At 34.5% G+C, this 71583-nt stretch overlaps 6 protein-coding genes and 2 long non-coding RNA genes across 11 annotated transcripts; 2 read left to right on the plus strand and 6 right to left on the minus strand.

Moving 5' to 3' along the window:
- Positions 1 to 3325: 3325 nt before the first annotated feature.
- LOC120158303 (putative expansin-A17) lies at positions 3326 to 4365 on the plus strand. Its single transcript, XM_039169181.1, has 3 exons — positions 3326 to 3556; positions 3634 to 3955; positions 4056 to 4365. Exons 1-3 carry the CDS (start codon positions 3412 to 3414, stop codon positions 4363 to 4365), a joined length of 777 nt encoding a protein of 258 aa, XP_039025112.1. The 5' UTR covers positions 3326 to 3411.
- Positions 4366 to 5436: 1071 nt separating this feature from the next.
- Positions 5437 to 7635, minus strand: LOC120158294 (protein COP1 SUPPRESSOR 2-like). Of its 2 annotated transcripts, XM_039169168.1 has the most exons (7): positions 7431 to 7635; positions 7240 to 7351; positions 6928 to 7013; positions 6704 to 6827; positions 6437 to 6510; positions 6030 to 6187; positions 5439 to 5812 (listed from the first exon to the last, which is right to left on the minus strand). In XM_039169168.1, exons 1-7 carry the CDS (start codon positions 7526 to 7528, stop codon positions 5649 to 5651), a joined length of 816 nt encoding a protein of 271 aa, XP_039025099.1. In that variant the 5' UTR covers positions 7529 to 7635; the 3' UTR covers positions 5439 to 5648. The 2 variants fall into 2 exon arrangements, with proteins under 2 accessions (XP_039025100.1, XP_039025099.1); XM_039169169.1 differs by lacking the exon at positions 6928 to 7013 and having other exon boundaries at positions 5437 to 5812; positions 7154 to 7351.
- Positions 7636 to 11871: 4236 nt separating this feature from the next.
- On the minus strand, positions 11872 to 12596 carry LOC120158356 (abscisic acid receptor PYL2-like). The gene has a single exon (XM_039169221.1). The coding sequence runs from the start codon at positions 12519 to 12521 to the stop codon at positions 11952 to 11954; it is 570 nt and encodes a 189-aa protein (XP_039025152.1). The 5' UTR covers positions 12522 to 12596; the 3' UTR covers positions 11872 to 11951.
- A 2775-nt stretch (positions 12597 to 15371) lies between these two features.
- LOC120158366 (uncharacterized protein C24B11.05-like) lies at positions 15372 to 17158 on the minus strand. 3 transcript variants are annotated; one of them, XM_039169228.1, is made up of 8 exons: positions 17061 to 17158; positions 16755 to 16833; positions 16608 to 16673; positions 16424 to 16521; positions 16216 to 16341; positions 15884 to 16111; positions 15721 to 15786; positions 15372 to 15618 (listed from the first exon to the last, which is right to left on the minus strand). In XM_039169228.1, the coding sequence occupies exons 2-8, from the start codon at positions 16822 to 16824 to the stop codon at positions 15466 to 15468; spliced, it is 807 nt and encodes a 268-aa protein (XP_039025159.1). In that variant the 5' UTR covers positions 16825 to 16833; positions 17061 to 17158; the 3' UTR covers positions 15372 to 15465. The 3 variants fall into 3 exon arrangements, with proteins under 3 accessions (XP_039025159.1, XP_039025160.1, XP_039025158.1); XM_039169229.1 differs by having other exon boundaries at positions 16755 to 16817; positions 17058 to 17141; XM_039169227.1 differs by lacking the exon at positions 17061 to 17158 and having other exon boundaries at positions 16755 to 16931.
- Positions 17159 to 19436: 2278 nt separating this feature from the next.
- On the plus strand, positions 19437 to 39620 carry LOC120158368. Its single transcript, XR_005519228.1, has 4 exons — positions 19437 to 19757; positions 19847 to 19907; positions 19996 to 20047; positions 39266 to 39620. It is a non-coding gene; the product is annotated as an uncharacterized LOC120158368 (long non-coding RNA).
- Positions 39621 to 42857: 3237 nt separating this feature from the next.
- On the minus strand, positions 42858 to 43585 carry LOC120158349. The gene is made up of 2 exons (XR_005519225.1): positions 43412 to 43585; positions 42858 to 43269 (listed from the first exon to the last, which is right to left on the minus strand). It is a non-coding gene; the product is annotated as an uncharacterized LOC120158349 (long non-coding RNA).
- A 225-nt stretch (positions 43586 to 43810) lies between these two features.
- On the minus strand, positions 43811 to 45087 carry LOC120158318. The gene is made up of 2 exons (XM_039169192.1): positions 44212 to 45087; positions 43811 to 44103 (listed from the first exon to the last, which is right to left on the minus strand). Exons 1-2 carry the CDS (start codon positions 44966 to 44968, stop codon positions 44012 to 44014), a joined length of 849 nt encoding a protein of 282 aa, XP_039025123.1. The 5' UTR covers positions 44969 to 45087; the 3' UTR covers positions 43811 to 44011.
- A 13359-nt stretch (positions 45088 to 58446) lies between these two features.
- LOC120158316 (transcription factor MYB61-like) lies at positions 58447 to 60329 on the minus strand. Its single transcript, XM_039169191.1, has 3 exons — positions 60003 to 60329; positions 59770 to 59899; positions 58447 to 59677 (listed from the first exon to the last, which is right to left on the minus strand). Exons 1-3 carry the CDS (start codon positions 60133 to 60135, stop codon positions 58747 to 58749), a joined length of 1194 nt encoding a protein of 397 aa, XP_039025122.1. The 5' UTR covers positions 60136 to 60329; the 3' UTR covers positions 58447 to 58746.
- Between the last annotated feature and the right edge of the window lie 11254 nt (positions 60330 to 71583).

A 71583-nucleotide genomic window follows, 5' to 3' on the forward strand; every position in this document is an offset into this window, starting at 1 on the left:
AAGAAATAACAACAATTCTTTTATTACTGAAATCGTTTGATTCGTTCGCATACCATTTTTAATCTTAGATGGAAGACAATGACATTTAGATTACTTTTAAAAAATTTAAAGTTTAAAGATGATTTAAATTAAATAACAAAATATTTAAAAGGTAATGTTAAGAGACCCGTCCAGGATCTCTTTGCCAATGAACCCAAATTAAAACCAAATTCATCTTAGACTTAGCCCACGGAATTGATTTTGACGATAGAAAGGGCGAGTAAAATAAAATTCCCGCGCATTCTTCGAATTTCCAGTTTTCAAAATCCCCCTTTCATTTCGCTCTCCATTGCTCTCCGCTCCGGTAAGCGTCTTCTTTTTTCCAAACGAGTTATTCGATTAATTTCATCAACCACAAAACGATTTTGCTAGCGGAATTAGGGAAGGAAATGTTTAAGAAATCGAGTAATGAATTTAAAGAGCGGCTGCTTATGTAAGATGTTACTATTAATTATGAATTCAGATATCTACAGACGGAGGAGAATTACGTTTTGTATTGAATGTTTTCATGGATTTTTGTTTATTCTAGGATCCATAGAGAACAAATGTAGAAATGGCTGGAAAATGTCAAGGAACTAAGGTTGATAGATGCAACATATGACGAGGCTAGTGGTGCTCTGTTGAGTTATGCTCGTTTTCTACTTCAGAGTTCTCTTTGATTCCTGAAAGGTGAACTTTCATATGATCTCCGATTTCAGTTTCAATTCCAATTAGTTCAATGAAACGAGATTCGTTAATGTTAGCAGTTGGTTTCAAGCATTTTGAATTGTTTTGACAGGAAAAATATGGCGCATATGCATTTTGGATCCCGACCTTAATTTCCTGTTTCGTACAAAAATTCTTTAGAAGGTAGGCTTCTTGATTAGTTTTTACCATTGAATTAACTCTTTCTGTTGAGTATTTTCCTCTTTAACTCATTATATTTGGTACTGTCATACACGACTGAAAAAATAATACACTATGCAACTTGATTATACAAATATGTCAAAATGTATATGACATGAATAATTGCATAAATGTAAAAAAATATCTTAAACAAAATTTTGACACGATAAAATAAAGAAATGCATGTATAAGACTCGGTTCTTAAAAATTCGTATGATGATAATTTGCACGCATAGCGTAGTCTTTTAATCTGTTATTTTGGGTCACTTTGTGGATGAATTTTGCATCGACCCTAAAGTTCTATCTACATTATTGTTGCAACGTTAGACTGGCGACACAAATTTTGAATTTGAATAGTCCGTCGTTTATAGACAATTGTGAGTTTGAGAAGGAAGAAATTTGGGTTTGCTTCTTTACATACATTCATACACTTTCTTTGCTTTGGTTAATTATCAAAGAATCTGTCAACAGCTCCGCAGTCTTTTTAACCTTCTTTAGAATGGAAAGGTTAGGCATTAATTAACAACGTTTATCACATTTGACATCATTTTGAATTCCATCTACTGCTTGTCATAGAATGTGAAAACTAAAACACCGCCATCTTATTCGATTAATGCCATTGGGGAAGGTGACTAGGTTCTCATAAAGTTTAGAGAAACCCGAACACTCTTACCAAACAAAATTGTATTTGATAAGTTAGTATTGTACATTTTTTCATGGGTCTTTTCTAGGGGTGCTTATCCAACGAGTCAATCACGAGTTGGATAGTGCTTGACTTGTGCTCGTTAAAAATTTTTGTTGCTCGACTCGACTCTTCACTCGTTAAGCTTGTTAAAATTTTACCCGACTTGTGCTCGTTAAGAAAGCTTGTTGCTCGACTCGTTGCTCGTTAAAGATCGATGCTCCTTGCTCTCCTCGTTATTCGTTAAGCTCACCAAAATTTTTACTTTGGTTTCTTAACTATAGGTAAAATCTACTAATACTATATGGAACTTAATATAAACATAAATCAATAAATTTAACAAAAAAATTTATCAAAATAGTGTATGAAGTAATTTAAAGTCTAAACTCCAAAGTAACAATCCACAAATACATTAAAATAATAAATAAGGTTTGATTGTTGAGTGTATTAAATAATTTTTTAAGATAACTACTAAAAAATTATATAAGAAAATTAACGACCTGCTTGCGAACTTATCTAGTAAAGTTGGATTTTGCTTGACTCAACTCGTTAAGGCTTGAGTCGACCTTGAGTTAAGTTTTTACTAAGTTTTGACCGAGTTGAATTTAAGTTGTTCACAAGCTTCTCAACTCATTAATCACCCCTAGTCTTTTCCATCTTAGGAAGTAGACATTTTCTTGCCCTTGAAGCTACGTTCCCATAAATATATAAATATATATAAAGGCACAAATAAAATATAATTTCCATTATGCCAATGGAATACAAGAACATGAAATCATGTGTGACCAATTGGTTGGTTTACTTGGGTAAGGAAGTTTAATTGAAAGATGGTATCACCCATGTGTTTTTAGGTGCACGCCCCTTAAGATATGCCATGATATATGGTTCTACTTATCAACCATCTTCTTTTTCTCATTCTTTTTCTTCTTAATTAAGGCATCCGTACCTGCAGATTCATGGTGGTTGCATGTAATGCAACTGCTGCTAGCGAAACTTGTCTAACCCTGAATTAAAATATAGGTTTTTAAGGGAGTTGACTTTGATTTTATAGTTGCAGTTGCAGGGTTTCCTATCCATGTGTTGTTTGAAAAGTCATAATTGCGGAAATTAAGAATTTGACTCCAAGTTAAGGTTTCTACAATACAAATTATTAAATGTTCTCCTGTAATTTTATATTGCCTGCCTGACAATTTGCAGCTCAACTGTACAATAACGTACCACGGATACTATAATGCGTTGAATTTACATACAATCCCAGAAATTTAATGGAATTAGTATTTAGAGTAGGATTTGCTTTTCTTTGTTTTTCTTATTGCTACTAAGCATAAGAGAATTTGGGGTTATGATCTCTCTTCAATAAATACTTCTGTTGTTTGAAAAAATAAATAAAATCAATGATATATTAATTAGCTTGTCAATCTTATATTCACCCTGAGATTGAATAAATTGCAGGAACTTTTGCTTCACCATTTATGCTTATAGATTGAAGAAAGGCATAAAATATAACTCATCAACTGCAGCACCAAGATTTATAACTACTGTCACATGGGTTTGAAAATAAAAATAGGATCCCCATATGACATCATGAATTGCGGTTGTTTATGCTGTCATTTAAGGAATAAGAATCATGGCATGCCTTAATTTAGTCGTTCAATTTGCAATGGTAGCCTAATATTTAAATATTCCATCAATAATTTTTCATCAGCTAGCAGGGGGTCTATCACTGATTATAAATATCTAGATGAAATGCATCTGCGGCATCAAACTCCTTAGTTCACATTCTCCAACACAAAAACAAAAACAAAATGCAGAGTGCCTCTCTATTTACTACTGCCATACTCATTTTGGGTTTATATTTCCCCCCTAAATTTCACGTAGCAGATGCAGCTCACACTTGGCTCTCAGCACATGCAACATTCTATGGTGGAAGTGATGCTTCTGGTACAATGGGTAAGTTTTAGTTTTTTGGTTCTTTTCCTTTCTATTTTTTGTTTGAATAACTTTGATAAACATGTTGGTTTTTGCAGGTGGAGCTTGTGGTTATGGCAATCTCTACACAGATGGTTATGGAACAAACACGGCCGCACTCAGCACTGCTTTGTTTAACGACGGCAAGTCATGTGGAGGCTGCTATCAGATAACTTGCGATGCAAAACAGGTGCCCCAATGGTGTCTCAAGGGTAAATACATTACCATCACCGCCACCAACTTCTGTCCTCCAAACTATGCCCTCCCGAACGACAATGGCGGTTGGTGTAATCCACCAAGACCGCATTTCGACATGGCTCAACCCGCATTTGAGACCATAGCTTTATACCGGGCTGGAATTGTACCAGTCCTCTACAGGAGGTATATGTCCACTGTTTTCATCCTGCCATAAAAAAAAACATGAATTTTAAGCACTGTTTGAACATTGCTAATCTGAATAATTTGGTTTGTGTTTTGACAGGGTTACATGCAGGAGAAAGGGAGGCATGAGATTCACCATCAATGGAAGGAACTATTTCGAGCTGGTGCTGATATCAAATGTTGGGGGTGCTGGTGAGATTTCCAAGGTATGGATAAAGGGGTCCAAAACCAATAAATGGGAAAGCATGTCGAGGAACTGGGGTGCCAATTGGCAGAGCTTAAGCTATCTAAACGACCAGAGCTTGTCTTTCAGGGTTCAAGCCAGTAATGGTAGGACTCGAACTGCACTTAATGTGGTGCCTTCAAATTGGCAATTCGGGCAGTCTTTCAAAAGCAATGTTCAGATTTAGAACATCCCCCATACCGTCTCTCACATGCGTATTTGTTTATGTACTTTGTTTTTTGACATTCTCTCTCTCTCCCTCTCTTTTTCTCTTACTTCCAAGCTGTATTATATAGTGTCATCACTTAGGTTGTGGCTTAGCGTTTTACAGTGAAGCCCAGCTAGTGACTAGTTTACTCTATTGTAATGGTACTGATGGTTGAAGTATGCTACCAATATTAAAAATACTTCATTTATGTTTTTGTATTTTGTTCTTTTTTTTTTGGATAATTGTATTTTGTTCTTTGGTACTGGTATTTTTACCTTTTACTTATAGTTCTATGACCTTTGATAGCATTTCTTCATTTAAGAGTGAAAATAACATGGTATGTGCTCTATTGATGATAGAACTATTATTGTAGACTTGGAAACCTTGGGACTTTTAAAGTAGCTTTTGTATTTGTATTAATAAAACCAATTGTCAATGGAATTAATCATTGAATAGTTTGCTTATTAATCGCATCTGTGTTTCAACATTGAATAACCAAAGTAGGACAAAATGAGTTGTATAAACAATGTGATGATGTGTTGGGTGAATCATATCTCAGACAGGTCAAGAGTATGAATGTTAAAAGGCTTAAACGTTACTTAATTTAGGATTTATGGAGACCGAATCCACTTTGATTTGCCTGGATTTTAGGCTGAAATTTTACTCTTTATTTCGTTTGGTAGAGTGAAGAAAGGAAGGAGAAGAAGAGGAAGGCGTATAAAAGAAGTACATATTTAAAATAACCTTTATAAGAAAGAACTCCATACCTCTAAGTGGATTTTCATGCACGCAATCCTCAAACTTTTTTCCCCAGAGATAATATCCCTCTAATCTAATCATACTATCCTTGAAATATTTGAGTCATAATTGAAAATTTAAAGTTAAACAATAAGAAATAAAACAAACCGAATTAAAGTAAAAAAATTAAATCTACAACTTATGAATACAGCAGGGACTATTTATAGAATTGAACAAAACTATTCTATTATTGAAAGGAGAACCCATAATTTTCATTGTTCTTTAAGGATGCGCTAGACCGAACAGGCTACTCAAAAACTTATTCATTGTTATCCGTAACCAAAAAAAAAATTCAAAAGCATTTCAAATATGTTTACAGTATTTAAGAATACCCAGTTACAAAAAGAGCAGTATCTCAATCATCATGAAAAGTTACGATGGTACAAACATTCACAAGTAGCATTGCAGCCAATCATATGAAATGGAACCTGAAAGTTCTCTGATACGCTGCTAGAGTTGCTATGTTATCGCCGCTTTACTCGTTGACGTTCTCGTTTCCGGAAGCGCTCTAGCATGAACTGATCGGTTGCAGCTTGCCTACTTCCCGCTGCATCATTGCTCGCATCAGTCTGTTTGGGGCCAGCATTGTCATCCTTTGAGCCTCTGTCCTTGTACAGCTCGGGATTTTCTGCAAGTTAAGAGGCAGGAGATGGGGTAACGGTTGAACATGACGTACCTCAAGAAGAAGCAAAATCGGAACAAAAGGACACAAAGATTGCAATACATAATAATATAGGGATGAATACAGACTAATCCCAACTAGCAAGTAATTTGCAGAGAAAATCAAAATGAACTAAAATCAATAACCTCTAATTACAAAAGCGTGAAAAGAAAATGTAAGCAACCTCTTCTAAGTTTTTCGGCGTAATCTCTGCCCCTCTGGAAGTAATCGGCACTGTAACTTGATGGGATGTTAACTTCTGATTTTGCCCGTCCCATGAGCCGCTTTTCCTGTAGAAGCTTTTTGGCAGCCTCGGTTTCCTCTATATTTCTTAACTTGAATCTGCGATCAAAGAAGCCCTTAGAATACAACATAGATTCATCTATTACAGAAAAAGGGTGGCACACTTTTGTCATCATTTAGTTGGTCTAAAGACATTATATCAAGCTTGCTTAGCAGCACAAAGCTAACAAGCTCTGCTCTAAAAGCCAGAATTTCCCTATACCGAACAAAACTACAAAAAAGGATCCCATGACTGGAGATCCAGAAGAAGTTTAGGTTCTTAAAATGAAAGATTAGTAAAAGTCATACTCAATAGGCAGCTGAACTTCGGCAATCCCAGTAGTCCACTGCGTAGAACTTTCTTTAGAATTCCGTTTCTTCACCTGCAAGGAATAGCCAAGAAGTTGCATAAAATAACGAAACAATCAAGAAGCAGTGTTCAAATGAGAGAAACAAAGTCAAAGGCAATAAATTGAAACTCAAAAAGCGATGTTCTTGTAATCTACGAAACATCAAACATAAAAAGTTCATAAAAACAACAATGGAAATTGTTTTGCAAATGATAAGAGGACTTACTTTAAGATGCTCGGGAATTTTGTACAATTCATCTTCAGCCCGAGCTAAATCATTCTCAACTTCATTTTTCTCATTCATGTTCCTTCCTCTTTTCTTAGCCAACTCTTGTTCTACATATTTTATCCTAAGTTCACAAAACAATTGCAGAAAATATATATAAACAATAAACAATTAGACAATCCAGAAACACACACGAATGCAAAGTGTAAAAGAAAAAAACTTACATGTTTGGATCCTCAACAAGGACGGCGGTTTCTTGAGCGAAGGTGTCCTGAAGCACGAGCTCTTCCTTTTCTCCATCTGCATCGGCCTTTCGGTAACTTTAACGACGGCGCCTCGGTTTGCACATCCTAAGTTCACAAAACAATTGCAGAAAATATATATAAACAATAAACAATTAGACAATCCAGAAACACACACGAATGCAAAGTGTAAAAGAAAAAAACTTACATGTTTGGATCCTCAACAAGGAAGGCGGTTTCTTGAGCGAAGGTGTCCTGAAGCACGAGCTCTTCCTTTTCTCCATCTGCATCGGCCTTTTCGGTAACTTTAACGACGGCGCCTCCGGTTTGCACAGCAGGTATTGCAGGGATTCCTGATTTCCTCTCCCTCTGTTTCTGCAGGAATTTCACTTCCTCTAACGCCAACCTTTACATTGAAATTCAAAAATTATTCTTTTAAAAAAACCCTAATTTATTTAAACAAAAAAGGGAGGGGGAGAGACTACCGTCTGTCTACTTCATCGTCTGATTTGGCGGCTGGATCATCTTCGTCGTCTTCTTGAAAGCTTCTTTTCCTGAAATTCTTGTTATTCTTCTTCAGCATTTCAAATTTTAATAGTTTGTCTTACGATTTCCTTCTCCAATTTCAGATTTAAGTTACAAAATTCTCTCTTTCGCCACTTTTACCACCGTATACAACCAAATAACGCCAGCCCCAGCCCCAGCCCCAGCCCCAGCCCAGGCAGGCACCAACCATGGGTGGCAGATTTAAAAGGTTTTTTGGCCCGGGGCAACGCCGGAATTATTTGGCCCAACAGGGCATCTAAAAAATTAATTTTAGATCTATGATATTTTTTTACAGTACAGGGAACTCGTCACCCATGAGATATAATTTTTTATAGTCCGCACCTAATATTGTAATATTTCATGTGAAACTCGTCATATCGAGGTGATAAATTTTATTAAAAAAATATTTTTTACAGATTATTATGTGAATTTTAATTCTAGAAAAAAATACAACGAAACTCGTCATCTTGAGGTGACGAGTTTCTTAGGTTTAAAATTTATATCCGTTTAGATTTAAAAAGAGCCGTTGAAACCTGTCACCTTGATTTCAAACCTTCAGATACCCGTGCACTTACACGGTTGCTGCATGGAAATTAAGTTAGTTTATAGAGTTATAGGAGAACCAAAAGATGCACTTGTGAAAAGAATATTCAAGAAATTTTCGGAAGATTATCTTTGGTTTGACTACTCTGATATTAATGATTCGAATTTAAACTTGTCTTCAGATGATGAGTGTGTGAAAGAATCAATAAAGTCTATTCTTGATTAACATAAGGAGTTGAAAATGGAGGATGAGGAGAAGAATAAGAAGAAGAAGGAGAATGAGAAGAAGAAGAAGGAGAAGAAGAAGATTAAAGAGTTAGCAAGCCGACACAACAAACGACTTATCTAAAAGAATGAGAATAAGAAAAATAATGTAAAAATTGAGAGGAAAAGATGTTTATTTTTTTGAAAAACTGTTTTAAATAAATTTATGAATTTGACTTTAGTTTAACGTTATAGTTTGCAATTATATATGAAACGTAAAAAAATGAAAAATTATCATTGATATTTATAAAATCGGTACAACATGATAATACGATTTCAAAGGATTTATCGTCCTGCTCGATATCTTGGGAGATGTGAATAGTGCTTCCTATTATGGCTTTTTCATCTACAGTGGCCACATAGTTTCGGGAGACCTTGCCCTCTTTGAGGTTCATCATATCAGTATGAATTCGACTAGATTCAGGATGACCCGTCAACTTCCTTCGTAATTGCGGTTTGGGTAACCATTCTTTAAAGACAGTAGATGACCAATATGCATCGTTCGGGAGAAACTTAAACTTGCAATTGTGTATGTTGCGCATAGTATGCAAGCTATAACAATCATCAGCGTAAATGTATGGGTTTACATTCACATGTATACATGCAGCAAACGCATGAGTGCATGGGTATCTGAAGGCTTGAAATCGACCACAATCACACCATCTTCTATTCAGGTTACCAATATGTGGCAAAAGTCCCACTCTCATATGGTCGAACAAGTGCTTGGACAATATAATCATATTACAGTCTGGTGAAGTTACGAACCTACATTGATGTTACATGAGTTTGATTTTTGGTCATTGCTTTCTCCAGATCTAGAGCTCAATTTCTACCTTCATTGAACATTGCCTCTATCTAGGCACCTTTGTCTGCCCAAACTTTACTCAATTTGAAGTATGTCTCCTGAACAATACTTGTCATTGGAAGATGTCTAGTCCCTTTTAGCACTGAATTGATACACTCGACAAGATTAGTTGTCATATGATCGTAACATCAACCTTGATTGTCATATACATGTGCCCATCTTTCCCTATGTATCTCAGCTGCAAAGTTCTACACCTCTTTTCCATGTTTTCTTAAATTTTTCAGTCTTACATGAAAGCTTGGTTGTAGTAACGCGTAGCCTGAAAAAATAGTTAGGTGTAAGTATAATAATTTTAACCGAAGACCAAGACCAAAAAATGAAAGGTAAAATTGAATAAGTAACACATGCTGATAATCTATTTCTTTATCTTTTTATTCTTTAACCTCGTCATAGAATTTGAAGCAGTATGACGTATGCAATACCGGAGGTGACCACTTACTTCCCGGTCTATCAATCGTGGCCAACAACCCAGGTGAACGGTCTGAGATTATATCAATCCCATCTTGGTGAATACAATAGGAAAGATGTTTCTATCACCATCTTGTGCAACAACTATCAAAAGGACATGTTTGTATAAGTTGTACAGAAAAGTGTCATCCACCTAAACCATCTATTTGCAGTAATAAAAGCTTTCAATTTATAACTTGAAAGCCCATAACAAGCCTCCGAAAACTCTCTTCCTAGGGATAACTTGTCCATCAAATGTGGTTGCAGGATAATTGTAGGAGCGAACAATGGTTTTTGAGATGAAATATTCCATTACATGCAACAAATGTGGCAATTCATTGTACGACTGATCCCAATCACTGTACAGTAGTGTCATAACTTTGCTTTTGGCCATCCAAGACTTGTAATAAGACAGAATATAACCAAATGTATTTTGTATTGATGCCACAATCATTTTTATCGAGATCCTTGGATTTTTCTCCACCAGTAGCTTCACGAATACATATATGACATCGGAGTCTAAGTGCTCGTGGCCTTGTGTCAAGGAGCTGAAATTGAAACTGTGTTGGTTGTGGAACTTTGTGACTTTCCACAACATCTTTCGTTGTAGGTATAAGAAATGTATCCTCTAATTACAACCAACGTTGTTGTTAATACATCTTTCTGCTTGCATGGTTGTTGGTGGATGTACCCAAACTGGCGGAGCATTCTGTATTGCTTGGCCACGAGAAACGACTGCCTCCCAGACATCACCTTCTATATCAAAGACTTGTCCCTCTGGAGCAACCTCAATGATATCAGATTCATCGATTATTAATGTGTTATCTTCCATCGTAAGTAGAACATAAGTTTCATCGTCCTCGTTAAAATCAACAAGGATTTCATTGAATCGCTCGACGAGGTTATCTACATCTTTTAATGGTCATGCTTCTGCGGTCACCGGTGCAACAGTTGAGGAAGTAGGAACATCTACAATTTTGACAATAATCTCAATAATTTTATTATTGAAATATTAATGAAGGCCAACCCTAATAGCTACATAATCATTATCATCAATAGGATATCTCCATATTTGAGCATAGTCTGTTGATATCTCAAACTTGAAACAAAAGCTCTATTTTTTTTAATTTTCATCTTCAATTGTCCATGAGATACATCTGTCGGGATCATCATGTTCACGAGACTCTATGACATGAAATGAACATCATCTTCAATTTCAACAACTTGGCCATTTTAGTAGACGACTGTGAAAATCTTGTTTGCCATAACTTCAGAGAGAGATTGGTTTTTGATTGTTCAATGTAATTGTAAAAACAACAAATTTTGTGAAGATTCATTTGAAGTGAGCTAATTTAAAACAAATACGACCATTTGATTTCTTTCTATAACAAACGAATTCATGACAACCTCATTTATGTAAAATGGTGTAAAATATATTTTTAATATTTTTAAATACATTAAAAATAATTGGTTTTAAACATTACTTCTATTTTTTATTGATTTGCATTAGATAATAATTGTATATAGATATAGATATATTATATATTAAGAATATCAAGTGGCTATAGGATAAAGATGAGTTTTTGACTTTGAGCTGCAAATAAGAAGTCTTAATGGGTCTCTTTCTCTGTCACTCACATGCTGCCCTTGAAGTTGCTAACATCCTTGCGGGAACAAAAAGTTTTCTTCGGGTCAAATTTAGTTTCGGTCCCTCTACTACATTTAAATTCAAGACCTAGTCTCTTTAATTTAACATCATCATAAAGATTGAGGGCATGACCCCTCCCATGGTTGATGTATCTCCGACCCTGAAGAGGCGATTTTAACTTTTAAGTGAAAGAAACATGTTAGCATCTTAACCAAAATTATTAATGGTACCGTAGTCGTACGTCGATGACTAAATTATGTCTGAGAACTAAATTATAAATTTAAGCACAATAAAGGGATCAACACAAAAATTCGGCCGCTTCTTTTTGCTTGCTCATTGAAGGATTGACATTTGCTTGCCGCCTTATGAAAAAGTGGTGCAACAAATCTTTCACCTACTTTCTGCTCTCTCGACCATATCATACACCGACTATTTAGCAATGATTGTTGAAATTTCATTTACTTGTCAAATTTAATTCAGTGAACCCGCACAAGCTTAAAAATATGCCCTTTACTGCATTTGATATTGATTAATTACATCACGTCTGCTGATTTTTGATGGAATTTAAAATTTTAATTCGATTGTCTTCGAATGAACATTTGAGAGATTAAAATAATATCCCACAATCCAAAGATAAGATATACATATCAACCTTTAATCCCCACAGTTTGAAAGTCAAACCCCATTAATATGTTAATCATGTCCATGAAGGGAAGCCATTGCTGCATCTCCAAGCTTCTGCAGATTCAACTTCACAACTGTATCCGCAAACATTTTGGTATCTTCCTCGGTGTTCCCTTCCGGTATATCCACAACGTAAGACTCCAAAACAATGGTGTAAGCTTTCCCTTCCTTCCGATACTCATTCACCGACGTCACTGACCTGTAGTTCCTCAACCTATGCTCTCCACCAACAATCCTAAAGCTCAATATCTGCTTCTCGTCGTCCAAAATCTCAAGCCTCTCCGTGCTCGTCGACGCCGGAAGACCCGAGACGACGGTGATTTCCCTTATGCTCCCCACGCCGCCGGCGCCGGCGGTCATGTTGCAGCTCTTGACGAAGTGTTTGTATTTTTTAGGGTTCTCGAAGCTTCGAACCAATGACCATACAGCATGTGCCGGGGCGTCGATGCGTTGCGTTATGAGGGAAGTGCATGTGTTGGGGATCGGTGCGAAGTTGTGGTATGTTTCGATGAGAGGCTTTAGGTCCGTGAATTCTTCTTTGGTTAGGCCTTGATGGGGCGTATGGCTCGAGTCGGCCATGGTTAGCTAGCTCTGTTGAGGCTCCAAGGTCCGAGCTTACTAGCTTGGCATCAATTTCAGCTTGATGGGGTGTGGTTTTGGATGCAGTTATATATAGGCGAGCCTGTAAGAAAAGAGAAGGGGTGAGATGAATGAACAAAAGTTTTGAGTTGTGTGTGTATCAAATTATGTAGTAGTCCATGTACTATATGGAACATAAATCCTCTTCCCCCTTTGTATGCCCCTATTTGTGCCCACCAATAATAGTTTTACACGTGTACATTTATTTTTTGGGGCAATAATCTCCTAAAAAAACAGTTTCTTCTTTTACTTCATCTTCCCCAACCCACACATCTCTGTTATGCTTGAGAACAGTGCCAGAGAAATGAAAAAATAAACAGGGAAACTAGAGAAAGCGACAATATGTTAATAAAATGAAGTCACTAAAGGATTTAATCGTGGAAATATATAAATCATCTTTCACAAATCTGCAACCTTTTCTTATAAACCCTCCAAAAGAGTTGTTGCGTTATATCCTAAGAGATGAACTTAAACTATTACTAGCGGACATATAATAAATTTTAACAAATCAAACTAAAGATTATAAGAGAAAACGCAACACCTAGTAAACGCTCTTGTTCTTCACGATGATCTGTTGATGATAGTTTACGTACCCAGTTGCTGGGTAATCTCCGGCTGAACCCACCCATATTTTGCTGGTAATTAAAGCTCGAACGTTCAGCGAAATCCTTGATTCTTCGCATGGCCACTTGAAGAGTCGATTGGTTCATATTCGCAAAGCAAACTCGGAACCACCCTGGTTCACTGCAATGGCATGAAGAACCAGACGAGATGTTCAGCCGGACTTCGCATAAGAATTTTTTTTCCAGAGATGTGTTTTGGCTTCGAACGTGTCATAACTATTTTTTTAAAAACAATTACGATTTTATTTGAAAAATTGATGATTTTGAATTAATTTAAAAATTTTAAATTGAAGTCGCCATCGACGTTTAGGTTAGGTAGCCTAAATACCTAAAACATCTTTTAAACAATTCATAAAAATAATTTAAAAGAAAAAAGTTGGTATGCATTTACCAAAAATCCGATTTAACGAGCCCGAGATTCGATTACGCGTGGGAAATGATTAGCACCCCACAGCGCCCAAAATTGATACTTAATCGCTTATATATTGTCGCAAATGATGGAAATTATAAATCGAATATAAAGTTAAAATATGATTCATTTATTAAAGTTTAATCAATTTGTTTCGAATTATTTATTAGAAAAAAATCATTTAATTCGAAAAGAAATATCGAGATTTGCTCATCTTCCGATAAGAAGACTATATCTTCTATTTCTTTTCTAAAAAGAATATTCCCTCATTGATTTACAAAAAAATGCAAATCGTATATAAATTGAATATCAACATTTGCATAAAATAAATTACTATTTAAAGAAACGTGCATTGCATCATTTGAAAAAATGAATTAATTAGCGCTTTAAAAAAACTCGATTTGTTTCAATTTCACATTTCGTTCGAATGTCGTATTGGATCGCACTACTTCGACCAAGCGGTGCTTTCCACGCTCATTCTACACTGAGTGTTCTCGAAAATCTTCGAGTGAGCTACTAAAATTTTAATCAAGTATGGGAGGTATATAAAATGATGACATTAGATTAATTCATAAATTAAATTAATGTGAATACAATGAAATAATATCATATATCAAAATCTGTACACATATAGGGGTTGCGAAAAATTAATCAAACATACATATACATATATGATATCGAATGATAGTAGAACATTTAATGACATACACATAGAAATAAATAACAAAAACGCATCAATTTTAAAATATAAAAATATATGAAAACATTTATTTTGTATGCAAAACATTCATGAGCAAAAACATATAAGTAAATGAAACTATAATACAGAATACATATAAGTATACTTTTATATATATATATATATATATATATATATATATATATATATATATATATATAATAATGGAACAACAAACCATGTTAGATAATTTATAAGAATCAAAACCTAACACAGGCAGTACATCAAGGATTAATCAGGTAATAAAACCAAAGTTCTAAACACTATATCAAAGTTAATGACCAAAATGAATACAGAACTAAGCATAAGACTTCAAAGCATAAATTACACCATTTTTTAATACTGGTAAATACAAATGACCAAATCAAATAATGTACAAAATCAACAATCCAAATTCTAAATACTCAATAAATATAATAACAAACATATGAGACTAAAATGAAACATAAAACAAATAAGGAGTTCGAAATAAAAGAAACTAAAAAGTTTCATTAATGACCGGATAGTCGACATGTCGTTTTTGGACATGTTATTGATGGAATGGATGTTGTGCGCAAACTAGAATCCCACGAGACAAGCAGGTCGGATAGCCCAAAGTTGCCATGCAGAATTGTTAATTGTGGGGAGCTGCGGATAGAAGGCTAACAACCTGTGCAGGTAACCACAAAAACATGGAATGCACATTTTAGTATTGCCCTTTTCTTTTTTTTTTTTGCAGCAGGATGACTTTATCTGATAATATGTGATTTCTGAGAGAATTTTGGATTTATACTCTCTAAGATCTTGCCATGACAGTGTTGTTCTCATCAGTTTTAAGGCGATACAAGCCTGCAGGGTTTTTCGAAGCCCTGCTCTTAATGGAACATCTGGTTTTTTTTATATAGTAATTTTGATATTCTCTCCTTCCCATTGATTATTTCTATCCCATAGATCTGTGTTTAATACATGAATCTTAAAGATGCATAACAATAGCATTTCTTAAATTGTAAGTACATGTGGATATAGATATTTGTCGTCCATATTATAAGCTTAATAGAAACAATTCCCCGTGTACATTATATGACAAGCACAGCTTCCCTTGAAAATCAGTAATATTCCACTTTGAAGCGAAATCTATGCCAGGACCACGGTTTCCATTGCAGAAGATTGGATAACTTGCTCCATCTGCTCCTCTTCACCGTCCCATATCTCCGGTATTGCTTCTTTGATATTATGGATGCTACTCAAGGCATAATCTGCCCCGGGCACAAGGACCGACCTCCCGACCTGCCATTGTTATACTAGCATGTTAGCAAAGAATGTCAATGATTCATGCGTATGTTATCCAGGATTCTACGTGATGCCACTGGAAATGATATCATAGCTTACAATAACCGTGTGAAGCCCTGCCTCTTTTGCACTTGCAATGTTTCGAGCACTATCATCGAAGAAAATCTGAGATAGGAAAACGAAAAGGGAATAGATAGATAATATATTGATGGGGTAGAAGGGGGAAAATGTGTTGAAATTCAGGAAGGATCCGAGTTTCTACCGTTTTCTTCGGGTCCACATTTGTAATCCGAATAGCGGCTTTAAAAGCTTCCGGTGAGGGTTTACAGAGAATTGGTGGCTTGGAACAGACGCTACCGACATCAGTTATATCAGCTGGTTCAAGGGGAGGGTTAAGAGTTTCAAAGCATATGATGCCTTCAAAACAATCTTCTAAACCCAACCTTTTCAGAACTTGTTGTGCATGCGCCTTATCAGCATTCGTGAAAATCTAAAAAAATAAATAAAACATCAACAAACATGTTAGAACAGCCAAAATATGGCGTCTGTGTTTTCTTCCCTTGATTTGGCTAAAGGGATCAACTTTTCACTTACTATTTTCCGATGTGGCAGGGATGATAGCAGGTTTCTTAACACAGGATCAGGCCTAAGTTTTTCATATGGCAATCTTCCATGAACGTACGCATGAAATTCGTCGTCGTAGAATTCATAGCCAAGAGCCTGAAAATTTGACATTTGTTAAACAAATTTTCAGATAAATTAAGGGGAGTTAGGACAAGATGAACTCTGAAATCTCAATCACCTTTAAACCAGCCATTGTTGTTCCATATTCCCTGTATAATTCCAAGCACATCCTTGATACTTCACTTTCTTCAATATTAAGATATTGTAGCATGAATTCTACAAGCAAAACAAGTCAACCTGCCTACACCTTTAATATTTACAAGCAAAACAAAGAAAACTTCAACATTTTTTGAGGATCAAACCTTCAATATTGTTGCGGCATGCTAAGTTAACACCTAGACTCAAGGGGTATAGAGTATCATCCATGTCTGTAAATCATAATCGAAAACACCATAAATCAGAGTTGTTGAGATAAATCAGATATAAATCGGTATACAATGATAACATACCGAAAAGTAAGCATTCATATTTAGCTTCAGTGTCCCTCCCAACAGTGTTCATCTTCGTGAATGAACCCATCCAAGAGAGCTGTGGAAGAGCAAAGACTAAGAGCTTAGTAATATATAGAAAAGGATGGTGTTCTCTCTTTGTTCTGAAAATGATAGCATATTCCACTTGGATTACGATGAAAGCAAGACAACCCCGTCAATATTAACGACAGAATCAATGAGAACAGGCTGAAACACAGAGACCAGAAAAGAAAATACACGAGAAAACATTAAAAAGAATCATAGTGCCATCATAAAAACCAATACCTAGACCAGTAGTATGAATATAAAAACAGACTCGTTATGCACTATCCCAGTAGTGGGTGATGGGGCCGATTTATATGATGTCAAGGATGACCAAATTCATTTGAGGTTGATGCTGAAATGGCTGAGGTGGTGAGCATATTTCCTCTTTCTTTTTTTTTAACTCTGACTATGAATTTGCTCGACAAATAAAATGTTTGATTCTGAATTGTAAAAGCCATCCTACTTTCTGTTGCCTGTCGTTTTCAGTGATTGGTTTGCTCAGCAAAATGCACCAAATTTGGCACCTAAAATAAAACAAGTGTGTTGTCATGCATGTTGGCCACCTCTTTTCCCTCTAGATGCCAAATAATAAAATAAAGACAATAGGTAATAGATTGGTGCATGATTTGCATTGCATTTCATAAACAGAACATGGAATAGGGGCCAAGTGGTTATTATTCTTTCGAGGGTATATGGAACAAAATCACATTCCGGGGATACACACTTATAAATTTCAGTATGAAACAGTATTATCTAAGCCACTGTTTTGTCTCTCTTAACTCTACCAGAAGTAACTTAAATGGCATCATATGTTCATAGATAAATGAAATTTTATTCATTGAGTTTTGCATTTAATTATATTTTATTAGATTAAACTATAGTCTTCGATACTCAAATTCAAAAAACTTCAATTAAAAATTATTGATCTTATTATGGAAAATATTATAGATAAATGAAACTGTATTTATCGAGTTTTGTATTTTAAGATTGATCATGTGAGGAATATAAATATGGTTGTCCCTTGTTCCCATATGTAATGGGATAAGGGGAGGTAAGATAGTAGGCTAACCCCAATACTAGGTTGAGAGCAGATTCCGTAGGAGACCTCCAAATTATGAAATACCCTCCATGGGACTCAATCCCACAATCTCAAGATTAAGAACCTTGTGTTCTATCAACTGAGCTGGAATATATTATAGATAAACCAACGAAGTCCGACATAACGGCTTCTCCATTCGGGATTTGGGCTAAAGCAGGCCCAAGAAGACGGGAAATAAATATTAGGGCTCCACGTTGCTTGCTTTGCAATTTTCATGGGCAAGACAAAAACCACGTTGCCTTGAATTCGGTTGAAAGTTGAAACATTGGTTTTTAGGATACAAGTTGCTGCTTCTAGTTCTCGTTTTAAACCTCTCGCTTTCTTCAAACTTTCCTTCTATTTCTATATGGCTGTTTAACTTCGAGTTCAATTACCTTTTTTTTTGGGGGGTGGGGGGGGGGGGGAGGAATAGATGATGCTTTGAATTAAACGCGCCATGAGTTCATTGAATCAGCTAGGGAGAATCGTGAATGAACTCGCCTTAATCGCTACAGAGGTCGTTAAGCGCTCCCAAACCATCCAGCACGCCAAAAATGGCAATCTCGAACCCCTAATTGCTTCTTCTCTGAAAAATGCTGTAGTTTAGGCTACGGACCTGACAGGCTTAACAAAAGGGAACATACGCGAGTTTTCCAAGCCTAGGCCCGAAGAATCCATCGTCGACTTCAAAATCATAACTGAAATTTCTGGCCAACAATACCAATCATTTCCATTAAAAAAAGTTTCCTCTCTCATCCTCACTTTTAGGTTTTATCTCTCTTGTAAAGCTTTTCAAGCTCTCTGAGACAGAAAAAAGAGAGCTTCTTTTTTATCCTTGGTTGGTAAAGTTGACTGTAATTTACAGGGGAGTGAAAAAACAAGGGAGAAAAAGGAAACGATGAAGGGAGTTTTGATGTGGGTTTTGAGTTTTTGGAGTGTAGCTGGGATTGGTTTGAGAGTTGAGACGGTCTGAAGCTGGGTTTGAAGAACTTAAAGCTAAAGAGAGAGACTTTCGTTGTTGGAAAACGATGTAGTTTCCCTTGTTGCCAGCTCACTTATGGATCCCTTCTCATTCAATTAGCTAGTAATTTCAGAAACTTCATATATCATTTACTTCTTGTGTCTCGGGTCTGGTTTAAACAGCTGGCACATCCATTTTGAGGTTTGATTAACAGACTTTAACACTGCATAGCCCTAATTAAGATTGATTTTTGATCCTTTTTGGCTTAGATTCTTAAGTCATTTGACATTTCCTATGTCAAGGTAGAGTCTTTAGCTGTTTGATATCCTTGTAGCCAATTTTAGGAATTTATATTTTTCTTAGGGAGGTGGATGGTGTTATACCATTCGAAGTTGATGTGGTCATGGTAAGACACGTATAAATAGACAAGTGGGGATTTTCATTTTTTTTAAAAAAAAAATTGGGGAGGGTGTAAAGAATAATATGTCGAGTTCTTTAATAACTACTCAGTTTAAGAACAGATTGTTTTTTTTCCTGTAGCTTGAGTTCTATAGAACTTTTTAATATTGTAATTTGGTGAGGCATTCATGGTATTCTATGATTTCGCTTCCATGCTAACCAACTTTATTTTAAAAGAAAGGATCTGGTCTGTTGCTATGGATGAATTAATGGCCAACGGAATGCAGAATGCCGAGCAGGCTTTGCATTTAGCGTGCTCTTTTTTCCTTCTAGTTCTTCATATCTTTTAAATGTTAGATTTGATTGTGCTTCAGGCTCTTCATTCTGTATTCTCTGCTGGGGGTCTAGCCTCCATTCTTCATTCTGATGAACATAAGGATTTGTTTCCCCAACCTGCAAAAGTAAAACGTCTAAGTGGTGTCCCTTGATACGGAATGAAGTATACTCCATTCTTCTCCTTTTTGGTTACAGTAGGTTACGATCAATTGTAAAAATAGTCTTAATTCACGGTTTCCACCATCTATGCAGAACCAATGTAGCTGGTGGACATACCTTAAGGGATATGTTTGGGGGTGTGGTTACCTAACAGGTACACCTCTCTTGGCTTTCTGGATTGATGAAAATAAGTAGAACATAAGTTTTCTTCTGGCTAATATTAAATTTCTGTGAAATTTCAGGGTGTGCAAGAGAGTGTCAAATACTTGTAATAGCCAAACGGATCCAACTTCGGTAAACTTCCCGATTTCTTGATCGGCAAGAATTCATACACTAAACTTCAAGACCTCTTGAACTCGATTGTCAAACACAGAAGTTTCGGATTGTCTGTGTCGTAACCGGTTTTCGTCCGGGCACGAAATATTAAATTTGGCGGGGAAATTGATGTGAATAAATAATTTTGAAAATAATTTGTGAGTCGCCATCGACCTTTTGGATCAGGTAGGTCGAATACCTAAAAAATTTTCTTTTAAAAGAGTTTTTAAAAAAAAACATCAATTAAAAAAAATGAACTGATCTGCGTTTTATAACCAAAAATTCGTTCTTAATAATAAAAAAGGATTCGTGGTCGGTTACGTTTAGGGAAGGATTAGCACCCCTACAACGCCCAAAATTGGTATTTTTTAATTATAAATTGTCTCTATTATTAAAATTATAAAAATTCAAAAATATATTTAATTTATAATCCTATTATTTCAAAATTATATAAAAAAAATATTTATTTATTTAAAAATATCAGAAAAGAACTTCTAGGTGCCTTAAGACAGCTCTTTTCTTTGATATTGATAAATATTAATTTAAATAATATTGTTTAAAAAATATCAGAATAGGACATCCAGTTGTATTAAGACTGTCCTTTTCTTCGATATTAAAATAAACATTAAAAATTTATTCCAGATTTATTATATATATTTATGAATACATAAAAATATTAAAAATATAAACAAATAAAATTAAAACAATAAAAATACCACTAAAACAATATATTTTAAAAGCAATAAAATAAATGAAAACTTATAAATTAAATGACTAAATTATAGTAAAATTAAAAACTTAATTCAATATTAATCAAAGTATTAGGGATTAAACATGCTATTTCTTTTATTTTATTTATTTAGTGACTAAAATAAAATTATCTAAAATTCGGATATTAATAAAATAAATTAAAAATATAAACTAAGGATTAAAATATTATTTATTAAAATTAAGGGATTAAATCTGCTATTTATCCTAAATATATTATTTTAATATAAAGGACTAAAATGAATAAAATTAAAATTAAAGAACCAAATTAAAAGGATTATAAATTTGATTTAGTGACTAAAATGTAAAGTTTACAAATTGGGATGACTGCGAACGTGGTTTAACTATTCTATAATTACGCGCATAGTCCTTCCCGAAACGACGTCGTTCGGGAAGGCCTATATATGGTCCAAAACCGGCTGGCCCGAAGGGCCAGCCTTCATTTTTTCATTTCTGTTCTCTCTCTAACTGAGAGAGAACAAATTTCTCTGCCTTCTCTCTAGCTTCCCTCATCGGAGGGAAGCCGGTCACCGGTCGGCCACTGTGTGCCACCGTGAATGCAACCGCCGGCCACCGCATTTGGTGGCCGGGAAAATTTATTTTCACCCTAATAGATAGATCGGACCGTCCTAAGGACGGTCCCGGTGTTCTTTTCCCTTAAAAAGCTCCTAATCGGAGCGAATATACAAAAATACCTTCGATATTTCGAAGGTTCTGACGAGATCCGGTGGTCGAGGCTTCTTCGGTAAGTTTCTTTCCTTCCTTTTCCTTCTGTTTTTGGTTGCTGGATGTTTGACTGAGATCGTTGGTTTAATAGTTTTTTTTTCTTTCTGTGTTTTTTTTGTCTTCCTTCTCGTTTTCTTTTTTCAGGTTGGGGTGGTGGCTTTTATAGCCACCACCGGTGTGGCCATCGGACCAGTCCGAAGATGGGGTCTCGGTGAGTCACCGGACTACCAGTGGTGACTCACCCCGTAGCCATGGCATGGACGGCTGGCGTTGATCTTCTGGAGTCTTCATTTGGGACGTGGCAGCGGCGGAGGCGGCGAGAAAGTGTCGGCAGCCGCGTGGAAACTGGGGCGGCGCCGCGTGGCCCTAGGGTATCAAACCCTAGGGTTTCCCTCTGGAGCCATCTGGACCGTTGGATCTTGCCAGATCCAACGGCAGCAAGCTGAGGCGGCTGGTTTAGATTAGGGTTAGGAAACCCTAACTGGAAACCCAATGTTTAGGGTTTCTGGTTTGATTTGGACCGGTTCTGGTTTGTTTGTAACTGGGCCGGTCCAGTTGTAATTGGTCTGTAATTATTATTTATATATATGTTTAATATATTTAATAATAATAATAATAATAATAATAATAATAATAATAATAAATATAATAATAATATTAATAATAATAATATGGATAAAAAATTAATATCTTCAGCTGCCCCTCTTTGCTCATTCTTGTGTTAACAAGAATAGGGCAAAGATGAAAAGATATTAAAATTTTTTATCCATTTTGACTTTACTTTGATCATAATGGAGATATTGAATAAATTCTTCTCTCTCTCCAGATAAGTTCTTCTTATTATGAACTTTCTGCTGGGGATGATGATGACCTCCTTTCTGTGATAGAGTCATTCAAAAGGTTGAATAAGCTCTTGATGAGTTCTTCTCATTATGAACTTTTTCTAGAAAGGCTGATGCTAATCTATCTCCTTCTGCGATAGAATTATACAAAAAGTTGAACAAGTTCTTCTTATTATGAACTTCTTCTTTCTTCTTCAGATGAGTTCTTCTCATTATGAACTTCTCCGGAAAAGATAATCCATCAATTGATGAATTCAGGTAAAAGGTTGAACAAATTCTTCTAATTATGAACTTCTTCTTCCTTCTTCAGATGAGTTCTTCTCATTATGAACTTTCTCTGGAAAAGATGATCCCTCAAATGATGGATTCAGGTAAAAGGTTGAACAAATTCTTCTCATTATGAACTTCTTCTTCCTTCTTCAGATGAGTTCTTCTCATTATGAACTTTCTCTGGAAAAGCTAATCTCTCAAATGATGGATTCAGGTAAAAGGTTGAACAAATTCTTCTTATTATGAACTTCTTCTTCCTTCTTCAGATGAGTTCTTCTCATTATGAACTTTCTCTGGAAAAGCTGATCCCTCAAATGATGGATTCAGGTAAAAGGTTGAACAAATTCTTCTCATTATGAACTTCTTCTTCCTTCTTTAGATGAGTTCTTCTCATTATGAACTTTCTCTGGAAAAGCTGATCCATCAAATGATGGATTCAGGTAAAAGGTTGAACAATTCTTCTCATTATGAACTTCTTCTTCCTTCTTCAGATGAGTTCTTCTCATTATGAACTTTCTCTGGAAAAGCTGATCCATCAAATGATGGATTCAGGTAAAAGGTTGAACAAATTCTTCTCATTATGAACTTCTTCTTCCTTCTTCAGATGAGTTCTTCTCATTATGAACTTTCTCTGGAAAAGCTGATCCCTCAAATGATGGATTCAGGTAAAAGGTTGAACAAATTCTTCTCATTATGAACTTCTTCTTCCTTCTTCAGATGAGTTCTTCTCATTATGAACTTTCTCTGGAAAAGCTGATCCATCAAATGATGGATTCAGGTAAAAGGTTGAACAAATTCTTCTCATTATGAACTTCTTCTTCCTTCTTCAGATGAGTTCTTCTCATTATGAACTTTCTCTGGAAAAGTTGATCCATCAAATGATGGATTCAGGTAAAAGGTTGAACAAATTCTTCTCATTATGAACTTCTTCTTCCTTCTTCAGATGAGTTCTTCTCATTATGAACTTTCTCTGGAAAAGCTAATCTTTCAAATGATAGATTTGAATCTTTGCTAAAATCTTTGAAATTCCTGTTAAAAATTCAACAAGAATAAAAATGAATGAAAATGCACCTATTTTTGTAAACACCTAAAATATGATGCATGAATGTTAAGTTATTTGATTTCAGATTGGTGAATTGAATATTTCTTCAATTGTAAAAACCCAATAGATCTTTCTTTTTCAAATCAAAGAATATATCATCTTTGACAAATGTAGATGTAGATATAATGTCACAAAACCTCTTGAGAATAAAACTCAATAGTATAGGCTCTTGAAAAGCTTGCATTCAGGCAACATGTTGATTCTGATAACAATTCATCTGATTATGAAGTGACCTTTCAAGATGATTTCACAGATATCGATAGTTCTTCTAATACCGAGAAATCTTGAATTCTGATTCTGATGAGGAGAATAAACTGTTATACTTGACAAAAATGGGATTCTCATGGGCTGAAACTTCAATAGCCCTGGAGAAATGTGGTCCAGATTCATCAATTGCAGAATTGGCAAATTTTATATGTGCTGCTTAAATGACTAAGGCTGCTGATGTACTTCTTCTAGTAAAAGATAGGAAGTCATTATGCAATGATCCCAATTACAAGCAAAGGCAAAACTTGGGCTATGATTTTTGAAAAGGAAGAAGCAGAAGAAGCTTGAAAATAAGCTTCTTAATGAAGATAATCATGCAATTCATCTTTTAATTCCAATGATTGGTTCTGTAGTTCTTACCAGATCAAATAACTCAAAGAACACTTCCAGAAGATGCTATTGAGTATCCTTATTTTTACTATGAGCAAATTCATCTTCCAAATTCAATGATTGGTTTTTTGGGTTCATACCAAACCATATAACTCAAAGAACACTTCCAGAAGATGCTATTGGCAAATTCATCTTTTAAACTCAATGATTGTTCTGTCCAACCAGATCAGATAACTCAAAGAACACTTCCAGAAGATGCTATTGGCAAATTCATCTTCCAAATTCAATGCTTGATTCTGTCCAATCAGATCAGATAACTCAAAGAACACTTCCAGAAGATGCTATTGGCAAATTCATCTTCTAAACTCAATGCTTGATTCTGTCCAATCAGATCAGATAACTCAAAGAACACTTCCAGAAGATGCTATTGGCAAATTCATCTTCTAAACTCAATGCTTGATTCTGTCCAATCAGATCAGATAACTCAAAGAACACTTCCAGAAGATGCTATTGGCAAATTCATCTTCTAAACTCAATGATTGTTCTGTCCAACCAGATCAGATAACTCAAAGAACACTTCCAGAAGATGCTATTAACAAATTCATCTTCTAAACTCAATGATTGTTCTGTCCAACCAGATCAGATAACTCAAAGAACACTTCCAGAAGATGCTATTGGCAAATTCATCTTCTAAACTCAATGATTGTTCTGTCCAACCAGATCAGATAACTCAAAGAACACTTCCAGAAGATGCTATGAGCACATTCATCTTCCCAATTCAATGATTGGTTCTGCTAAACCAGGTCAGATAACTCAAAGAACACTTCCAGAAGATGCTATTAACAAATTCATTTGTTCTATTTAATGTTTGGACTGGGATATCACAGTACTTATTCGATGTAAAGCCAGAATTTGTAGATTCGAAGCATTTCCATGCTGCTACACTAAAAAGGGCTATATTCTTAATTCTGCCAATTAAGAACAGATTTTCTCTTATTCTACTTCCTCCATGTGTTGATGCTTTTCCATTGACAAAGAAATGATGGCCTTCTTTTGAGTGTCCAGAAGTATTTTCTTGATGAGTGCTGAAAATGGAATCTAGTATGGGTTGGAAGGAATAAAGTTGCTCCACTTGAACCTGATGAGGTGGAAATACTTCTAGTTTTCTTTAAAAACCATACACAAGGATCTGTATAGAGACATATTTCCCAGTGATATCAATGTCTTTTCCTTTTGTTGGAATCAGTGCTGCAAAGATCACCTTCTATTGTCTTAGTATATTTTTGAAAACAGATGTGCAAGAACTGAATGGTGATCGGTTGGAGCAATTGATGAGTAGATTTGGCGGATTCGACTTTGTTGTCGGTAGGATCCCGTGTAATAATCTTGATGTTCATGGCTTTAAGCTAGTGATGATTTGCTTACTTTGTATTCCATGTATTCAAAAGTATTAACATAAAGTGATATTCAGAAATCTTTAAATTATTTCAAAATTATGTTAATTCAATAGAAAAGAATAAATTGAATTTCCAAAAATAAATTGAATCTCAAATAAATTGAAATTGAAATAGATATAATTGTATTCAAAGTTATGGCAAGCATAAGAATAAAAATTCAAATGTCTCTACAAATTATAAGCATAAGTATTTCTAAATTAATCAAGTTGACACAATTTAGAGTAATGATGTAAGCTTTTGTCTGGAAGATCTCAAACGTTGTCAAAATGCTTGTAGATGTGAAATTTCTCCCAAACTGTCAAAATCTTAAGAGAGTTCAATTACCATATGCCTAATATCAACCTGCATTTGAGCCGCCTTTTCAGGTTTTCAACTCAAATCCTTCCTTTGGTTACAAGATGCCCTTTGCGGGTTTTCACCTTGACCCCCTTTCTTTTTCTTCTCTTTTTTTTTCATTTTCTATTTTCTTTCTTTTCTTTCTTTTTTCTTTTTTCTTCAAGCATAATACTTCTTGACAGAATCTGAGTTTATTGGATTTCTCAGAATTTTTCCATCCATTTCTGCCAAGATCAATGCTCCTCCGGAAAAAGCCTTTTTCACAACGTATGGCCCTTCCCAATTAGGCATCCATTTCCCACGGAAATCTTTATGTATAGGCAAGATCTTTTTTAGTACTAGATCACCCTTTTGGAATTCTCTTGGATGTACTTTTTTGTCATGAGACTTCATCATCCGTTTTTGATACATCTGTCCATGGCAAACAGCTTTCAATCTTTTCTCCTCAATAAGGTTCAATTGATCAAATCTAGCTTGGATCCATTCAGATTCATCCAATTTTATTTCTCTCAATATTCGAAGCGATGGAATCTCAACTTTAATTGGTAATACTGCTTCCATCCCATAGACTAAAGAAAAAGGCGTTGCCCCAGTAGATGTTCGAACAGTAGTTCGGTATGCATATAGAGCAAAAGGTAACTTTTCGTGCCAATCTTTGTAAGTTTCAGTGGTCTTTGTAATGATTCTCTTGATGTTCTTGTTTGCTGCTTCAACTGCCCCATTCATCTTTGGACGATATGCCACTGAATTTGCATGTTTGATCTTAAACTGTGCACAAAGTTCGGTCATCATTTTGTTGTTCAGGTTCAGAGCATTGTCTGTAATGATCCTCTCTGGTAGGCCATATCGGCAAACTATCTCTTTCTTTATGAATTTGCATACTGTGGACCTCTTAATATTAGTATATGAAGCAGCTTCAACCCATTTTGTAAAATAATCAATTGCCACAAGGATGAAGCAATGTCCATTCGATGCTTTTGGTGTAATTGCTCCAATGACATCTATTCCCCACATAGAAAATGGCCAGGGTGCTGTCATTACATGTAAAGGAGATGGGGGTACATGAATCTTGTCTGCATATATCTGGCATTTATGATATTTCCTTGCATAATCAATGCAATCTGTGTACATAGTAGCCCAATAGTATCCATATCTCATTATTTTTCTGGCCATGGAAAGACCATTTGCATGTGTTCCACATATTCCACTGTGTACTTCTTCAATGACATTTCGAGCTTCGCTGGTATTTAAACATCTCAATAGCATTTGATCACTGCTTCTTCTATACATAATCTCTCCATCAAGAAAATATCCAGCAGCCATTCTTCTCAAAGTTCTTTTATCAATTTCTGATGCATTTTGTGGATAACTTTGATTTTTGATATATTGTAGGATATCATGATACCATGGTTTACCATCTACCTCTTCTTCCACACTATAACAATGTGCAGGAATTTCATATACTTGCATTTTGATTGGCATCATATCAACTTTCTTAGTTGCCTGAAACATAGCAGCTAATGTAGCCAAAGCATCTGCCATTTGATTTTCTTCTCGAGGGAGATAATTGAAGGTAACTCTCTCAAATTCTTTCACTAATTCGAGGGTAAAATTTCGGTATTCCAACAATTTGGGATCTTTTGTTTCCCATTCTCCTCGCAATTGATACACCACTAACGATGAATCTCCATATATCTTGAGAAATTTGATTTTTCTTTCTATAGCTGCTTTCAACCCCATGATACAAGCTTCATATTCCACCATGTTATTGGTGCAAAAGAACTCCAGTCTACTTGTAAAGGGATAATAAACATTTTCTGGAGAAATTAACACTGCCCCAATTCCTCGTCCCAAAGCATTAGATGCTCCGTCAAAATAAAGCTTCCAAGTTGCAAATTCATCATTTGTTCTGACTTCTTCATTCATGGATATGCACAACAGATCTTCATCGGGAAAATTAAAGTTCAAAGGCTGATAATCATTTGATACACGACTGGCCAGAAAATCAGCTATGGCACTTCCTTTTATCGCTTTTTGGTTGACATATACAATATCAAACTCAGATAATAACATCTTCCATCTAGCCATTCTGCCTGTCAAAGCTGGTGATTCCATTAAGAATTTCAAAGGATCAAGTTTTGATATCAACCAAGTAGTATGGTATAACATATATTGTCTGAGTCTTCGAGTAGTCCACACCAAAGCACAACATAATTTTTGTATTGGTGGATATCGAACTTCACAATCAGTAAATTTCTTGCTCAGATAATAAATAGCTTTTTCTTTCCTTCCTGATTCATCATGCTGTCCTAGTACACATCCCATCGAATTTTCGAAGACCGTTAAGTAGAGAATTAATGGTCTATCAGGCATTGGTGATACTAAAATTGGGGCATTGGATAAATATTTCTTAATAATATCCAAAGTTTCTTGACATTCTTCATTCCAGACTTCAGGATTGTTCTTTCGAAGTAATTTGAACACTGGATCACATTTGTCAGTTAATTGAGAAATGAACCGAGATATATAATTTAATCTTCCCAAAAATCCTCGAACTTCTTTTTTTGTATTGGGTGGTGGAAGATCTTGAATTGCTTTTACTTTATCTGGATCAATCTCGATTCCTTTTTTGCTGACCACAAATCCCAAAAGTTTTCCAGAAGTTACCCCAAAAGTGCATTTAGCGGGGTTGAGCTTTAATTGATACTTCCTCAATCTCTGGAAAAGCTTTCTCAGATTTTGAATATGTTCTTCTTCAGTTCTGGACTTAGCAATCATGTCATCTACATATACTTCAATCTCTTTGTGCATCATGTCATGAAACAAAGTTACCATGGCTCTTTGATATGTTGCCCCTGCATTTTTCAATCCAAATGGCATCACTTTATAACAGAATGTGCCCCACATGGTTATAAATGTTGTTTTTTCCATGTCTTCAGGATTCATTTTTATCTGATTATATCCTGAAAATCCATCCATAAATGAAAACCATGCATGTCCTGCAGTATTGTCTACCAATGTATCTATGTGGGGTAAGGGAAAACTATCTTTCGGACTAGCTTTGTTGAGATCTCTGTAATCCACACACATTCGAACTTTCCCATTTTTCTTTGGTACGGGAACAATGTTGGCTACCCATTCTGGGTATTTAGATGCCTGTAGGAAACCTGCGTTGATCTGTTTCATCACTTCTTCTTTGATTTGCAACAACATTTCTGGCCTCATTCTTCTGAGCTTTTGTTGGACCGGTTTATATTCTGGATTGATTGGAAGCTTGTGTATCACTATATCTGTGCTTAAACCGGGCATATCTTGATAAGACCATGCAAAGATATCTTTGAACTCTTGAAGGAGATTTATCAATTCTTGTTTTATCTGGACTGTCAGAGTGGTACCAATTTTCACCTCTTTTATTTCTTCATCTGTTCCCAAATTCACAGTCTCAACCTCTTCTTTGTGGGGTAGAATTTGTTTGTCTTCTTTTTCTACCAATCTTAATAGTTCAGTAGGAATATCACATTCCAGTTCATCCTCACAACCATTGATTTCTTCCAGACATATAGGATGCTCTAAATTTATCACTGGATTAAATTTAGGAATGCACATGCTATTAACATGGTGACACCTGCAAATTTAAGTCGGACATATTTCCGAAAGAATATAGTAAATTTATGAAATGTAAAAATGTAATAAAATGTAAAGAATGATTGCCATCTGAAAATTTTAAAGAAAATTTCTTATATTTAACATAATTTCTTTTACAAGATAACAAAAAGTTTTCATATTTTTGAGCTAAACATAAAGATTAGTTTTGAATATTACTCTGTATTAATATTAAAAACTATAGGAAGATCTTCAGCGGTCCAATTGGTGAGTGTTTCTCCAGGAAAACATGGGCGAATCCTATCCAAGTACTTGCCAGTCTTGTTGTCATTCATGATCATGTTGATAAATAATCCATTCATAGCTTTTTCAACTATGTCTTGATCTTTCGTCAACTTTTCTTCTTTAAAGGCTTCAACAAGCTGCTGCTCTACATTAATTGTTCCCCCTGATCTGAATATGGTCTTCAACTGTGGGAATGACATGTGTTCCCAAAGGATTTCTCCCCCTTTCAATTTTGCCTTTCTGTCTTCACATCTTCTTTTCATCTCTTTGTTCTTTTGCTGAAGATTGGGCTTAAACCCTAGCCCAAAACGGTCTTTTTTCATCTTTATTCTGATAGGAACTGAAATCCCTTGAAGATTCTTTCCTAGACCTTTCCCAGCTTTAGCTCCGATGCCTAAAGTTTGTCGTAGCGTCATCTTGGTGCAATCAGACAATCTGGGATATGGGATTTTGCTTCCTTCTGCAATAAAGGTTGCATTTACAAATTCAAGAGCTCGAAAAGAGCATTCAAGAGCCTCATCATTGGTGTCGATATATGGAATATCGCTTGTTACAGACGCAATGATTTCTTCTTCAGCACTGACGCATATTAGTTGTCCATCAACAACAAATTTCAATTTTTGATGTAATGAAGAAGGAACGGCTCCTGCTGAATGAATCCATGGCCTCCCTAATAAACAATTATATGTGGGGTGGATGTCCATCACCACAAAGTCAATATTGTACACGACTGGGCCAATTAACAACGGTATTTCCATTTTCCCAAGCACTTCTTTTTGAGTACCATCAAATGCTCGCACTACATTCTGATAACTCTTCATGTGTGATTGATCCAGAGGCATTCTTTGAAGTGTGACTAGAGGCATCAAGTTGAGAGCAGACCCATTGTCAATCAATACTCCTAGCAACACATGACCATGACAATGTGTCGTGATGTTCAAAGCTTTTACTGACCCCATTCCGCCTTCCGGTATTTCATCATCTGTGAAAGTTATGTAATTGTCAGCGGCTATATGTCCCACAATTCTGTCAAGTTTATTGAGGGATATATCTTCGGGGATAAATGTTTGATTGAGGATTTTCATCAAAGCATTTCTATGTGCTTCTGAATTCATCAATAGATCAAGAATAGAAATTCTCGCTTGTTGTTTTTGTAGTTGTTCAACCACACTATACTCACTATGTTTCAAAAATTTCAAAAATTCTTGAGCTTGTTTTTCTGTCACAGGTTCATTAAATGCTGGAAGGGATTCATCCTCAAATACCTTCTGAGGTATTGCCATGGCTTTTCCTTTGGCTTTCACTTGTTCTGAAGCATTGGATGTTTCGGGAGAATAACATCTCCCACTTCTTGTAAAGAAACCGACCTCGCTCACTGCTTCAGACGTCAATGTTGTACTCAGGCTTTGTATTTTCTCTTCTGTTTTTTCTAAAGAAACAGGTCCTCCTACCATTGAAACATTGGTAGTATAATTCCAAGGTACCCTGCGGGTATCTTTGTATGGAAATGGTAGAGGAGTGGTAATAACTACTTTCGGCTTTATTGGTGCAGGAATCGCCGTAGATGATTTCACATTAATGATCACAGGATCATTTATTCTTTGACTTGGTTTAGAATCCTCTGATGAGAAAACATCATCTTCTTTTTTCTTTGGTTATTCTTCAAAGAATTCTATTTCTCTGTTGTTCATCAATTTTTGCACCAAATCCCTAAACTCAGGACATAGTTGAATTTTATGCCCTTTCTCCTGATGATATTCACAATAATTCTTGCCTTCATTCTGCTTTGGCTTGAATTGTTGTGGAATTATACCGGCTAAAGAGAGTTGCTGGAATACCCAAACAAACGGAGATTTAATTTCAGAAATGTCAGTCTTTGCTTTCTTTCTGTTCTCTTCCTGAATTGCATTTACGTTTTTATCTCCATGATTTGGCAATGGATGATTTGATGCAGATGATGTATTGAATTCCAACTTCCCAGTGTTGATCAAATTTTGAACCACCCTTTTGAATGCTAAACAGTTTTCAATGGAATGACCCGTAATTCCTTCATGGTAAACACAGTGTGCCTTTGTATCATACCAAGGAGGGAATGGTGGTTGCATGGGAACCAAGGGATAAGGCCGTATAACATCTGCTTTTAACAGCGAATCATAGATCTCTGCATACGGTACTGGTAAAGGTGTAAAAGACAACCTTTAATTTTCCTTTCGAGATCCTCTGGACTCTGTTCGATTAGTGTTTGTTTCCTCTTTCTTAACCCTTGGCTGGGTTATTGTAACACTTTTCGATGAATCTTTGCTGTAAGAATTTGCATTATTGACTTCATTCTCCTTTTTCCGGTACGTAGGTCTTTTGGAACTAGACCCATCATTTGATTCAATCTTGCCACTTTTCAAGACATTTTCAATGAGTTCTCCAGAAATGACCAAATCTGCAAAATTTCTGGTTGCATTCCCCATTAGATGATTTAAATAAGGAGCCTTCAAGGTATGAACAAATATTACTGTGGCCTCTTTTTCTGACAAAGGTGGTTGAACTTGGGCCGCAGTGTCACGCCATCTCTGGGCATACTGTCTGAATGTTTCATTATTCTTTTTCTCCAAATTTTGGAGAGTCCATCTATCGGGGACCATGTCTGTTTCATGGCGATACTGCTCTAAAAATGCTTTAGCCAAATCTTTCCAGGATCTAATATTGGCTTTGGTCAATTGAGTATACCATTTTAAAGCCGGTCCTGTCAAACTATCCTGGAAGCAGTGAATTAACAATTTCTCATCCTTCACATATCCTGCCATTCTTCGACAAAACATAGTAATGTGGGATGAAGGGCATGTAGTACCGTCATATTTATCAAATTCGGGAGCTTTGAACTTGATGGGGAGGATTAGGTCTGGAACCAAACTCAACTCACTAGCATCAAACCCATAGAATGATTCAGTTATTTCCACGGATTTCATTCGTTCTTCTAAGTTCTTGATCTGTCTGGTCAGTTCTTCATTTACTTTTTGTTTCTCATTCAGCTCATTCAAATCCGGGATCAAATGATCAGTATTAAGATCCCCTATTTTCACATCTGATATAAGCGGATTTTTGCTTGAAGATGCAGGATCCACTTGTTGATCTTCATGTGGTTTGACTTCTTGTAATGCAGATATACGAGCATTGATTTGTATAGGTGTAGTACCAGAATGATAAATTGGTTCTGGTGGAAAACCTAGAGGATACATAGATTCTTGATCAAAAGATACAGGATTTTCAGGCATTTTTCCAATAATAGCCTGCCTTTTAAACATATCCTCTATTTTCTTCATCATACTGTCTTGTGAATTTGCAATATTGGCTTCAATTTTTTCCAACTTCATTCTCATTTCTTCTTGTTCTTTATGATGCTGTTCTTCAATACGCTGTATTTTATCCTCCATAATTCTCTTAGTAGCTTGTCTAGTACCGTAGTGATGTAGTATTTCTCTTTTGGCCAGAGTAACTGCGATTGAAAAATCTTTTAATATTATTTTTTTCAACTTTTAATTAATGAATTTTAACTTAATAAATAAAATAATTCATAGCGAAAATTATGAAATGAATGATGAATGTATGCAAAATGTATGTATGCAAAAAAGATATTGATCCCAAAAAGTTAACTGTCATAGAACAACTTTCATCGGCATACAAAAGTTTCTTTATAATAGTTCAGAACTACAGATAAGGCGTAGCTTTCCTATTAAGCTCTATAATTTCTTTCATTAACCATGACACCTTCTTTCCGCACTTAGAAACTGGATCAACGTGATGCTCAATTATTTTGGCTTCAACAGCTAGTTCCCCAACATATCTAGCAACTTCGCTCATTTGTACCATGGCCTCGAACACCATATTACTTCTTTCTTCACTTCTTTCAACATAGAACTCAGTTGACTTTTGCCATTGTTCATTTGTTCCTTCAAGAGTTTGCTCTAACTCAGTGATTCTGACTTGACAATTGTGCAGAATTTTTTCAAGATCTCTAATGCGTCTTCGCAGTGAAGCATTTTCCTCATTACTTTCTTTGAGATCATTAGGTCCTAGACGAACCTTTTCTTGAAACAACGATTCCTCAAGTTGCAAAATGTAAGCATTAAACTCTGAGTTTTTGTTTCTAGACTGATCCAGATCCTCTTCAAGTTTTGTTCGTGCTTCGTGCGTTCTTTGATTAAGCTTCTGGATTTGAACATCTTTGTTTCTGCATCTTTGCATCCAATTGCTAGCCACTTTCTGCTCTACCTCAAGTCTGGTGTTGAAATTTTTTCTTTCTAGCTCCCATTTTTCTTTTTCAATATTGGATTCTTCCATCTTTTGGCCTCTGACTTCAAGTTCAGCAATCAACTGGTTCATTTCAAATTCAAATCCCTTGAACATGATATTTTTCTCACCTTCAAACTTATTAAAGATGTCATTCTTCATCTCTTCTAAATCTTTGGCTCGATCCCTTTCTCTATGCATTTCATTCATGATCTCGCGGTGTTCAGCCTTGTGTTTTATAATTCGCTCTCTTCTGTCGACCTCAAAATCTTCCATTTTTTGCTTTCCTTTCTCAAGGCTTTTGAGTAGACGGCTATTCTTTCCTTTCAGATCTTCAACTCGTCTTTTCTCGATATTCAATTCTCTGGTCATCTGTACCGTCGATTGGCTGGGTCCTGATGCTTTTCGGGATTTATATAACTCCTGGTAATTTTTCTGTAAGGCTCTGTACTCATCCTCACCTTTTTCTTTATCTTTTCTCAACATTGCACATTGTGATGAATGAAAGTCAATGTCAACCCCCAACATAGCTTTATCTTGTCTCATTTGCTCTAACTCTTTCGACCAGCCTTCTCTTTCTGCTTCAAACTCAGCTCTCAAGATTTCAATCTATGATGGAACCACCTTAATGCGATCTTCCATAGAAATATCCTCATTTTGATCTGGTAGAGGAATATTTTCGTTTTTTCTGACAGATCTCCAATCTTCATAATCAGGAGTTAGCATTTCTTTTGCTGCTTTAGCTCGGATACAAAAAGTTGTTTTCCAAGCTGTAACGGCTTCCATGATATTTCTTTTATAATTTTTGCTGTGGAATGCGAATTCAGATGACTGTAATCCAGCAGTGATAGGTACAAATTGACGACCTTCATACTGTCTTATAACCAGAAGTGGTGCATATCCAATTCCTCCCCATAATCCGAGCAGCATTATCCAGTTGTAATCACCACACCTGTAAAAGAATTCCCTTTGTATTTGCCACGGGGCTCGCCAAACAACGTCATTGCTTTGCAGGTTTCGAAAGGCATTAATCCACATATCTTTCTTAATTTCTTTAGGCCATTCCTGCTCCAGAAATTCTTTTAATGGTGAATAATCCGTATTAAAGCGTCGGTATGAAACCTTTTCTGTCCTCCAGAAATGACTACGGATCCAAACATATAACAACTGGGTACACCCTGAGAATCGTCCACCTCCTAGCCTTCTACAAGTATTGAACGATCTGAAGGTCTCTGCTAGGATTGCAGAAACAGGATTAATCTTTTTCGGTAGCTGTTCAAACAAATCTACCACTGCAGCTTCAACATATCCCAATACTTTTGGGAAGATGACCATACCATATATACCCAGAGCAAATAAATCGAATCGTACTTTATAATCTGGATGGCTCTGAATAATTTCTCTAATGTTGGTCCAAGCAATGCCTTCGCTTTCGCCTTTTTGTTTTGTACGGGATGCCACCCATTCTTCTCGTACCCCAGCAATCTTTGCTAATTTAACTCGAAAGGGTTGAGTTTTAATTGACTTTGAATAGATTCGATTCTCCAAAACCCCATCTATATGTAGCAAAGTTGTGTATTCTTCAATAGTAGGGACCAAATCCTCTTTATTGAGAGTGAAGCAATTATACCATGGATTCCAGAATTGAATTAGGGCTCGGAGTAATTCATCATCAACTTCTACATAGAGCAAATATGAGATGTCTCCGTACGTCTGATAAAACTGCAATTTTTTGTTTGAATCCCAACTTTCCCAAATGCTTCGCAAATCTTGTGTATCATTTCTTTTTAGTGAAACTGGAGCATAACTGGCCAAGTCAGATACATAATCATCCTGCAGACTATCTCCTTCTTGTCTTTGTAAGTCCTCAGCCCACTGTCGTACTTCTGAGTTTAGAATTACTTGATTTGAACACTTTTTATCCATAGATGAAGGCTTTCCAATGAGACAATTAACACAAGGATCAATGCCTTTTATCATGTATGATGCTATGCAAACAGAAAAATAAAGAACACACAAAAAGAAAATAAATTAGTTTACATAATAAAAAATTCAATAATAACATTTACATAAATATTCTTTATTTAAACATGCTTTTCTGAATTTAAATAATTTAAATAAACATGTAATTTAAACAATAGGAAAGTCAGAATTCATTTCTCCTGTGTGTACACCTATTTTGGACAAAATTTCGGCATGACTTCTGATCGGAAGAGTTTCTAAGGTTTTTTTATATGCAAGGTTTCAGATCTAAGAATCAAGGTACCCGAATTGTCCTTGTTAGTGCCCCCTTGGGTTGCTAACCCTCAATCCTAGTCCATCACAGACTAAAGTGGATCGAGTTCAATTCGAGGGGATACATTTCTCTATGCCTGACACGGAGAATAAATTCTCACGAAGACATAGAGCATATGAACCCCGAAAGTTACTTGCTAGGTATGACACGGAGAATAAATTCTCACGAAGACGTCGCTTTCACTCCCACTTAAAAGGGACAACTCAATTATAGAGCTTTATGTTATGCAATGCAAGTATTGTGTGTGAGGAGAAATGTTCAAACCTTTGACAGAAAATAAATAATGAAATAGAATACTTGTAAATAAAAAATGAAATAATATATATATAAATACTATAAAAATAATATGTATATATATAAAAAAAAATTATAAATTAAATATATGATTTATAATTAATAGAGACAATTTATAATTGATTTTTAAAAGTTTGACCATCCCCAGCAGAGTCGCCAAGCTGTCGTAACCGATTTTCGTCCGGGCACGAAATATTAAATTTGGCGGGGAAATTGATGTGAATAAATAATTTTGAAAATAATTTGTGAGTCGCCATCGACCTTTTGGATCAGGTAGGTCGAATACCTAAAAATTTTTCTTTTAAAAGAGTTTTTAAAAAAAACATCAATTAAAAAAAATGAACTGATCTGCGTTTTATAACCAAAAATTCGTTCTTAATAATAAAAAGGGATTCGTGGTCGGTTACGTTTAGGGAAGGATTAGCACCCCTACAACGCCCAAAATTTGTACTTTTTAATTATAAATTGTCTCTATTATTAAAATTATAAAAATTCAAAAATATATTTAATTTATAATCCTATTATTTCAAAATTATATAAAAAAAATATTTATTTATTTAAAAATATCAGAAAAGAACTTCTAGGTGCCTTAAGACAGCTCTTTTCTTTGATATTGATAAATATTAATTTAAATAATATTGTTTAAAAAATATCAGAATAGGACATCCAGTTGTATTAAGACTGTCCTTTTCTTCGATATTAAAAATAAACATTAAAAAATTTATTCCAGATTTATTATATATATATTTATGAATACATAAAAATATTTAAAAATATAAACAAATAAAATTAAAACAATAAAAATACCACTAAAACAATATATTTTAAAAGCAATAAAATAAATGAAAACTTATAAATTAAATGACTAAATTATAGTAAAATTAAAAACTTAATTCAATATTAATCAAAGTATTAGGGATTAAACATGCTATTTCTTTATTTTATTTATTTAGTGACTAAAATAAAATTATCTAAAATTCGGATATTATAATAAAATAAATTAAAAATATAAACTAAGGATTAAAATATTATTTATTAAAATTAAGGGATTAAATCTGCTATTTATCCTAAATATATTATTTTAATATAAAGGACTAAAATGAATAAAATTAAAATTAAAGAACCAAATTAAAAGGATTATAAATTTGATTTAGTGACTAAAATGTAAAGTTTACAAATTGGGATGACTGCGGACGTGGTTTAACTATTCTATAATTACGCGCATAGTCCTTCTCGAAACGACGTCGTTCGGGAAGGCCTATATATGGTCCAAAACCGGCTGGCCCGAAGGGCCAGCCTTCATTTTTTCATTTCTGTTCTCTCTCTAACTGAGAGAGAACAAATTTCTCTGCCTTCTCTCTAGCTTCCCTCATCGGAGGGAAGCCGGTCACCGGTCGGCCACCGTGTGCCGCCGTGAATGCAACCGCCGGCCACCGCATTTGGTGGCCGAAAAAATTTATTTTCACCGCATTTGGTGGCCGGATCTCACCGATGTTCTTTTCCCTTAAAAAGCTCCTAATCGGAGCGAATCTACAAAAATACCTTCGATATTTCGAAGGTTCTGACGAGATCCGGTGGTCGAGGCTTCTTCGGTAAGTTTCTTTCCTTCCTTTTCCTTCTGTTTTTGGTTGCTGGATGTTTGACTGAGATCGTTGGTTTAGTAGTTTTTTTTTTCTTTCTGTGTTTTTTTTTTCTGTCTTCCTTCTTCGTTTTCTTTTTTCAGGTTGGGGTGGTGGCTTTTATAGCCACCACCGGTGTGGCCATCGGACCAGTCCGAAGATGGGGTCTCGGTGAGTCACCGGACTACCAGTGGTGACAAACCCTGTAGCCATGGCATGGACGGCTGGCGTTGATCTTCTGGAGTCTTCATTTGGGACGTGGCAGCGGCGGAGGCGGCGAGAAAGTGTCGGCAGCCGCGTGGAAACTGGGGCGGCGCCGCGTGGCCCTAGGGTATCAAACCCTAGGGTTTCCCTCTGGAGCCATCTGGACCGTTGGATCTTGCCAGATCCAACGGCAGCAAGCTGAGGCGGCTGGTTTAGATTAGGGTTAGGAAACCCTAATTGGAAACCCAAATGTTTAGGGTTTCTGATTTGATTTGGACCGGTTCTGGTTTGTTTGTAACTGGGCCGGTCCAGTTGTAATTGGTCTGTAATTATTATTTATATATATATATGTTTAATATATATTTAATAATAATAATAATAATAATAATAATAATAATAGTAATAATAATAATAATAATATTTAATAATAATAATATGGATAAAAAATTAATATCTTCAGTCTGGAAAGGTCGTTAGCTAATGTATGATAACAATTTTCTCTAACTTCTGCCTTCAGGCCCAAGAGAGTTTAATTCCATCGTCTACTGATTCTGGCGTCATCTGGCATGACTGCAAAAGGGATCATGCTCATTGTAACTCATCACAAATGCAGTTCTGCAAGATGCTTTTCAAGTTTGTTTCTATCATGTTTTGACTCCATTTTTTAATGGCAAGTCAAATGTAGATGAATTGCCCATAACTGCTCTTTTCTTCTTTCTCCTGTTGAAGCAAACTTCAGGAACCAAATGCTCAACGCTATAAATGGTTCCTCAAAGTCCAATCAAAATGGTTTCTTCATAGACTTGCTCATTGCCAGTCAGATACAGGATACATAGTATGAGAAAGATTCTCCTCGTATTCGAAACGCTGTATGTCCCATCAATTAATAAAACTTAGTTCTGAACTTTTTGTTCAAATGCTTGAATGTAACGTTGCAAATAGATTCTCCATGAGCACGTATTGGTCAAAATTTACGAGTGTCTTTTGCAAATTTGATTTTGTTATAAATATGCAGACAATCGCAGTGTCTGTTGGAGACTGGTTCTTTGATCGAACGGCTGGTAATTTATCCTGGATAAAATTACCGGTGAGGCATTGTTCTAAAGGTAAAAGAATGCAATTGTTTCCCTAGAGCCCCACTAGTTCAAACTCTTCCACACATTTGCGGTCGAGTACATTGAAAAATATGTTCTCTCTTTCTAGTTTCTTGACCTTAGGTATACTTAATGCACCCTTTCTGAACTTCCCCTCGACGTCAACTGTGACACTGAAAATTAATATCTTCCCCTGCAGTGATGATGCTACATCAACCATAACGATCTCAGAGTCGACAGGTTGACATTTACTCTCCTAAATCAGCTTATTGCCTTCTTGATCACCTACATGTGCTCCACGTGCATCGGGGGGGATCTCATTTTGGCCAGTGACTAACAATTACAACTTTAAAGTCCACATCCTAGCTAGATATGGTGGATCCTTTTGTCTGCATTTCAAATCGTTCATTTAAAGCGCCTCTTTGGTAGCCACTGCCTTTCTTTTCTACTATTTTGTGGTTACCACACTTGATGCTCTGGAATGATTTGCAAGAAAGTGAAGAAGAAATTAAGCACCGACGAGGGATGTTTGTCAGTGACAGTCTCTGTATGGGACTGATTCCTTTATTTCTCTATCTTCCTGTATCATTAAAATTCCGGGTTCAAATATATTCCACATAGTTTTCCAAAGTCCTTTCTAGATTTATTAATCTGTCATAACCATTCTTTTTTTTTAAACAATTTAAATTTAAAAAAACAATTATGATTTTATTTGAGAAAATTGGGATTTTGAATTAATTTGAATAGGAGTCGCCATCGACATTTGAGTTAGGTAGATCCAATACCTAAAACGTCTTAAAAACAAATTTAAGAATAATTGTTTTTAAGACAAAAATTGATTTGCGTTATCAAATATTATTTTTTAGGATTCGGGAGTCGATTAGTGTGGGAAATGATAAACACCTCCACAGCGCCCAAAATTGATACTTAGTCGCTTATATATTGTCGCGGTGGTGAAAATTATAAATTGAATATAAAGTTAGAATATGATCCATTAGTTAAAGTTTAATTAATTTGATTCAAATTATTTATAAGGGAAAATCCTTTAATTCGAAAAGAAATATTGAGATTTGTTCATCCTCTAACGGGAATGTTGCCTCTTCTATTTCTTGTCTAAAAAGAATATTCTCTCTTCGATTTATCAAAAAACGCAAATCGAATATGAATTGATTATCATCATTTGCATAAAATAAATTATTACTTAAAGAAGCATGCATTGCATCTTTTGAATTAAAATAAAAAAGAATTAATTAGCACTTTTTAGAAGAAAAAAACTCGATTTATTTCGAGTTTACATTTCGTTCGAATGCTATTTTGAATCACACCACTTCTAGAATGTAATGTTTATCATGCTCATTCTACGACCAATGTTCTCGAAAATGTTCGAATAAACCACTAAAAAATATCAAATATAAGAGATACACATAATATTGTCAAAAGAATATTTCACCAATCAAACTAAAATAAATAAGATAGAATGAAATCATAAAGGTGAACATTATGCAAATATACAAGGTTAAGACGTATTGAATGAATATATATATATTTATATATATAAACATACAACATGATAACATAACATACATGGATAAACACAAAACATTTGATATTACAAGAATCGTAAAGATCTAAAGGAATAAAATAATATTATATTTTAATTAGATAGTTTTGAATAAGTAAAAATTAAAATAAAATCAAATGACTAAACCAGCATAATAAATTTTAATTACACAATGAATCCACGAAATCTCATATCAATAAGCAAGAAAAATGACTAAAATAAATTCCTAGAAAACTAACATGCCTAAAACTAGAATAAAAAATGAACTATGGTAACAAATATCAACTAAAATCAAAGATTAAACCAATGTACTAATCAAGAATCAAATATGGACTAATATGCATTAAATAAAAAATGATTAAACATAAAAGTTATTTACCCCAAGATAAATAATAAACAAGTAGTGAACAACGTATAAGTATAACAAAATTCGGAGCTTAAAGCATACAAAAGTTCCATTTAATGACTAAAATGAAATGTAATCTAATTCGGCAGGTATATAAGGATATTTAACCTAGAAGCAATAATAAACAGAACAATGACTAAAATATAAAAATAGTAAGTATCATACTCAAAGTCAAATATTAATAAAAATAGGAAGATAACAGAAATAGGATTAAAATGGAAAATACAACAAAACGAGTGCTCAAATAAAAAGATTTGGAGTCTTTTTCAGTCACCGAAATGCATGAATAACAAGATTTGAAACTCGAAATATAAACTGGAAATTTTACAAAACATTGAGGACCCATGAATGGTTTATTCAGGCAATCAACACTCGCCTATTCCCCTCCCAGACGACGCCGTTTCATGTCACATATATAATAGAGACCAAGGCCTAAATACGACCATTTCCCTATTTTGCTCTCATTTTTTTTCTGGCCTAAAAGGGATAGAGCCAAAACCTCTCAACCTTTCTCTTCTTTCTCACATCCTCCGCCAAGGAAAAACCCAAAAAACGTTCGACCATCATGAATTAGTGGTCCCAACAGAGTCTAAAAACCAAACCACACCTCTTTTACTCTCATATCCCTTTGGAAACCAAACCGACTAACCTCTCGCCCTAAACTACCAAAGATCTCGAACCTAAAACCGGACCCCCAAACCTAAAAGGTAAGGGTTTACCTTCGGTGGTAAGGGTAAAAACTCTGCTTCGATGAAGTTACAATGACCAGATCTTGCTAAAAGGTGAGTTTTTTTCACTTTTTTCTCTCGTTTTTTTTTTGTTTTTTCGTTCTTTTTCTCTTGTATTTTTTCTTTTCAGTTTGGGTTTCGAATCCTATTTTTGGTTTCTCCCTTTGCTCCACCGAATCCGCCCCCGAAATAACCCTTGCATGTTGATTTATGGGTGTTTTTCGAGTAGAAATGATGTGATCTATCGATAGGGCATCATTTCCCTGGATTTTCCTCGGTATTTCCTTTGTACCAATAGATTTTTAGTTGTTTTTCTTCTCTGATTGATTTTCTTTTGTTTGATTGATTTGTGATGGATAGCTGAAATCGGCGGCAACGTCAGAGGCTCGGACGACAGCGACGGGAGCTGGGCATGGCTCAGCTTGAGAGCAACTAGGGTCTGCTTGAGAGTTGACAATGGAGATGTATTAGGGTAAACCCTAATTTGAGATTGATCTGGATCGTTTGATGGGTTCATATCCTAGGGTTGTAGATTGGCGGCGTTGAGGACTTGAGATGGAACCCTAATTGGGTTTTGGATATGCCATTGGACTCCAGTCGGGTCTGTTATTGGGCTTCAATCATAGGCCGAAACCGGGCGGGCCTGGTTGTATTTGTTGTGGGCTTCACTCTTATGGGGTGTGGCATTGGGCCACTGTTTGGTTATTTGTAATGGGTCTTCATTGGATCTGCCTATAAACAAAACAAAATAATATTAATATTTTATTTATGATAATACTAATAATAATAATAATAATAATACTTAATGATAATAATTAATTTCGGACAAAAATAAGTGTGTACATGTAGTGGGCAGGATGTTTAAACATCTTACCTGAATATGAATAACTAATTATTGTTTGGGATTTGCCTAATCCATATTGTAAGTCCTTTGTTCTGCAGGAGAAGATGCAGAAAGCATTGATTTTAAACAAGCTGACGCAAGACTTTAAAGTTCTGCATTTGCTTTCTTAATTATAAAAGAGCCTGATTATTTGAACCCATAGGCTTTGCTTTATTGCTTTGGGTATATATATATAAAAAGTTGTGCGAATCATCATTTTGAGTGGGGACAATGTTGACTTGTTAGGTTAAAACAGAGTGAAATTCAATCTGCAGAACCAAACTCTTAAGTGCAACTTTTTTGGAACAAAATATATTCATCCAGAAATTCTCCACTTTTTAACACAAATCAGACTGAATACGGACAATAGAGAATCAAATCACCAAAGAAAAGAGAAAGTCCAGTTTAAGCCAATCATATTCATATTTACAAGCGCAAAAGCTATACATGATTGAAAAAAGTGCCTGAATTTCTCTAACAGAAGTGGTAAAAGTAGAATAAACCTCGGAAAAACTTCATTTTTTTTCGAAAGAAAGGCTAAAACAGGGAAACAAAAATAGTAGCTTATGATAGTTAAGAGTAGCTCGGACGTCAAGTGCAATGCCTGGATGATGATGAGGATGCAAGCGCCACTGCTTGTGCCCACACCTTCAGCCGAGCCTTAACATCCCTTGGATCATCACCTAAAATTGCAGAGTAAAAAATTCCCATCAGACGTACTGAAAATGTTGATGCTTAATGTTAATAAAAAAATCACCAAAAGCAGATGAAAGATTAGATTTTGAACTAACCAGGGCTAGAGATACGCCAGTTGGCAATGGGAGAATCTCCGCCACTACTGGCGGTGTCGAAAGTGGAACCTGAGAATGAAACACGGCCTGCAGTGGCACTGGGCATCTCCAACATGAGTTCATGTTCTAATTCGAAACCCAGGTCCCTACACGCTTTCACTTCCTCCAAATCCATACACAGTGACCTCTTGCCACCTTTTGGCCTTATGATCACCACCACGCCGGCGCCGTTACCGCCTTCACTCTCGCCGCTGAAACTTCCACTGTAATTGCTGTAACCCACCATGAAATCCTCACCTTTCTCTTGGTAACCATTCTTACCCTCCATATCCGCGCCTCTCTCCCTGATAACCCTCCTCTTCCTCAAATTCTTGCTCCCTTTTGGCCTCCCGAAACCCCCCTTCAGAGCTTCATTTTCACTGGCGTAATCCTTGACCACTCCCATCAACTGATGAGCCAACGCTTCCCTGGTCCGATTCCTCCTCCGACGAGGCGGCGTCGCCGGTAGAGAATAACAACCAGGTTCTTTATCAGAATCAGAAGACAGCTGAACCGATTCTTCTTTGTCGAAGAACTCTTCGTCGACATCAGCATCGAAGCTCTCGATTGACAATCTCGACATGGAACTAGTGCACATGGAAAGCCTGGACAAGTTATGTGGATGAGCATGATGATCATGATCAAACGTAACATCAATATCATCAAATTCATCTTCAAGCATAGAAGAAACAACCGTCATACTCTCATCCGATGCCATCTTTTGTAACTCAAAAAGAAAAAGGAAAACAGAAAGAGCGAAGTAATGAAGGTAAAGAGTTTGGTTTTATGAGCGGCCGCAACTTGTTAAATAAAAACGTTTGGGGTTTTCAATCAATCAATCAGTCATGCGTATCTCATTGTTGAAGATAAGGTAAAAGGTAAACTAAATCAAATCTCTAAGCACCACATATACAGCAAACATTCACTCGTCTTCATTTTTATGGATTTCCATTTCCGTCCCTCGCTCCCTCCCCTTTTGTTACGTGTTGGTCGAGAAAAAGAGGAAAAGGGTGAGGTTGTAATTTCATGTTTTGGAATCAGTTTGATTAATGATGATCTTTATGAATAATTAAAAAAATTAATGAGGGTAACCACATGGCAACACTAGGAGGGACGACTTAGAGGATTGTGTGAAAGAGATGGGACCTACAACCAATGAGTGAGGGACACATAGCATTAGACAGGGTGTTGTAGTGTTGACAGCCGCAGTGAGCAGAGTCATTAAGCCATTGCTGGGTCACCATTCACAAAGATTGAGAGCTGCAAACTCACGCGACGTTCTGAAATTCCAAATTTACTGTTACAATAATCTCAATGCTTACATATAAAAATTATAAAGGATAAATATGTATTTATATTAGAATTTTATTTTAAGATAAAATCTATATTTAATTAAATAATTTAATCTAATTTTAATTTTTTACTGAATAATCAAATTATTTTATTATTTAGATTTTTTAATCTAATTAGATATCTGTAGATTTAATTAGAATTTAAATTTATTTTGATAATAAAAGGACTTATGTGGACTTACGTCCTGCGTTTATTTGCATTGATTACTTCATATTACAGACGTGCATATGAAGATTGTTTAACTACATATTTTATTTATTTATTTAAACATGCATTGCATTTTATCTTTATTTTTAATTTTTTTACTGTAAGAGGTCTTCCACAGAAGCTGCTCTCAACCTGGCGTTGGGGGACAACCTACTACCCTACCTCCTCCTTACCCCATTGCATATGAGAATAGAGTTTTGTTGTTGGTGTTGTTGTTTAAATTTATTTTGATAAACTATTTATCATAAGTATTAATTAGATCAAAATAAAAATTTGAATGTCAATTTAAACTAATAAATATTTAAATAAATAAAAAATAAACAAAAAATTATATCATGATGTATAAAAATTATTTTATACGAAAAAAATCAACAAAATTTATAAAATAATAGTAAAGTATTTGTGTATAATTTATTAGGTTTCTATTTATTTTTAAGGAATTTATTATTCTTTGAGATCTAAAATTCACCACGTATACTGGATTCTAGTCTTTATCATATTAAATTAATACGTAAAGAGAATATATTATACGATTTTCTTCACCTGAAAATTTAAAAATTTGTACCTCTTTCTTAAATAGGTTAATTTCACTTCTCTTTCTTGGTTCATTCTTTTCACATGTTCACATATTTACTTTAATAAAAGATTATGTAAAATTTTAAAAATTAAATCATATAAAGTTAAATTTTAAACTAAATAAATAAAAATACTTTTAATGTGAAATCAAAATAAATCAAATTTTATATGATATTAATGGGTTGGATTTTAAGCCTAAAAATTCGTCCATCCCCACCACGTTACCCCTAACTGGTATACATTCATGGCAGATCTGTAAGTATTTTCTTTTCTGTCAGTTTGGATATATTTTTTTTATTTTTTGATGGACACTTCGATACCAAAGTTACGACTACATCATGCTAACGTAAGAAAATGTGTCCTTTAAAAATTTCCAAGTGAGGACTAAAAGGAAGACATTAAATTTCTCTGGCTATATACGTACCTATGGATGGTTTTAATTTATAAATAATTGATATTCAATGTGCAGTGTTTTTGTTTGAGCCGTAACAATAGTCATAAGCAGTTCAAGCTAACCTTAATTATTTACGAAAATAATTTGGATATATAATTCAGCCAGTGGACTTAAACTTTTTAACTTCCGTAGAGTTTTTATTCAGTTAATGTTTTGGGTATACGTAGGGGTGTATTCGATTTGGTTCGGTTCGGTTTTTACTAAAAATTGAACAGAACCGAAATAAACGGATTTTCAATATTTAAACCGAAACCGAAATCGAATAGTTAAAAAACTGAAAAAACTGAAATCGGTTTTTTCGGTTCGGTTCGGTTTTTTTAACGGTTCGAGTTTTTCGGTTCGATTCGGTTTATCGGGTTTTCAATAAAAAAAATCACTTGAAACTATAATTTTTTTTACAAAAAATGCCTATTCGGTTCAATATGGAACAAATTGGTTCTATATGGAAAACCCCAACCGAACCGAATCAAAAAAATAAAGCCTTTAAACCGAACCGAAAACCGAACCGTTTAAAGCCAAACCGAACCGAATCGAACCGCTTTACTCGGTTCGTGTCGGTTTTTCGATTTTCTCGATTTCGTTGCTCAGCCCTATGTATACGTACCTATGGATGGTTTTAATTTGGATATACGTTCCTATGGATGGTTTTTATTCAGTTAATTTGGATACACGTACCTATGGATGGTTTTAATTTATAAATAATTGATATTCCGCTTTTGTTTAATTTTAGTACCTCGTTCAAAAGTTAACGTTAAATTTTGAAAAAAAATTAAAAGTTTAGGTACTAAAGCAGACCAAAAGTAATAATTTAAGTACTAAACACTATAAATTTTTAACAGCTTGGTATTCAAATGAAACAAAAACTAAACTTTAAATATGATTTTAAGAAAATTGAAAATTTAAGTACTAAAACTGATCAAAACTAATAGATCAAGTACTATATATGCAATTTACCCTAAAAAATATTACCTTGCGTTATAAGTTGAATTCGAGATAGTTTGGGAGTAAGCTGACGCTATTATATAAATTCGCTAATTTTATTGAAAATAAAAATTATTTAAAGTTACAATAAAGATTTATAAATTTAATCGTAAACGTAAATTAAATTATAATTATTACATTTTTCTATAATTATTGACATAAAAATTAGTCACCTAGATAATACAATAACCAAAGAAGGAAATAGTTAAACAAACTTAACTAAAATGCACGGATAAAGAATTATACAATTAAATTTGATTGTATCAACAAACGAACCGTAAAAGATAATGAAATTACTAAAAGATCACCAACATATAGCAAATCATAATCAAGTGACGTGAGAACCTATTCACGAATACAAAATAAGTATCAAAATCAATCAGAAGGTCCAAATCATAGGAAGATCGGCACGATAATAAATAAATGTCATCTTGATCAGTCGTGACGATGTTAAATCAAACCCTAAAAAAATATGAACGAAATTACGATAAAGTGACCGAAAATTACCAAAAAGAATATAAAAACGTACCACAAAAACAAATATAAACATGTCACAAATATATAATTATTCTTATTAAAATCTAAAAAAAAAATCAACAATCGATAATCAACGTCAAGATCACCACCGCCGTCAGTTAAACAAAATAAAAAAAATATTTAATCTATACGAAATAACATAAACTGTAAAGAAAAAAAAGGGAGGGGGAGAAGAGGGGGAGGGAGAGAGTCGGCCGACGCTAATCTTTTAAAAGTGGGTTATAATTCAAACGTATCCACATTTGTAAAATCCAAATATTGCCCTCAAAAAAATCCAAAGACTGACCACGAAAGCTCGCAACAAGGACAAAACAAAGGGGGCAAATTCGAGTAATGGATAAGCTTAATCGTGGGGGTGTTTGGCAGCATTAGGCACACCATAATTGTGCTTGATTTTGATACATGTTAGCCACGTCTACAGAACCAGCTGCCCTCGTTTTATGTCGTTCTTATCTTCCAAACGACGACCCTTTCTTATTGGGCCAAAGGCGGATTTTCGGGTTTTCCAAGAATCCGTGGGCCCATCGTAACTCCAAAACCGGGTGAAGGTCCGTATCTTGGCACGTGCCCTCCCCAACATGTACCCAGCGCATCACTTTACTGCAATTAGCACGAAGCTGTTGATTTTCCCTTTTTTATTTTTTAAATTTTGGTTTAATATTTAATTGTTTCTTTTAGCCAACCATTTTAGTTTTTTTAACTTAAAATATTTTTTTGGATAAATAATAATAATCTGGTTAACACGGACACTCACCGGCCGATGATCCTTGACCAGTCTTCTTTCTTTTATGTTATTCTATTGTATTTTTAATTTTTGATTTGAAGCCAACTTTGTCGGTAATGGTGAGGGTAAAACGACGGCTGATGTGTTATTACCGGTGACTGTGATGCTTACATGGGCGAAGCCACTGTATAAAGAGGGGTGTTATTTATAGAAAGTATTTTTGTATATAAAATATATAAAACAATAAAGATGATATCACTATTAAAAAAATCTTTACCCCTTAAAAATTATTTTTATTTTTTACAAAATATTTTATAAAATATTAAATAATAATAAATCTAAAATTTCATTACAATGACGTATATCTTTTCAAAAGTTTATTACATTATTATTAATATATTCACCAATGCTGTATAAAAATATTTATTAAAAAATAAAACTATAAAAGTACCACTACTTAAAATATAAAATCATTTCGTAAAGTTAATCATATGATAAAGTTTTTTTTGGTAACAATATAATTTAAAAATTAGATTGATTGGTGACTAAAATAAGTTCAAAAAGGAATAGTGGAAGAAGTGCATACATATATTGGTGTAAGTATGTTTATTTTTAGATGTTATGATAGTGGTAGATATACATACTGATACTAGTGTAAATCTGGTACCTAAAAATAAATACACATATACACTGAAATAACTATGTATGTCTCCCACTATTTGGGTACCTAGAAGTAAACAAATACTTAGACTGGTGTAAGTATACATATCTAGATTAATGAATTGAAATATATATAAAAATAGAAGAAAATATTACTTTATAAGAAAAACATCATTAATACATAAACGTGTTAATAAACAAACTTGTAAAGAAATAATAAATAAATTTATTTGTGAGCGCAAACGAACAAAACACTCATTTATTGGTGTTCGTTTGTTTATTTACAAACATAATTTTTTATTTAATAAACAAACATAAATGAATGGTATATAGATGTTTCATGAAAATTTCATCAAATGTTATCTTCATTTACATCTTTGTTTTAGTTATATTATGCATCAATATATCAAGTATTAACATTATGCATACATTTATGTAGCTTTACTTATACATTTTAATTTTAAATTTTGACGCCATAATTTAAGATTTTTAGTTCTACCCTAGACGTTTACACGTGTTAAATTAGAAATAAACATGAAAATTATTTTTTTATAATAAAGAAACTTTTAAAATTTATTTATAGATGTGGCTTTCATTTGCGAGTTTTGACGAAAACAATATTCAAATATTGATTCAAAATCTGTTTCATCAAATAAATTTTTGTTCTAGATGGTGAATGTAATTAATATTTTGGTTATTAAAGTAATATTTTTATAAAAATATTATTATTAATATCATTTTTGCTTTAATCCTCAATCATTAAAAATCTAACGACAATATTGATATTTACACTAATTCATTGATGACTCATGACGTTAATTTATTAAACAAAAAAAATTAAATAAAATTCAAGTCGCATGAAAATGGTTAAAGTAGGAATTAAACCATAAATTTTTGTAACCCCATCACTAAATTGAGTTATATTCTTTTTAAGTTTTTATCAAAATTTATATTTAAATTATTTTTTATTCATAAAACAGAATACTACTATTTAATTCGATTTATAACACCAAACTTGATCATTGAATCAATACGTGGTATATTAAATAGACAAGAAAATGAAGAGAGAAAAAAAACAATGCATTTCCAAGTTAAGCTTATACACATCTTAAAAGTCCAAACCATTTTATATTTATTGATTGCCGACAAGGCAGGCAGTCCTCGGGAAGAAGAAAGTGAAGGAGAGTGGGCTCCAAAGCCCCTGGAGAGGAAAACCATTGTTTGGCCGAGGGAAGAGTGTCGTGGAGGGATCTATTGCTATTTAATTGCTTACTTGTAAAAGAAGAAACATGACCCTGATTTTCTTCTTGCTTAACCAAACCATGTGATATTGGGTGGATGGATCTGGAACAGGTTTATGATTCAGGGAGTTTAGAAAATATTTTTAGTGTAACGAAAACAACAGCTTGGTTGTGTAGTTACTGTAAATGGGCCTCCTGTCCCCCCCATGGGAAGTATAGATACCAGACCGGAGACAAAAATGTGTTGATGTAAAATTCTGAATTAATTATTTACTTCTTGTTAGGTTTGGCCAATGGGATGAACGTGGGTTGGGTTGTGAGAATGCTAAAACTGGTTAAAATAAATGACAGAAAGATCACGGACCTTCACATTAAATGAGGAAGAAAGAAAGTCGAGGACAGTGTCACCTGCTGAAGGGCCCCCCTGCATATTGCACAAAATTTAAGATATATTCATGGCTAATGGTGGGTTAGGACTTCGGCAGACACACCAGGCTCCAAGAGGAAGTTTTTGGGGACGATGCATTAACCCTTATCTGATGGAGCTACAAAGAATTTGATGTCTTTTTAAGTTTAAATTTTAAGAGTTTATCTTCTAAAATGTTTTTTTTAATATAGTGTTTAAATTATTCAAGTTTTTTCTTATTATTTGTTAAAAGAATAATGCCTCACACATTTTATTTCTCTACCACCTTAACTTATAATACAATGTTCATGCAATTATACAATAATTGAAAACTAAATGCTTCTAACTACTTCTAACAATCCACCAACTAACTCCTAACAAACTAACTTTTAATATCTCAACACTCCCCCTCAAGTTAGTGGGTGAAAGATATCTGAAACCCCCAACTTGGCTGTCAAATACTCATGTTTCAAAGTGCCAAGTATTTTAGTCAAGACATCTGCAGGTTGCTCCTTTGAAGGTATGTGTTCTGTTGTGATAAACCCTTCTTGAATCTTGTCTCTAACAAAATGGCAATCTATTTCGATTTGCTTCGTTATTTCATGAAAAACATGATTAAAAGCAATCTGCATTGTTGCCTTACTGTCACAGAATAGCTTAGCAGGTTGATCTTGTTTCACTCCAAGTTCATTCAGCAATCCACTTAGCCAAATCAAATATGTTATAGTCATAGCCATACTTCTGTACTCAGCTTATGCGCTGAAGAACGAGCCACTGTGTTATGTTTTTTCGACTTCCATGAGATTAAAGAATTCCCAAGTTTTATGTAGTATCATGTTACTGACTTCCGTGATATTGGTCAAGTTACCCAATCAAAGTCACAAAAAGCAATTAAACTACACTTACTTGAAGAATCTAACAATATTCCCTGCCTTGGATTCTTCTTAATATATCGTACAACTCTCAAGGCTGCTTCCATATGCACCTTTCCAGGCTGATGCATAAATTGGATTAGGTGCTGTATTGAATAAGCTATATCAGGCATGGTGTGGGTTAAATATATGAGCCTGCCTATAAGTCTTTGAAATTGCGTCCTGTCTACCATACCTTCTTTATCCTGCTTCAAACACTTAGAATCTGCAGCAACAAAAAAATTATTATTCTCCTCCAAAGGTGTCAAAGCAGGCCTTGCTCCCCCTGCCCCTATATCTTTTATTAATTCTAAACCATATTTACACTGGCTTAAGACAATTACTTTCTCTGATCTCAAAACTTCGAGCCCAAGAAAATATCGTAACTCACCTAAGTCTTTCATCTTGAATTTAGAATTCAGTATACACTTGAGCTATTATATCATATCAGTATCACTACCAGTACTTAACAAATTATCTACATATACAAGCACAAGAACCAACTTGTTTGCTACTTGCCTTGTAAACATCGAATAATCATATTTGCTTTGCTGAAATCCTGCTGATATAAGTGCTTCAGACAACTTCTTGTTCCATTGTCTGGAAGCTTGCTTGAGTCCATACAGAGACTTTTGCAGCCGACAAATCATATGCTCCCCTGGCTGGAAAAACCATATCCATTTTCCATAAAGGCCAGCCAAAGATAGACGCAAGAGCCAAAATCAACCTTACAATAGTGAGTTTGGCAACAAGATAAAAAGTCTCCACATAGTCAACATATTCATTCAGATTATACCCTTTGGCCACTAACCGAGCCTTGAACCTTTAAACCTCACTCGAAGCATGATACTTGATTCGATAAACCCACTTGCAGCCAATGGGAACTTTACCATAGGGCAAATGTACCACAACCCAAGTATTATTCAATTCTAATGCTTGAATCTCTTTTCTCATGGTCTGCTGCCATTATGGATTTTGACAGACTTCTTGAAAAGTAATAGGTTAAACAAGATGAGAAATGGAAGCTAAAAAATGTTGAGTATGAGAAGGTAAATGAGAATAAGAAATACAATGAGAAATGGGATAAGTAGCAAAAGGTGAAGTTGATTGGCAAGTGCAGACATAATCGTTTAACCAATTCAGAGGCTTGAATATACGAGTGGATCTTTTAGATACAAGTGGATCATGAGCTCAAGGAGGAATATCAACATGAGAAGATTCTGAAATATAAGGAATATTATATGCAACTGTTAAAATATCAGATGGGGAAATAAAAGGAATAGGTGACACAGCAGGAATTTCTTGTGAAATTTTTGAAGAATTATCAACACGAGATGCAAGAATAGAAACTAAAGAATCAAGGATTAAAAAATCAGAATCAGGAATATAAGAACGTGAAGGGAAAAATGAGAAGACTCTGAAACAGGAAAATGAAAAGGAAAGACAAGTTCATGAAACACAACATCCCGACTTACAAAAAAATGCTTGGATTGAAGGCTGAACAGAATATACCCCTTTTGAGTTGAAGAGTATCCCATAAAAACACAAGGAATAGCCTTAGGAGAAAACTTGTCAAGGTAGTTAAGCTTGGTAGCATAACATAAGCAACCAAATACCCTTAAATGAGAAAGATTAAGAACTTTATGGTGAAGAGCTTCAAAAGGAGTTTTGAAATGTAAGATAGAAGAAGGCAAACGATTTATTATATAACAAGTTGTAGTAACACATTCTCCCAAAAATTTAAGAGAAGCCTTTGAATGAAAACGAAGTGCCCTCGCTACTTCGAGAATATGTCTATGTTTGCGTTCAACAACTCCATTTTGTCGAGGAGTCTGAACGCATGAACTTTGATGAAGAATTCCAAGTGAGTTAAAAAACTCGGAACACTAAGAATTAAAAAATTTAGTGCCATTGTCACTGCGAATAATTTGAACAGTGGCTGAAAATTGGGTTTTAACAAAGGTAATAATTTTTTTAAGAGACAGAATAGTATCACTCTTCAATCTCAACAAGTGCACCCAAGTCATACGAGTAAAGTCATCAACGATGGTTAAAAAATACCTATGACCACTATGTTAGCTACTCGATAAGGACCCCACAAGTCTATATGAATGAGACTAAAAGGAGCTTGTGAAGAAGTAAAGCTGACAGGTAATGGATGTGTAGTTTGTTTGGCTAAAGGACATATAGGACAAGAATGCTGTAATTTGGAATCTAATTTAACAAAATGCAACAAGGGTAACTTGTTCATAGTTGAAACAGCAACATGTCCTAATCGAGAATGCCAAATACTTGTATTATTATTAGAAACAGTTGTTATACATTCAGATGACACATGACCACAATCAAACAATTTTGAAGCACATGACATGCTAGAGGAAATATAAGGAGACAACACATTTGAACAAGTATGTGTAGATGACAAACCAGAAGGTAAAGTTGATGACTGAAAAAAATAAATCCCTCTATACTCTTCACCAATCCCCTTCATCCTTCCACTTGAGAGATCATGCATGATGCAAAAATCAAGATAAAATCTAACAAAAAGTGAAGGTCACGGGTAAGTTTTGACATGGAAAGTAAATTGTGAATGAAATTGGGCACATATATCACATTAGAAAGACTTGTGGTCGAATTTAGAAAGCAAGAACGAACATGTATAATTGGGACAGTTTTACCATTGGGTAATTGAATGGATCGTGAAGAACACACGATAAGAGATTGCAAGCATTGAAAATCAGATAATACATGGTCTGTAGCACCTGTGTCTAAAATCCATGTAAGTGATTTATTAGAAGCAGGTAAACAACTATCAACAATACTTGAAAGATTCACAGCGGAATCAACAGTAGCAACATAAGACAAAAGGTTAAGGATCTGATTGTATTTCTCCTGAGTAAAGGTAGGTGCCATGGGAGCAGAGGAACTCAATATGTCAGGAGCAACAACAGGGTCAGAGGCAACAGCAGGTTCAAAAACAACCATTGCAACTTGAGTATTATTTCGTTTAGAAAATTTGAAATCAAGTGAAAACCCGATAAGACGGTAGCATCTATCCTGTTTATGGCCATTGATTTTGCAATAATCACAAACGCCTTGAAAACGACGATGATCATAAACACCAGAACTTTTGGAATAAAAAACAGTGGAATCAAGAGTGGAAGGTATAGCAGAAAGTTGAATGTCTGAGATTCCTCTTGAGCGATCATGGAATACGTCTGATTTACCAAAAGAAGAGGTTGCATCAACAAGATTTGGCTTCTAACCGACATATAGGTTTCATTTAAACCCATCAAGAACTGAAGAAGCTGCTGCTGGGCAAGATGCCTAGAATTCTGCTGTGAACTTGCACATTCACAAGATGAAACCGACACAAGTGTAACATACTCATCCCATAACATTTTCAAATTAGTGAAGTAAGTAGATACACTCAAATCACCTTGAGAAATAGTAGCAATTTCGCGATGAAGAAAGAAAATTCTTGAGTCATTTACCTTATCAAAACACTCCTTTAAATTGTTCCACACCGAAGCCGCGTTTGAAGTGAAAACAATGCCAGTCGAAAGCTCCTTACTCACGGTGTTGAGAATCCAGGATAACACGATGGCATTACACCTCTCCCACTGAGGATACAAATCAAGATCATAATTCTCCTTCTGACAAGTACCATTAACAAAACCGAGCTTGTTTTTCACCAACAATGCGTTGACCTGCTCCAGACAATGTAATTTTCCAACCCAACTAGTTGATGAGAAATTAAAGGAGTACCCGGAGTGTCTGACGGATGCAAAAAGAGAGGATGATTGAAATCAACCAAAGCTGATTCACTCATCGAAGGCATTGAAGTGGAGATCATCGAACAAAACCTTAGGGAAGGCAATTTGGGGGGGGGGGAGGAGAGGGAAGAGAATTGCTTCAAAAATGAAACCGACCCACAATACTCAGTTAAAAATGGGCCGAACAAAAAACCCAAAGAATAATGGCCTGGAAACTGATACCATGATAAAAGAATAATGCCTCACACATTTTATTTCTCTACCACCTTAATTTATAACATAATGTTCATGCAATTATACAAGAATTGAAAACTAAATGCTTCTAACTACTTCCAACAATCCACCAACTAACTCCTAACAAACTAAATTTTAATATCTCAACAATTAAATTGAAAGATATTAAACATTTAGATGTATCTTCCCATATCTTTTAACATGCACGTGAACTTTTCACATCTCATCGACTGGCAAAAGATACACATTATGTCGTAAACCCCCTGCTTATGGGTTAACAAGCCTAGTATGTCTGAACAATCATCGAGCTACCTCAACCAATTCCACAATTTAATTCTATTTTGCGCTTGTGGACTCTCATAATAACCAGTGTGATGACACTAACTCCCATCAAGCCTAGTTTGTGGCTTTCCCATTCCACGGGCATTCCGAGTTTCTCTTGATCTGAATTGTTAAAGCCCACTTCTCAACCCTGGTCTCGTGCAATAATAGTACTCGGTTGCTTAAGCCCGTATGAATGTGTAATTGGATTCATATACAAAACCACATCATATCCATCCAAAGGCCCGCTAGATAATTGAGCCTATGATTCAATCAACTAAAATAGCAAACAAAAGAAATGTATTATTCCGACCTCTAGAAATCATACCAAACACCAAGTTGAATGTGTCCAAGCCAATTACATTTCGCCAAGTGGATGGTATTCATGGCATCAACATTTTCTTTTTATTTATTTTTGCAATCACGGCATGATTGACCTCTCTCCCGTTTTTCTTCGAATTTGAACTTGTTTCTTGCTTTGATTTGTAATGTGTTTCTTACATGTACGCTCCCCTTATTTGATTGTCACTTTCCCATGTACGCTCCTCTTGATATAATAAAATCAAATGCCGTTTTTTTTGGAATTAATCACTGATATCTGATCTATTGATCGACTAATCGAAATCGGGTACTGCAGAGACGAGGGCGATCTTCCCAACCCAGTTTGCTTCATTCGTAAACACCAGAATTCGAACCCTTGACCTTACTTAAAGGACCTATTGCCTCATCCCACTAGACCAACTGGTTGTTGATAATGACATTTTTTTCCTATTAAGTGTAAACTATGAATTTAGTCCATATAATATAATTTAGTTGTTTTTAATTTTTATATTTTTAAAATTCAAATTTTCAATTCTAATTTAAACAATAACAGTTAAGTCTGTAGAGTCAAATATGTTGTTAATCCCAATATTATCCATAAGTTATTACTCAGATCATATTCTCTAATTTAAAATAATTTAAACAATTTTTTTATTTGAATTAAGACTAACATTTTAAAATTAAAAAAAAATTATAAACTTAAATTGCATGGATAAAACAATCCGCAACTTATATAATAATAACATGATGATTTTATCTTATATTATGTTGAATTTATTTAATTATGAATTGAACTAGCTGATTTGATTTAATATTTTTAATATGATAAGATAAAAAATTATCTTAATTATAACTTAGATTGTATTCCATGTCTACATCGATGTAAATATTCTTTATATTAGTTTTATTATTATATTATTTATTTAATTATTAAAAACATACTAAAAATATATTTTTAAGTTAAATTTTGCAAGCAAGATTCCATAAAAAAATCTATCTCACAGGGTTAAAATAAAGGAATAATTTTATCATTGGTCTAAAAATATGAAGATAAATAATAATTAAAAAGAAGATATGATGACAAATTTAGGCACTGAACAAATATCAATTTAGAATTATTTACAATTTTAAAGCCCAGCCATCACGGAGGGCCGAATCTTCTTTCCACTCGTGAACAAATTTATCATAAATCTTTTTAAATTAGAAAAAGAAACTAAATGATTTTATTAAAAATCTGAAACTAAAGTGGTAAAGCTTTTGTAAAGGCGATGACGATTTCTTTGTGTCCTCTAAACAATGATAGATAGAGACAAGCAATTTTGAGTGTAGGAACTGAAAATAAAATGTGCTGACAAATTAACTTTCACGTGTTGTTGAATATCACTTTTCAATTTTTAAAGCAAATTGTGGTTCAAATATCAAAAGAGATGAATGCTTAAAACCCCATGGCCATGGATGAACCATATATATATATTCTTCTTCTTCATCCTCCTCCTTATCAACAGTTGTTTACATACAGAATTCCAACATTCCAAACCTTACATGTGGCCATTTGCAAAGAGACAAAGCAGACTAAAAGACACCAGAACAAGCCTTATTCTGCAGAATTTTACCCCACAAGCGCAACAAAAGAAGCTAAAAACAAGAGTGATTTGCTCACATATACTCTGAGCTGATAATTAATCTTTGTATCAGACCTATATACACGACAATTAAAGACCAAAAAACGAAAAGAAAAATCTGTGATGCACACCTGATATATGAGAGAGTTGCATTAATTCAATTCAAGTACTTTCATGGACCATAAGCTGCTGTAAGTCTGTGGATATCCTTAGCACACATACTGGGATTTTGTATAGGTTCTTCTTGCTGTTGATTAGGAGGCCACATGGTGTTTGATAAATTATTAGTGAGGAAACCTGTTTCGGATTTTATGTCGATGTTGTACATGGATCGTGGAGTTTGGTTCTGCAAAGCAGCCGCCATTAACAATGGGTTATTCAGATACTCGGCCCATTTGATTTCATCTGCTGGATTTTCCATTAGATGAATTGGGTTTGGAGGAGCCTCTTTCTCCGGTGTGCTGCAATCTGGTAATCCCCAAGAGGAGCTATTGTTGTCGTAGAACGAACTGTTGCTTTGTAGCTCGGTGCTGTTGCTGCTGCTGTTGTTAGCCGAGGCCGCACCGGTTTCCCAATAGTGGGAACCATTTACAGCCACAGAAGGCTTGAACCCCATCGGAGAAGAGAGAAACGGGAGAAATGTGGTCATCGTGGCCGATGAGAAAATGGAATCGATATCGAACGCTGGACTAGTTTGATTAAAACAGAGAGTTTGGTTCGAGAGCCTAGCATTGGACGCATAGTTCAATTGTTGAACCGGTAGATGCCCCACCAAATCTGATGGTTGCTGGTCTTTGGTGTGGTTGTTTCCATTGTTGTTGCTGATGTTCATTGTCTTGGAGCTCGGAGGGCCTTCCTTTTCCGATCGGTAGCCGTGTACTGTAACCGACGTTCCGGCCTTTGGATGGTCCGAAGCCGCCATGTCCTTGCTGTTGGTGTGCTGTTGACTTTTATTGTCTTCCCATTTTTCAACCTCGGAGAGTGGTTTGTGAGTGACAGGATCAATGCCCCTCTGCCTAAGCTTCTTCTTCAAGCAAGAGTTCCATAGATTCTTAATTTCATTGTCGGTTCTTCCTGGCAATTGTGCAGCAATTTGGGACCACCTGAAAGTGGAACCAAAACAAAGCAAAGAATGTTACATAAACCTGCAGTATAATTTATAAAATCAAATAACCAAAAAAGAAAAAAAAAATACCTGTTACCCAAAACTGCATGAAGTTCAATTGCGAGATTTTCTTCTTCCTGAGAGAATGCACCTCTCTTTAAATCAGGCCTCAAATAATTAATCCACCTTAATCTGCAGCTCTTTCCACACCTCTGCAGACCTGCAAGTTTCGTCAACAATTCGGGGAAGTTAATGATTTAAAGAAGAAACCGACATGAAAAAAGGGGTAAATTAAGGATGATGTTCGGGGGGGGGGAAGTTACCAGCTTGTTTAGGCACAGAGCTCCAGCAGCCGTGGCCGTACTTAGTGATATGCCTTAAGAGCTTCTCGTCTTCGTCAGGAGACCAAAGACCTTTCCTTAGTTTCTGCTTGTAACAGCAAGAGTGCCGCTCCATTTATAGACCAGACCGAATCACAACGAGGAAGAAAGCTTTCCTAAAACAGCAACTTTCGCCGAGTCCTAGGTGAGATATTGTCAGCAAAAGACTAGGGGTCTGGTTTCTCAACAGTGGTCTTTTGAATGCTTTGTGTAAGATAAAGAAAAAAAACGGAAATGCAAGAAAAAGAGAGAGAGAAAGAAAGGTGGAGGCCTAGAAAGTGAAGTAGCAACTGAGAAAAGGAATTGAATTAACATAAGAGACTCTCGATGAAAGAAAAGTCACATTCATTAAGTGTTATAGTTTTCCTCCCCCTCGTCATCATCAATTTTATTTTATTTTTATTACAAAAGTAACGGCTCTTTGAATATTTAAATTACCCGTATAATACATTTTAATTTCTAACGAATCGTCCTACTTCAGTAGTTAAAAAAATTATTGTTGTTTTTTAAAGGTCACATATTTAAACACAACGACGGAAAAAAAATTATGTGTTATCAATAAACTAAAAAAATTTATTGACTAGTCTCAATAATAATAAAAATATTTTTTTTAGAAAACTCAAATTCAAATAGTATCTATTTATTCTCTGAATTATTAAAAAAAATTAATATAAAAATTCGAACTACAAAACTCCAAGACATTATTTAAAAAAAAAATTCAAGATAAATAGTATGAGTTGCATGTGTCTCATCAAAGGTCTGAGAATTAATGTCCTCTGCAGGAATGGTGGGGCATTTTTTGGTCTGGCATGAAAAGGAAAAACACAGGTTTAACATCAGCCAAGTCCAAAAGGTAAAATTGTTGTCCTCACATATTTACTTCCTTCAAGCCGACTACGTACGTGTGTTTTCTTATTCCTTTTAGGCTTATTTTAAAACAATTATTCTATGTATATATTTTATTGATTTTAGTTGTCTAAAGATTTTTTTTTATTAAAATATACATAGAATGTTTTGTTTTATAACTATTTACAAGTCGGTCTCTTAAAAATTTGTTATTCTCTATCAATGGATTCTTTAACTCGTTATTACAAGTAAAATCAAAGTGTTTTTGATTATTTTTAGAGTTGAAGTGTTGATTTCGCTTAGTAATAGAAGAGTTTTCAGAATCAAAATGTTTTATACTAAACTTTTAGGCTTAAATATTTTTATTTTCGTAAAAAAAGATAAAACGTATGATTTTTGTATTTCTTAAAGATAAAATTAATTTTCACAAAATTTTTCATTTTTTTGTTTATTTAGAAAATCGAAGGGGAGAAAGAGAAAAATATAAGCATAATTCACATACCACTTACTTGATGGAGGATAATTTTTTAACAAATGATTTGAAAATAATAATAAATTAAAATGTTACACATCAGGAGCGGATGCACTAAGTCTCACTGGGGTCAAGTGCATACCATTATTTAGAAAAAAGATAAAAACTAGTTTAATATAATAAGAAAAAAATAAATAAAAAAAGCTTTAATAAAGCCAATAAATGATATAATTTTACTATTTGAACACTGATTCTACGATTAAACCTTCCTTTTATAATATCAGCCAACATATTTCAACTAAAATCTTGTGTTTGGTGTTTTTAATGAAAAAGGCTGTGTGAATTAGGTATAAGCCGAAATACCGCAGATTGAATACAACATAAATCCCCAGTTACTCGAGAAACCAAAAGCTTAAACAAAAGGGGAACCAACAGCGAACCAATGTGTTTTAAGCTTTGAGGTCATGGATCCTGACGACTCAGGAGGAGCTGCAAAACAGAGGCTGCTCTACTCACCAATCACAACGTACATGACAACTTTTGGGGACCAAATAAAGTGACTGTCAGTATCAAAATTCCGCATGAATCTAAATCCAGCAGTAACATTGGACTCCTCAACATCCAGAAATGATTGAAACCAGCACAAAATTCAATACAATTTAGCCTTTTGATTAATGCTCTGGGTAAAGAAATCTCAAATGTTTACTGGTTTCGGCCGTCCCTAGACAAGACAAGACAAGACTTCCCGTGAAAAGAATCTCAAATGTTTGCTGGAGTTTGATTTGCACAATTCAAAACCTTTTAAAATATTTCATTTTCAATCATTGCGATGATCGTAAGATTATAGCAGAAATTCACGATACAGCAAATAATGCTCCGAAACTGAATATTTAAATTCGTAAACATAAAGTAAACTCTGAATATATCAACAACAGAACCAACTTCTTCAGCATTTCTATTTAACTCCCTAATCCTCGCTGTTTGTATATTCCTTTTTTTTTGGTTCGTCTTTTTCTTTAGCCAGCCAGGACAAAGGTGATATCAAATTCCAAATTGACAGATCAGATGGTCAACTAGGAACAGTTTTATTTAAAAACTATAAATTTTCTGGAAAATTTTAAAACTCCGGGATAATGCATCATTGAGGTTTTAAAATTTTTAAAACTAGTGACCAAATAAAGTAAATAAATACATAACACGTGATGACTAAATTGTAAACAAGTAAAACTTATATGGGGTAAAAGGCGATTAACACGTAAAAAAAACCAAATCGAACAAAAATAATTAGATAGCGAAAAGAGATTAAATTTTAGGTTCCAAGTTGTTGTTGTGAATTAATTTAAGGGATTTGAAGATCAAGGGCCGATACGGTTGAGAATGAGTAAGCATGCATGCCAAAATTATACGGAGACAACGGACGGTGTACTGTAGAGAATATCACCATCTTTATGGGTCCCGAACGTCTCTAAATGATGCATGCCATCGGGAAGGGCTATGTATCAACAACAACAACAACAAAACCATATTCCCATATGTAATGGGGTAAGGGGGAGGTAGGGTAGTAGGTTGCTCCCAACTCCAGGTTGAGAGCAGCTTCCGTGGAAGACCTCCGGGAGTCAGAAAATTAAAAATAAAGATAAAATGCAATGCATGTATAAAAATTAAAAATAAATACATAGTTAAACAGTCTACATATGCACATATGTAATGAGAATTAATCCCTGCAATTAAATCCCTGCGTAAAAAACTCTGCATATAGACAGAAACGTAAGATCCGACTAAAATTAAAAAGAGGAAACATGAAGAGAAGAATACACAGAAGTCAACGATAGCAAGCATCGGGAAGAAATAAGGTCAAATGGGTTAAAACCTAAACTAAGGCAACATTTCTCCAATACCCTAGTTCTTAGCCTTCATAAATTACAATGACAGAGACGTATAAAAAGTAGAAGTCATGGAAATTTCTATAAAGGCATTAAAAAAAGACAGAGATGATACACCCTAAGGATGTGACCCGTACTACTCAGCTACCCTGATCTTAAGTCTCCATACTTTCCTATCTGAGGTCATGTCCTCGGTAAGGGCTAAATCATTCAAATCAGTTTTCAAGCTGTCTTCCTACTTTTGCCTTGGTCGTCCTCTCCTTCTGGTTTTGCCCCTTTTCAGTTCAATTACCTACAAATTACAATATTAGTAAATACATACACATACAGACTCCTCTACCGACATACTTCATCCTCATTCATCGTCATCTTTACTAATTTTTTACTTTAATTAAATAAAAAAACCATGTCTTTCTATAGATCATATTAACTTTTTTTTTTACTTTGTTTAGTTTGTGACAACACTAATTTTTATGTTGATTGTCGATCGTCTCGTCGATTCTTTTTTTTTATATAGTTTTCTAATAGGAGTGATTCTGCCTTTGTGATACATTTTTCTTTGTCTTTGTAACATATTTTTTTGTCTTTTTTTTATAGTTTGGACGTTTTTTTATTTTATGCTTTCTCAGGGTTGGATTTGAAGACACTCTTATTTGTAATCTTGTTAATCTTTCATGCTATTAACCCTCATATTGAATTTAGATATGCGGTTTTGTATCGTGGAGTGTTTCTCACGACGCTCGACTCTCATTTACAGTTCTGTGTAATCTTTCAATAATTAACTAATATATAAAACATTAATGTTAATGATATTGACATTTGACACCACTAACACCAGGGACTTCCATGGCTGGTCTGGTCCTGCTTGGCCTTTTTATCTTGTTTTTCTTTGTGGCTTTAATTAATTAATTAATTAATTATTCTTTGTTTTAGAACATTGGTTTGGGTTCCCCAGTTCCATCCTTTTCCAAACAAGGAATTCATCTTTTTCCATTGAGTTTGGGGGATGATGAAAAGAAACATTATTCTACTTGCTGCAGGCTTTATTTCGACAGCATCATTAAACATCATAATTGGTCATCCCCTCAACTGGGAAAATTGTAGTTAATTTATTAGCTTTGAATTTTTTTAAAGTAGTGATAAAATTATATATTAAACCTTCTAAAATTTTGTAATTCAAGTTGGCCCGAAAGATTATTGTCGGAGTATGACTCAAATTTGATGCGATGCAAATTAACTAAGAGATAATTAAGGTGAGTGATAAATCTGATTTGATTAGAAGTTTAAAATTATTTTCATTTATGTAAAAATCTACTTTGAGTATATATTTCATGAATAAATTTATTTGATAATCAAGTATCTATCCTTATAAATAGATACTAAGAGTTACAGTTAATTTATTAAATTTTTCTTCAAATTCTCTTGTATTCTTTTACTTCTCATATTAGTGAAAATTCTCTTCTTTTGCCCATAGTTTTTTTCTTGAAAGTATTTTTCATATAAAATTTCAATGTTCTTTATTTTTCTTTGTTTTGCTTACGATATTCTTTTCTCTTATTTTACGTTGATATTAATTATTTTTTTTTTGCTTACGAAATTCTTAACAATTACCTACTTCATCTCTGTATATATTTATGGCTATGCAAAATCATATCAAGCTACACGTTTTTCGTGTAGAAATATGGAGGAGGAGATTAAGGATATGTTTGAAACGAGGGACCCATCAACCCCGAATGAAGTTCCCTACTTTGTAAACTTGACCTTAGTTTCTAAAGTCTACACTCTTAAGGATATGTCGCATTCACCTTGTCACGTAAATGACCCAAGGCACTACTGGCATTTGGTTCAGACAATATGTCATCATTTTTAGTAATGAAACTTCGTTTTTACAGATATACATCTCATTATGTGCCATGATTATGCTTGGGCCGCTTGTCTTGCACATAAGACTTGTCATGTCTTGTACTCTTGTTCGTAAGGAGTGTGTAGCATTTCTAAAAGGTCCATTTCTAGAATACCCTTTTGTAAAAATTGTTGTAAATTATGTCTACATACATGTAAATTTACTATAGAAATTGTTCATTTGCTGTTCTAAATAGATGAGCTAAACACTCGTCCCTAATTTCACGTGAATAAACCTCTTTTCAATTTTCTAACTATATATATAAATATGTTATAAAAATCATCTAATTCATATCGAGTTAAAAAAATAAATCTTCAATTTGATTATATCTCATTCACAAACTTTTTTCTTAATAAAATCGAATCATTTCATCTGGAATATAACTTTTTAAAAATATTTTATAAAACCGGATCATGATGTTTCATAAAAAAATATATATTGAATTTCTGTTTTTCACGTTTTAAACAAACGATTGATTAATTTATTAAGTCATTTCAATAGTTAAAAAAATTTATTTTTTCTAGAAATCCTAAGTTTGAACAACTGCATATATATATATATATATATATATATATATATATGTAACACCCTAGACCAGTACAACACATAGTTGACCGATTTAAGTTGCTATACGAAACCACCAAAGTGGTTAACCAACTTATTCGTACTTTCTAGTACTTTAAAATGACTCTTTACATCTGAGAGCACTCAAAATATATAAATACCTACATACTGACTTTTAACTGACTTTACAACTCAATACAACTGAATTCATGAATATACATGCCATTTAAGAAACTTGTGACGTACTCTGCTCTGCACTAGGTGTGGACCTCGGTCTCTCTAAAGCTTCTCAACTGCTAGATCTTCTAACCTGCCCATGAAAATATCCGAAGGCTTATCTAACAAGCTCAGCGTCACTCTAAAAACTAAAACATACTAAAAACATCACTGAAAAGCTCAAGCTATCAAGTCTACTGGTATAAGGGTCTACTGCTATCAGTTCTACTATCTGTTATGTTATACTAGCCCGCTCTTTGAGGTTGGACCTTGCGCCCAAGCTAGTATGCGTTAAAACTGCTTTAGTGAGTATTCTCGAAGACTCACTCTCTAAGATATGGTAGACATCATGGTACGTTTGAGGGTTCTGCATCTCGGAGCTCACATACCCCTCTAGTTTACCCTGGATATGGCCCCCAAAATTTTCTACATCGAAAACCATACCCCTGACTAACCCACCCTTTATTCTAAAGAGTGTTAAGGCCTCGACAAACATAGTTAGTTAGAAGGGCATTGGCCTTACCTAAGGATATTTAGACTAAATCTATATTGTCGACTCTGGTGGCTTTTCTAAAGGAACTTGGGTGTCCTGGTCGTTTTCTTGAGCATTCAAACAAGGCTAGTTTTATTTCTCCTAACTTTAACTTGTTTCTACGTTTGAAAATAACATTAATGTTCTCACTTGTAGTCTTATATGAAGAATTACTAAAGTGTTGGGGTACCTCGAGTCTAAAACGCTCAAAAACTGCCTTTACTGCTCAAAATAGAATGAAGTATTGATACTATCCCTGGAGTATCGATACTCATGCTAAAGTTTCGATACTTTATATAAGTATCGATACTTTTTAGCCCTCTGTTCTGGAAAGTTTCGATACTTGCCTGGGAGTTTCGAAACTATTCCTAAAGTCCTACCCAGAAAACACAAATTTTGCTTGGAATGATGAACAATTATCGATAGTATCCCTATAGTATCGATACTCCACCTGTAGAAGACACATTTTCACTCAAAAATCTCCTATTCATCTAACCCAAAGACCTTAGTGAGGTCCCCAAATATTCTTAAAGTATTATGTGATTAAAGAGGAGCATAAATAAGGCTTTACAAGGTACTTAAATATCAAAACATTGAAACTACCATGATCATGCAACACTAAGCTTTATAATTAACTCTCAAGCTAGAAAACATCTCTAATGATCATTAGTTGTATGAAAGGGTTGATAGTGTGTTACTTGGCCTCCTTGGTTGCTAAAATTTCCCTCAACTATACTAGGAGTCACCTTACTTTTATCATTTGCTTTGAAACTCTTTTTTACCTCTTTAACTAAACCAAGAAAGGAAATGGATTACGACTCAACTAGAGATTAGATTAAGCTTAAATACAACTCCTACAACTCAAATCTACCCAAAAAAAAACAAACTTAAAACACTTGATTTCTCTCAACTCCCAAAACCCCATTTTGAAATCTGAACCCAAAACCTATGATTTAAGGCTTAAAAAGGAGCTTGAGGGAAGAAGATCAAGGTTTTTATCTTGGCTTCTTCAAACTAAACTTGGAACTCTAAAAACTTGCTTCTCTTTAGCTAATTTTGGAGAAGTAAGAAGAAAAGTGAATATGAACGACGAGATATGTTTTTTATGGAAGGTTCCTATGAAATCTAGCTAAATAAGGGGGTTTATAACCTTTAAAACCAACTATGGGTAATTATGGTCCCTTTCCTTTTTACCTCTACTTAAATGCATCACTTACCTTTAACTCTTGGGCCTTACTTAAGCCCAATACCTATATAACTTGGTCCAACTATTTTGGGAAGTCTAATTGGCTTGACTTAAAGGTCTCGGATTGATCCAAACTACTGACCTGGGTTTCGGGGTATTACAACTCTCCCCTCCTAAAATAAATTTCATCCTCGAAATTTTCCTAGAGAAAGATTTTACTCTGAAACTCTATTGGGCATCTATGACAGGTCTTGACCACTAGAACATCTAACTCTAAGGACCATCTACTAAAACTTTTTCTCTCTCTAAATGGAAATCCTTAAGGCACTCCACAACTTGATAACCTCTTCTATCCACTAGATTTAGACAACTCTGAGACCTTATGACATTTGCCAAAACTTCTACTAAAATCAACTTCTATGATTCTTCTGTGCAACTCTAATATAATACTTATCTACGCTAACCAACTACTTCATTGATCTTATGGTTTCTCTACAAAACCTTTACTAGAGAAAATCTTATGTTCTCGAATAGCTGACATAAACTTTAAACCCTTGTGCTTCTCACTGATCATCACCATCTTACTCTCATCTTCCTTTCTAAGCTTAAGCTATCGAACTTACACTTTAAACTCACATCTAATGTGGCATGAGCTCTCTTCTATTACAGATGGAGAAGTACAACATAACTCTGTAAGGCATGTATACTCATAAACTCCTTACTGACACTGATTGACTCTGATCGACACTAACCACCACTGACCCGCGAGTCCTAGGAATATCAATCATGACGCTCTAAAACCACTAAATGTAACATCCTAGACTAGTACGACACACAGTCGATCGATTTAAGGTGCTACACAGAACCACCAAATTGGCTAACCAACTTATTCTTACTTTCTTGTACTTTAAAACAACTCTTTACATCAGAGAGTACTTAAAATATATAGATACCTACATATTGACTCTTAACTGATTTTACAACTGAATTCATGAATATACATGCCATTTAAGAAACTTGTGTGTACTCTGCTCTGCATTAGATTTGGACCTTGGTCTCTCTAAAGCTTCTCAACTGTTGCGTCTACTAACCTGCCCACGTAAATATCCGCCACGCTAACAACTAAAACATACTAAAAGCATCACTGAAAAGCTCAAGCTATCAAGTCTAATGGTATAAGGTCTACTACTTTCTATTTTACTATATGTTATGTTTTACTAGCTCACTCCTTGAGTGTTGGACCTTGTGCCCAAGCTAGTCTTCTTTAAAACTACTTTAGTGAGTATTCTCGAATATTCACTCTGTTGGGATTTTGCGGAGGCTCGAATCAATAACCGAAACGATTTGCAAAGATGGGTCGAAACGGTTTTGTGTTTAGGGAGTAAAGAGATTGAAAGATATATAATTGCACAGTGATTTATAGTGGTTCGACTTCTCAACCAAGTCTACATCCACTACCTTAGCTCCTCACTAAGGATTTTCCAACAAATTCACTAATTTGTTCTTTCTTTTTAAGGATAAAGATAACATTTACAGCTCCCTAGTTTTTCATGGGATAAACTAGAACATTTTCCTAGTTTTTACACGGGCTAAGCTAGAACCTTTCCCCTTTACAAAGGGATAAAAGAAGTAAACAAATAAACCTCTCTAAGGTAGGTGTTTATAAGAATTAAGCTCACAAGAACAAAATTTATAAGAGATAATGAAAATAAGAATAAAAAACTTCTTCTCTTGTGTTTGATTGATTGGATAGTTGTTATCTTACTTCTTCAAGTGTCCTTAGCTTGTATTAATAGCTTGGAATGTGTTTGTAGTCGTATATAGCCGTTGGGGATGTTTTGGAGCCGTTTGGGGATGATTTTTCTGCAATAATAGGCTACCTATAACAGGGTGCATCGGTACACTATCAAGGTGCATCGGTATCCCTTCATTAAATTCAAATAAACTAGCCGTTGCAGCCAGGGTGCATGGATGCAATGCAAGGTGCATCGATCCACTATGCATCGGTACATTTGGGGTGCATCGGTACACTAATTGCATTTGGTGTTTGAGCAGTCACATATGCATGGATACACCTGTAGGGTGCATCGATGCACCAATGTATGGATACACTGCAGAGTGCATGAATACACTGCAGGGTGTATGGATACACTTTGACACCCTTTATCATTTTTTCTCAAATCTGAATTTAATGGACTTTTAATTATTTTTGAAACCTTTTTAAAACTTTGAATAAATTCAACTCAAGTCCAAAAACATTTTGCCTTTAAATTTGTTATATCGAAATATAATTCAATAATCTCCCCCTTTTTGATATAACAAAACATTTGAAAAATTATTTTTGGCAAAACTCCCACTTAAAATGTTTAATGAAAAAAGATACTAATTGTTAATAAAATGATATCAATTGTTACAAAATGTTGGAAAATATATGAAAATGTTAAGCTCTCCCTTTTTCATTAAGAAATTGAATTTTTCAAACAAAAACTTCTTCCCCTTTTTGTTATATTAAAAATAATTCAATCTTTGAAGTTGAAAATAACTTTGGAGAGTAAGTAGTAAATTTGACATTTAAAAATCATTTGAAAAATCAAAGCTCCCCCTCAATAAGTGCATTCCAAACAAAATTTAGTTTTAAAAGCTTGACACTTAAACAAAATTGATTTTCAACAAAGAATAACAAACATGTTAGTAGCACATGAAATTCAATATATCCAAGTCTAAAATACTTTATGCAATACCAATAGTTGAAAATAAGTGCATATGCATAAAGCTTTTCAAAAAATGTTATGCATTTGAAAAAAATTGATATCAATTGTTAGAGAGATATCTTATACAATTTTAAGTACATGCATAAACATTAAAATTTAGGTCAAAAATTTAAAATTTATAAAATCAAAGTATTTGAAAAGTTGATATCAATTGTTAGAGAGATATCATTTGCTTTTAAAACCAATTTTGACCAAAATTTATTACGATGAACTAAAAATTATGAAAAATCATTAAAAATTTAAAATGTTCATCATAACCATTTTTTTTAACATACATGAGATTAAAAACAATGCATAATCATTTAAAATAAAAACTCATGCATGTATAAATCCAAATGAGCAACCAATTAATCAAAATAAAAAGCATTAAGCTTAGAGGTTACCCATTCCTTTTTATGTGTGGCTAGAGCATCTTGATTTCGTCATCTTCATCACCATTGCTCCCACACACCTACAAGAGACATTTAAGTAGATTTTGGTATCCAAATTGCTTTGGATCCTTGAACGTTAGTTTCAATGCCCCTTGTACCTATCGAAACCCATACTTGCCTAATTTTAAAACGTTTTCCTTTCTTCAAAGGACAAGTATGTTCCAAATGACCATGATAATGGCAATGTGAGCATTTTGCCATTTTTAAACATAACAGGTTGTTTTTAGAAATTAATTCTTTTTTTTTTGTTAAGCTTTTAAGCTTAACTCCTAACTCAAAATATTTCTTTTCTAAATCATTTATTTTTATTTTTGAAAGCTCTAAATCATTTTTCAAAATTTCATTTTGATTTTCAAAATCAACTATAGCTTTTAAAATCGATTTATTTTCAATTTTGAGTTTTGAAATTAATTTCGTATATTTGGAATTCATGGTATCAAATCTCAAATACAACCTATTATAAGCATCTTGTAACTCATCAAAAGTAAATGAATTAAATTCATTTGAGATAGAAGATACCTCGAATTCTTCTTGAGTGGCCATGAAGCATAGGTTGACTACTTCATCTTCATCATTATAATCATCTTCATCACTCCAAGATGCAACAAATGCCTTCTTCCCCTTTTCCTTTAGAAGAGAACATTCATACTTGACATGCCCCTTTCTTTAACAATTGAAGCACACAGGGGGACTCTTCTTCTTGGTTGATTCATGTTTTAT

The sequence above is a fragment of the Hibiscus syriacus genome, unplaced genomic scaffold (genome assembly GCF_006381635.1).
Source record: "Hibiscus syriacus cultivar Baekdansim isolate YM2019G1 unplaced genomic scaffold, ASM638163v2 tig00111311_pilon, whole genome shotgun sequence".
In the NCBI taxonomy this organism is placed as follows: Eukaryota; Viridiplantae; Streptophyta; class Magnoliopsida; order Malvales; family Malvaceae; genus Hibiscus; species Hibiscus syriacus.

Coding starts and splice junctions, on each gene's coding strand:
- LOC120158303 (XM_039169181.1), top strand. CDS start 3,412: ATGCAGAGTGCCTCTCTATTTACTACTGCCATACTCATTTTGGGTTTA. Junction 3,557..3,633: donor TGATGCTTCTGGTACAATGG/GTAAGTTTTAGT, acceptor TGGTTTTTGCAG/GTGGAGCTTGTGGTTATGGC. Junction 3,956..4,055: donor GTACCAGTCCTCTACAGGAG/GTATATGTCCAC, acceptor GTGTTTTGACAG/GGTTACATGCAGGAGAAAGG.
- LOC120158294 (XM_039169169.1), bottom strand. CDS start 7,528: ATGCTGAAGAAGAATAACAAGAATTTCAGGAAAAGAAGCTTTCAAGAA. Junction 7,352..7,430: donor GACGATGAAGTAGACAGACG/GTAGTCTCTCCC, acceptor TTCAATGTAAAG/GTTGGCGTTAGAGGAAGTGA. Junction 6,188..6,436: donor GAAGTTCAGCTGCCTATTGA/GTATGACTTTTA, acceptor CTTTGATCGCAG/ATTCAAGTTAAGAAATATAG.
- LOC120158356 (XM_039169221.1), bottom strand. CDS start 12,521: ATGGCCGACTCGAGCCATACGCCCCATCAAGGCCTAACCAAAGAAGAA.
- LOC120158366 (XM_039169228.1), bottom strand. CDS start 16,824: ATGGGTTCATTCACGAAGATGAACACTGTTGGGAGGGACACTGAAGCT. Junction 16,674..16,754: donor ATATGAATGCTTACTTTTCG/GTATGTTATCAT, acceptor TATGATTTACAG/ACATGGATGATACTCTATAC. Junction 16,112..16,215: donor CCCTGCCACATCGGAAAATA/GTAAGTGAAAAG, acceptor TTATTTTTTTAG/ATTTTCACGAATGCTGATAA.
- LOC120158318 (XM_039169192.1), bottom strand. CDS start 44,968: ATGGCATCGGATGAGAGTATGACGGTTGTTTCTTCTATGCTTGAAGAT. Junction 44,104..44,211: donor CTGGCGTATCTCTAGCCCTG/GTTAGTTCAAAA, acceptor CTGCAATTTTAG/GTGATGATCCAAGGGATGTT.
- LOC120158316 (XM_039169191.1), bottom strand. CDS start 60,135: ATGGAGCGGCACTCTTGCTGTTACAAGCAGAAACTAAGGAAAGGTCTT. Junction 59,900..60,002: donor CTCTGTGCCTAAACAAGCTG/GTAACTTCCCCC, acceptor CGAAACTTGCAG/GTCTGCAGAGGTGTGGAAAG. Junction 59,678..59,769: donor CATGCAGTTTTGGGTAACAG/GTATTTTTTTTT, acceptor TTCCACTTTCAG/GTGGTCCCAAATTGCTGCAC.